We start from the raw sequence: 71,794 nt of genomic DNA on the forward strand, positions 1-71,794 counted from the left end.
CACAATTGAGTGGCTAAACCAATAAATGATTCTGAATTAAGAACAGCGTGTTATTAAGTTAGGAATAAACAAAGAGGGCAAGTTGTATCTGTTAACTAATCAACCGTTTTATTGGGGGGAAAGGTTGAAAGGCAAGACCCGTACAAGCGCCCACCTTGTAACGCTCCCTATCACGGATATCTGAAGCTTTTTTTTATCTCCGGATGGGAGCATATCAGTCTCACACAGACAGATTTCAATTTGTTTCAACTGGGGAGAAGAAAAGGAAGAGGAAAGGAGAAGGAAAGAGGCGGAGGGATACAGCACATTGGCAAGTTACCAGGAAGTGCAGGTGTCTGCCAAACAACAGGCCGCACCAGTGCACTGCACACTACAAGTGTGGTCCGGTGTGAGCAGGACATAGACACTATGGGAAAACAAACCAAGCTTATGAAGGCAAACACACACAGGGAAGGTCTGTTTGTGTCGGAGTGTGTGGCACATTGTCCATTCATGCAGTGAGCAAATAGATCCTTTCGTTGTTTTTGTGAACATCAAGACAGGAATCAAGATAGTCTTCCATTCAGTCAAATCCATCCCAACCTCAAGTAAACCGCTCGCCCGTAAATAATATATTGTGAACGCTGAAAAAAACGATACATATTTAAACGTGCCCCGTCCAAATGCAAGATTGTGTTCTTAAAGAGAAGAGACGTCTCATGCATCATTCAACTGATTTATCACACAAATCCATCTATTGCATAAACCCAATTTCCTGTTTAAAGTGTTTGATCCCAGTTAAAGTGATCTATGTTCTGAAACAAAATACATTTAGGATTATGCCAAATAATCTGCAATCTGAGCATGCATGACACAAATAAATAAACATATTTAAAAAGTGTTTACAGCACATGTGTTATGTTTTAATGTGGTAGGAGGTTGACCATCCAACTGTGTCTGGTGTGCAGTGACTCTGTTAGTTCGAGATTTCGCAGTTGATAGCTCTATGATTTAGAATATTGAAGGTATTTTAAGAAATTGCATAAATGTCTATCAATTACAGGACAGACATTAACTCACACCTCACCTTACTGTTTGTCAACAATAAGTAATGTGTTTAAAGTATACTGATTGTTTCTGAATTGTTGCAACTTCGCTTTGCGTTACAACTTATGAAAGACTCACGTTGGGCCGTTTTCAGTTTTTGTCCCACTACAACACTGCACTAACGTTGGCAAGCAATTCAAAGTAGCCAGAAGCCAGTGGCACTGAAGTCAAATGACAGCTAACCGTGGTTAGCAATGCTCTTCGTCAAGCTGTTTGGAGATGACGCTACCAGTACCGGAAGCGAGGTAAACCTACCCTCTTCTTCCTTTTCCTTGAATGTGGAAATGTTAGGAACTAGTAAGAGGAAGTAGTAAACTGTTTTAAACGAAACACAATCCTCTCACCCTTCATACGTCATTTTAAGTTTCTATACGTTTGTTACTGTCGGTGATGTAAGTTAGCTAGCACCCTACAGGGGCCGGTTAACATTAAGCGAGTCCCACCCGTCCGTCGTGCTTTTGTTCTGAAAGGGTCTTACCGGAACATCTGTGTTTTTTTCCCGGCAGCTCCGACACCGGTTAGAAGCTCCACAACGTGGAGAAGAGGATGTGGCTCCGCTGACATCTGCGAGCCAGAGGTTTGACTGGAAGACGACCTCCGTCAGCTTGACAAACACAGGACAGCGGGCATAGCAAACCTCCGCGACATGTAACTTCTTTTAAAGGTAACTTAAACTCTCACAAGCGAACGTTGACCTCCCCACTTTCACGAGAGAAATGTGCGTTTGTAACGTTAACTGTCGCGCGCGTCACCTTCAAAGGGGTGTTTGTTTTGTCACTTGACGTAAACTTCCGGTGCTGTGGTTTGACAATGAAGTACAAATACTGACGTTAGAAAAGAAACCTGCACATTTTATGATCAATAACTAGACCCTCGTTCGTTAGCTAACAATAGCTGTTTTGATAAGTTGACGTGCCATTATTCTTTTTGTTCTCCCGACCCGGCTAGTCTTCATGGCTTCTTGTCTTGTCACGTGACAGAGAATTAGGTGAGCGCTGTAAAACAAATTCTAACATTGAGTTATTTGACAGATATGGGGACCTGTTGCTCTTTGTTTTGATTGCAGCCCCACTCGGGACACCGGCTCACGGACCTTGTGAACATTTCTATTCACCCGAAAGATGAACTTCTTAAGATAAAAGTTAGCTATAGGCTGTAATGTCCCCGAGTACAAATACTGAAGAGCTCAGGTTTTACTTTTTATTTCGAGTGGACCTTGTTTCTTTTTGTTGTCCCATCTGCTCAAGTGAAGTGAAGAGAAAGAAGGAGGCAATTTGTCAAAGCTCTCTGTGTTATAACACCGTTCAAGTCTATTTGGATGTGTTTGGAAGTGTGTCTGAGACAAAAATAAAACTCCATCCAGCTTATAAAAACCTCTCATCCCTCATGGCGGCCCGGCTCCATTTTCAAAACACGTTGCTGTCATTATTGTATACAGACAAAGTAAGCAGCAAAGACATGTTTGTGTTGTCGAGAGGAGAGCGAGCAATCTTCTCTTACAAACTAAAAACGGCCCAACCGGTTCTCGGAAAGAGCGGCTTTTCCTTTCAGCTCTCGTGAGTGAGACATGCTCCACTGGATATTTGTCCACTCCTCATAATTGGCAGGCGTGGAAATGAGTCATGTATGAAGGTTGATTCCAGATGAACTCACCGATCTCAACCTGACCGAGTTAACACGTCATCAACGAGTCAAGCGCCTCCAACGTGAGGCCTGGTTGGTCCTCCTCCCCGCCGTATAACTGTACAGTAGTTATTTCACCCAATCTCATTCATTGCTCCTCGTTTTAAAGCCCCCTCAGCGTGTCCGGGTGAAACATGCATCACAGATTGCAGTTTAGGAAGCTAAATGCGCATCTTATCCCTTGCCCTCTTTTTTTGGCGGGGGGGGATTTGTTTTATACCCTTTTAGCCCCAAAGAATTGGAGCAGGATTCAAGCGGAGTCGCAGGCCTCTGTCCCCAACGGCTTCCCAGTAAGGCTATCAGATTCAGAGAGAGTGGAAGGTGTGATGGATAGCCAATAAAAGGAGGTTTTGTCCTCCGGCGTCTCCATTTTATGAACTCAGGAGGACTCCCGAGTCCTCTGGCCGGGGCCCAGGCTTGAGTGAAAGGCTTGTGCGGCCGCCTTAAAGGACTCTCAGTGGATATTGAGTTTCCACTGATTCTGTCGCATCGATCGCTTTGCACGCACAGTTTTTTCTAATATTAACACAACACAATTATGTGATTACACAAGGTTCAGTGTCAAGATAACAAAGTGGTGTGTTTTTACCTCAACCATGTTTTTAAATCACGGCACTAAGCTGATCTGTCAGACGCACATGTCTGAATTGATGTCTTTGACCCCAGTAATCCTGTAATTGAGTGAAAAAGGGATCCATTCATGAACAGATATTCTTCCCAGATTTAGTTTAGACCTGACTGCTTCTTTAAAAAAGCTTCTTAAATGTTTTTAAATAACAGCAGATAGTTGTGTGCACTAATAGGAACATTGTAAAAGCTTTACTGATTACGAGATTTTGGTTTTAATTTAGGGGTTTCCCTGTTAATGGCGCAGATGAACGAAAAGAGTGAATTAAGGAAAAGAGTGTGACTTGGCCGATGGTAAACCTCGCTGTGCAGCGGCGCGGTTTGGGTGAAACAAATCCTCATTTAAGGTTACTGTGATGCAGCGGGATTAAATCTGCTCCGCTGTAACGAAGTTCATCAGGTTAATGCATCTCTCAATGGAATGCAGGGCATACTCAATTTATTCAGCACATAACTGTGTAGTAAGGCATAATTTAGCCTCTTCTATCTTTGCAATTTGTATTTGATGAGCATCTTAACGCGGCCCTGAGCATGCAATTATATTTATGATGTTGGTGTTGATTACTACTGCTCTACTGGAGCTTTGTCCTCGGGGCGATTGCATATTCAGAGGCAAGCACTATTTTACTTGTGCTTAAATGTTTAAGAAAGTAACTTCCCATAGTTGTGAATGGGTTTGTCCCTTGTTTGAACCCCATTCTAATGGAAAAGAGCTTTGATGACGAGTTCAATCTTGTAAATCTCCTCCCGTCAGCAGTTCCATGCATAGATTCCCCTCACATTACATAACCCCCCTGTTTTGGGTTTCTTACATCTTGTAAACATTTTGTTGATTTCATCGTGTGTGTGTGTCTTTCTGTCCTTCAGAGCACCCTAAAGCTCAGCCAGTCCCTGGACTTTCCGTCATGAGGTGGCGTTGCTCTCGAAAACCTGTTGTGCTGGCCAAGGCTGGCTTCCTGCTCTGGGTGCTATGGCTGGGCTACGTTCTGTTGGCGCGCTCCTCTTCCTCTCCAGAGAAGGAAGGCGAGGACCGCGATCTTGCGCCGAGACAGCTCCCCGCTCACGAGGCCGAGGCGGTCGAGCAGCTGGCGAGGCCGCTCTACGTTAAGCCGCCACCGGACCACAATGCGCCGGGCGAGATGGGTCGGGCCACTCACCTCAACCTCGGCCCCGAAGAGAAGAAACAGGAGGAGGACAGCGTGGAGCGCTACGCTATCAATATCTATGCTAGCGATAAGATTTCCCTTCATCGGCACATCCAAGACCACAGGATGAAAGAGTGAGTAGAGCAAAAAGGGCCCCTAAACGCACTGATTCTTCTTTTTATTGCTCTGTATTTTTGTCTGACAGTTCTAGCATGTATACGTGTCTGACCTTGAAAGCTGCGTAGCGCTGATAGCAATGCTGCAACTGAGGTGTCAGACATATCTTACTCAACAGAGATTAGGTTAAGCTCTTCGCTGGGATCAGTTTTCCACTGGCAATTAGAAACAAGGATGAAAGCTCTCAGGATGCACTGCAGGGCTTATTTAAGCTGCTGTAAACCGCCCCCCTGCCTCAGTGGATTTCTTTTCCATCCAGAAATGTTTTCAACTCGCAAAAGCACATTGTTATTTTCATAGGTTCCCCTTCTGCCTTTGCCTTACTGGTTCCCATCCTATTGAAACCTGAGCGTGGTGGAGATGACCACCATGCATGTAAAAGTCACGTGATTGTTTTAGATGAATGAAGTATTCTCTTTAGAAGGCCCCTATTAGATAAGAAAAAATAACACATTTTCTAAATGAATCTCCTGCTAAATCTTCTTCTAAATTGGAATTAAAACTTAAGAAAGGGAGAAATTAATCTTGCCCCACCTCGGTGGAATAAGAGTAGAACGCTCATCAAGTAGCTCGTAAAGATTTGTCAGTCTTCTTTCCGGGCTGAGTAACCTGCTTGGAAGGATGTAAGTTCAAACACTGCCTATACCAAGACAACGTTCAATCAAGAAAGCCCTTCGAACGGGAGTCACTCAACTGTGGGCAGCGCTGTGACGTGCACGATATGGGTATTGTCGCAGGGAGAGTGGCAGTTTGGATAAGTGCACATTTGACTGTGGTGAATGAGTGAGCGGGGGGGGGGGGGGGGGGGGGGTAGGCACGCGGTGTGCTGCAGCATACGTGCTCTGCTGCTCTGACCACGACACGGTGATCCATCTGCTGTTTGCAAGAACATCCGAATCATTACATCAGAGAGCTGTTTGGTGGATCATTTGTCAGCTCGTCAGCCAGCACAGAACTGCCCTATTAGTCACGATTGCTTCCTTACAAATGGTTACCTAATAGTAAGCAAATGATTGTGTATTTGAAGGTTTATTAGATATATGTGTGTGTGTGTGTGTGTGTGTGTGTGTGTGTGTGTGTGGATGCCCGTCGCAGTACTTCACCCACTCACTAAATACAGCAGCTCCCTCCTGGGTGCCGGTTTTGAGTCTCGGAGCTCCTGGTTATTAAGAGTTTACTTTATTGGTCGCCACCTGATGTCAGGGTGCATTAGTTCTAACCCCAACGTACGTCCAACGGTGTCGTGGCTTCGGCTTGCGGCAACACGAGGCTCTCAGCCGGTCACCGTGGTGACGCCCTCTCAGTGGTCCAGGCAACATGTGCATAATAATAGAGTTCACTGAAGATAATGGTTTGTTTCTTGTGGTTTCCCTCTTCTCTGTGTCTCTTTTTGTTGCTCAATTAAGGTATTTGTTCTCTCTGCGATTTCTGCTCGTTTCCTCTCTGGTTTGCTCACGTTTTTTCCGTCTCCCCCAGAACTGGGCTGTGGTATGTTGCCTACTGGTATGATACCCCACTCCCCATAAGAAAAAAACAACACTTCCTTTGGGATACGGGAGTTTAAAGGATAAATAGATTTGTACTGTTGCTTAAGTCAACTCTGTCTCTTCCCTTTTGACACATATCTCAGGTGCCGGAGTAAGAAGTTTGAATACCGCCGTTTACCCACCACCTCTGTGATCATCGCCTTCTACAACGAGGCCTGGTCCACCCTGCTGAGGACCGTTCACAGTGTCCTGGAGACCACGCCGGCCATTCTGTTGAAAGAGATCATCCTCATTGATGACTACAGTGACAGAGGTCTGTGAACAAATATTTGTATTCCTGCTAGTTAAAGCAGAAAAGAACCCAGACCTCAGTCGTGCTTTCTTCACATTGACAGCATGAAAGAGATCAAGTCATGTAGGACTCTGCTATATATAGAATAAAGATGTCATGTGTGGCGCAGGGAATACATAAAGCCTCTGGAAATAATCTGTAAGCAATTAAAAGTAAGTAAGCAACTAAAAGGCTGGACACATTCCTGGTTGTGATGGAATATTTTGTAATGTTACTTTGAGGCTTACTGGTAGTGTTTTTTTTCTGGGAAAGATAATGTAGGCATTCTTGTAAGAAAACAATCATTCATCAGAAATTAGAAAAGGATTTGATAAGTAATTGCAAATGATTCATCTAACCCCGTGTTAGTGTCACTGTTTCCGGGGTTGTGTGTACGTGTGTGTTTGTGGTAATGTCTTTTTTTTTTTAATAGCAGGCTGTTATATTTAGACCATTTTGTTTTAAATTAAAAGGCAAAACTTAAAAAGGATTGCAGCATTATTTCTGCGGTCTAAAATAGGTTCAACCCTAAGGTCTACTTACTAGCTCTGTGAATGCTACCACGTGGATTAGAGACATTGCACCACAGCGATTACTTCAATGTGCACTGAGCTGTCGTGACATCATTTCCTCTCCTCCGACCCGCCCTGACCAATGCTAGACGTGCAAGTCCCAAGCAGAACGCCCACTGCGCTTAGACGGATAGACCGCAGTGAAGGACTGACTGGGATGAATGAATCTGGTTGAACTGGGCCAAGCCTCGTGTTAACCTCAGTTAGATCATAAAAGGTGTGTTTTCTCCACTCACCTGATATTCAAGTTTATCGTACTGGGAGAAGTATTCGTGAGTAGTAATGCAGTCGGAAAATGCTTTAATGTAACGTGCCAAAATATAGTGTAGCTTAGATGAACTTGCTAGTAATTCTAAAGGAGAATCATCACCACATTCAGTAGCATTTGACCCCCATTCAGTTAGCAGTAAAAAGTTCACATGCCGGATTTGGCAGCAGCTGTGCGTCGTTTACCTAGAAAGGTAGTTCTAAAAGAAATGACATGTAAGGAGACATTACAACTTTAATGTGCCTTTTATGTTTTTATTTTTTAACAAAAACAAAAGGCTACCTGAAATCCAAGCTTGAGGACTACTTCAGTAATCTGGATCGCGTGCGGCTCATCCGCACCAACAAAAGGGAGGGGCTGGTCCGGGCCCGTCTCATTGGGGCCACCTACGCCACGGGGGACGTTCTGACCTTTCTGGATTGCCACTGCGAGTGTGTCCCCGGTTGGATTGAGCCACTGCTGGAAAGGTGAGTTCACCAAATCGGATGAATAGTAGCTTTCAGGGAAAATGTTTTTGTCAACTCTACAATGAATGGGAATAAAAAAAATAAAAAAATCAGAACCAGAGATATATTCATATGTGTTCTCCTCCCATCTTTCTACATCGGCCATGTCTCACGGTCAGGATTGGCGAGAACGCCAGTACCATCGTGTGCCCTGTGATCGACACCATCGACTGGAACACCTTTGAGTATTACATGCAAACAGATGAGCCCATGATCGGAGGCTTTGACTGGAGACTCACCTTCCAGTGGCACCCGGTTCCAGAAGTAGAACGTAGGAGGCGCAAGTCTCGCATCGACCCCATCAGGTGACAGTACGCGGCTTCCCAAGGTCTGATCATTGATTGACTTCTATCCGAGGTGGAATACTGTTGCACGGTTGTTCAATCCGCCCTGCTGAGCCCTTGATCACAACCGACTGTGTACAGTGTGACATTTCCTAATCATCCATTAAACTGGGGGCATGGTGATTATTAGCTCAGGGGAGGTTAAAGGCTTCCCTTAACAAAATAGGTGGTTCAAGCCTTCTTAATTATTATTGGACAGTTGAGTCACTGAATAAGCTTTGGATTAAAAAAAAGGACTAATTTATTTCTTTGGAAAGGAAGGTAGGATTTAACATCACCTTTATTTCACCTCATTTTCACTGTTTCTACCAGGTCTCCTACAATGGCGGGTGGTCTGTTTGCAGTGAGCAAGGCCTACTTCGAGCATCTAGGCACATATGACATGGGCATGGAGGTGTGGGGAGGAGAAAACCTGGAGCTCTCCTTCAGGGTGAGTTCAGTGCTCCTCCAGTGCAAACCACAGAGCCACTACTCTGGGACTGCCACTACGCTGGATGCCACTTAGCAACATGAGACACGCAGTACGGCTTTGAAACCAAACGCGTAGAAGCGGTGACTAATCTAGCCGGGCCTTCTTACCTGAAATCTCATTCCCACGCATCAAACATCCAAAGACCAGACGGACACCAATTAGTTGGATTGGCATTTCAGAATCAGAATCTCTTGTTTTTCATCGGGTGACACCCCTGATCCATTGATCCGACGGCTGACAGTCGGTGGGTGGTCGGAGCCAGAGTGACTCGCGTCCGTGTCGGACAGCAGGCAGCCATCTGAAAGGTATCGGCTGATACCTCGTTGGTACCTTGGTGTCGCTTATCACTCGTTTACGTCAATCAAAGTGGCCCAGATTTCAGGGGTGTGTTCGTAGCAGGGGCCAAAGGTAGGCGATGTAGTGTGTGTGTGTGCGTGTGCATGTGTGTGGGGGGGGGGGGGGGGGGTTTCAGTGCAAAGACGGACGGGCTGTTCCCCTGAGTGATGTGTTATGCATGTGGAAATAATAAATTCCTCTCGCTGCAACTTCTTTCCATACATAATTTATGTTTAGTGAATTGGTTTTCAACCCAGAGTGCTTTAAAATATGTATATGTAAAAAAATATATATATGAGGTGTGAAATGCTCACTGAATTAAGATGGAAGGTACTGTCATGCAATGGCCGTTTGGCTATGGATATATGATAATGATTTAGTTTTGTTTGATTGGAACATAACTCAAAGCTTCAAGTATTCAGAGATGCCATGTTAACAACCTCTCATACTTTAAAAGGGTTTTTCTTCTTTGTCTATCTACGGGGGAAGATCTAGCAATTATACAATGCAAATTTAAAGAATAAATCCATGCTGCTTTCAAAGGCAGCCTCCCGACTCAAGAACGGGGGGAGGGGGGGGGGGGGAGAAGGTGGGGAGCTTTATTCGGCATTCAGAAAGGATTTCTGGCATTGCAGCAGTAGGTGCAATCGACAGCCATCCGGCAGACCTACTGAAAAAGAAAGTCCCACTTCCTGCTTACAAAGGACTTGCTAGTTTATTGGCAGGCAAAGCAATAAACACCAGCTGTAAATGGAAGTGCCAAAGTTCACTAGTTGTCAGTTCATATCCCACAAGGTGTACAATAGACTATTTACAACTTGGTTAGTGAGCTGTGTAACGGCTGATTCTCTTGTAGTGGGTATATATACATCTAAATTGAAAGAAGGTTTTGATAAGCCTGCTCTGGGGGATTATTAAACCACACAATATATGATTAGTTTTTTTTAACAAAGGTTGCGATTTTAAAATGATTGCATTCTGTGTGTTGAACTCTCCTTCAAGGTGTGGCAGTGCGGCGGCAGTCTGGAGATTCACCCCTGCTCTCATGTGGGCCATGTGTTTCCTAAAAAGGCCCCTTATGCACGGCCCAACTTCCTACAAAATACCGTACGAGCCGCAGAGGTTTGGATGGACTCTTATAAACAACACTTCTACAACAGGAATCCTCCAGCCAAAAGGGTAGGACAGTTACTAATGAAGGAAGCATGTTTCTAAGCACTCCTTCCAGCTCAACGTGATGCTGTTGTGAGCAATCAGAAAGCACATTTAAGCTTACTCACCGCTCCACCTGGTTACAAAAGCATCAAAACCGTATTTTTAAGTAACATGACTTCAACAAATGCAACAGAAGAGCCAACGGCATTTTCAGCCTTGCACTTCGTAACGCAGTTCTTGCAAAACATTACAACATTTTTCTTACATGAGACAAACACGTTTGAGGCTGAAATCCCTTGCAATCATTGGAGAAAAACTTCTATTCAAAGTGCAACAGAGCCCTAAAATTCACAATAACCCACTTATAGGTGGAGGAAGAGAGAGAGAGGAGGGGGAAGAAAGGGATGATATTGGATGTGATGTGGATTAGGTGATGTTGCCATGGCAGCAGGCAGCATCCAAAACCATCTCCCATCCCTAAGAGTCACTATTTCTACGATATTTCATCGTAATTATTTTTGTCTCAGTGAGTAAAATGCTGTATTGATTACTGTACTGTAGCTCTACTTTGAGTTTTTTGTTGACATGCAATATTTGTGTTCATTGAAATATTAGCAGTAGTAGTGTACTGGAACAATCTTTCAATGAAGGTACTGAGACGGCCGTGGCTTATATAGTATATCTATATCATAGATAGTCTGTTTGTCGCTGCCTCAAATTCGTCTGTTGCGTTGCGAAAAATCCAAACAAGCTGTAAAGACTCACTAGCATTAAGTTCAATGGAGATGTTTTATATCATATGAATTACCTGTGTAGGTGTCAACTAATGAAAAAGGTGTGTGTGTGCGCGCCGAAGTGTGCACACTGGTTGTGTGGCGTGTGCCTCTCAGGTTCTGAGCATTGGGCACCATCAAAGATTCATGTATCTCAGTTTCACCTACCTGAAAATAAAAAATACATTAACGTTGGGGATCTTTGATCAAACAATATGTCACCTGGTCAGGGGCAGATTGAGCAAAGCCCTGCCGGACCAGGTCACCAACAGTGAGTTTATTCGCATGTGAACAGACTGCAGAGCCACTGTGTAGCTCAGGGATAGTGCTCAGTTATTTGTTGTCCTTACCTTTAGGGACATTTCTTCAAACAGTCGGGTGGCCGCATGTCACTGTCCTCCAGATGTTTTATTAGATGAGGTTCTTAGTTACTAGACCGACTCATTCAAAAGAACACCTGGCATTAATTCTTCAGAATATTTGGAGATGTAACGTGGAATCCTTTTTCACATAGGATGTTTATCCCGGCAACATTCTCCGTGTGTTCTGATCGTAAAATAAAAGGTTTGTGACTGAAATGGATGTTCCTGTGGTTACATTCCATCCTCAGGCAGCACAAAGGTGTAAAGTGTTTGAATGCCTTAAGGAGTTCCCTACCTCCGCAAACACAGCTATCTGATTCCTAGTTCCTGGTGTAAGGGACGTCAAAGTAGGATGTAAATATTTAATCTATACAGCAAGGATGCCACGAACAACCAGGGTGTAATACGGTAAATATTATCTCAGTCAGAAGGTAAAGATCAAACCATGTTGTTTGTGTTCGAAATAACCATTTTCTTTTTCTCCTTCCTTGTCCACGAAAGACGACTTATTTGTTGTGTGCTTACTTTCCAGGAGACCTATGGGGATATCTCAGAGCGGCTGCTGCTGAGGGAGAGGCTGAAATGCAACAGCTTTGAATGGTATCTGGAGAACATCTACCCGGAACTCCACGTACCGGAGGACAAGGAGGACTGGCATGGGGCTGTGAGTGTCTGCCATCTGTATGTTTGTCCTCTTCCAATCAAAGTGCTGTGTCCGCGTTTCATTCAGGCCCATCGCAGATCAGCCAAGCTGCTGATGTCAAGAAGAAATTGCCATGCAGTTCTGTCTTACTTTGTTTCATTTACTTTGAGCCTACTTTGGGAATGGGGGAGATCCTGTTGGACCCAAAGCCATTTGGACTCCACTCAAGACCATAAAAGTCCATGGTGGAGTATTCCATTGTCCATACATGGGGCCACTTTTTTAACCTTGACGGCTGTGAGGTCACATGCTCTGTGTGACCTGGGCCGATTCTAAGTGACGACACCTGAGGAAATCTTTTTAAAAAAAAAAAAAAAAAAAAATGTTGGCTTGTTTTTATTGGAAAACAGTACGGTAAAATGTGTTTCATATTGATTGGTTAGTATAATTAAAAGTGTGTGCGTGTGGTGTGTTCAGAAGGCTGTATTTGTTTCAAAGTAATAAATAATTTGCATTCTTTCATCAGAGGATTGTTTGTAGCAGCTTAAGTGTTGAGCTGTAAGGGAAAACCTCTCCTACCCACAAACCACGGCGTTCTAATTTGAATTGCTGAATGTTGTTCTCATCCTGCCAGGTACGAAGCTTGGGAGTAAACTCTGAATGTCTTGACTACAACTCCCCTGAGCACAATCCCACAGGTGCCCAGCTTTCTCTGTTTGGCTGCCACGGGCAGGGGGGCAACCAGGTACATTCAGGCATTTCATGCCTGGTTTATTCTCCTTCTCGACACACACACACACACACACACACACAATCTGTTCACGATCTCCTGGCCAACACTCTCTTCTAACCTCTAAAGTGAGACCGTAGTTGATTTTCTAAGCAATATTGCTCTCTGCTGGTGTTTCACCACGACTTGGATTGAATGAAGGGTAGAAGTACAGAATTTTACCATACAATCCAATATTAGCGAACTGAATCAAGAGGTACTTTGAACGCCCGCCAAGTCCAGTGATGGATGGATGGATGGCTTGGCAACCGGCAGAGTTGTCCGTCAGAATGTATATTTTATGTGGGAGTCAGACAACAGGCTGCTCTCCCTGTGAATTTCCAACCTGCTTGATATCTCTGATTACCCTGCCAATGCGCCATGTGTGACTGAAAATCAATGTTCGGATGGCTCCCCGCTGAAACAAAAGCCTCCAAGGCCCCCCCGTCGCCACCCGCCTTGCTTCTCAATTCCTGGCCCGCATAACAATCACGTTCCAATTCAAAGATACATAAGCCTTGTGGGCAGAATCAATGGCACAGCCTGAGTAAAGACGCCTAAAGCCTTACATGGGGGCCCTGTGTGACCCCGTGTGACCCTTTCATTTGGAGCTGCCATGATGGTCCCCGTTGCACCTGAGAGATGTATGAGATGTAAAGAGCGGGATGGGGTGAAGATTGATTACTTGACCTGCCGTTTAACGGGACGCCCGGCGAGTGGTGCATCCGTTGTCTCGGTGGGATGTTGAATGGACACCGGGGAGGAGAGACTTGGGTTTGTGTTCACGTCCGTTTGGTGGTTGGCCAGAGCCCCGCCGCCGATGATGAGACGACCGGATGGACACACAGACGGTGCCACCCACTGGTTGGGTCAATAAGGACTCGACCCCACGGCAGTGTCCTGTAATCCTGTTAGTGGACAAAAACATGCCACAAAAAAGAGAGCTTAAAAGAGATCATGTACTAAAACAAATCAAAAGGAGGCGGAGCTTCACTCTGAGTCGCTGTTATTAGAGTCGGTATTCCTTTCAACATACTGTCCTCACATTGCAAAGACACCCCAAAACACACATATTCATGCTGTATAATCTGACCAAATAACCGGGTCTTTCTTCTGCTGCAGTACTTTGAGTACACGACCCAGAAGGAGATCCGCTTCAACTCTGTGACGGAGCTGTGTGCCGAAGTGACTGAGGGACAGACCGCCATCAGTATGAGGCACTGCCCCAGTGACGGCGAGATCAAACCTCCCAGTATCACCTGGGACTTCAGAGCGGTAAGGGTTCACACCCGAGCACCCAATCATTTCCCCAACACCATGTTTCAGGCAGACCCTCATCCCACCACTAATCTATACGGTCTCCTTTGAACCTGCCAGGACGGGACCATCTACCACCCCCACTCGGACATGTGCGTGACGGCCTACCGCGCACCGGGCGGCCGCACAGACACCCAGATGAGACGGTGCACCCCAGGAGACAAGAACCAGCTGTGGAAGTTTGAGTGGTAGGAGGAGGAAGGCAGAAAGTAGCAGGGAACCAGCCCCCCCAAGTGACCTTCGTTTACCACAGTGCAATTACTACAGAGGTCTTCCAGCGAGAGTGGCGGGGAAATGAAAGGTGGCGTTGCAGTCACTTTAAGCCAATGAATTGCCCAATTCAGAGCTTTTTTTTTTTTTTTTACTGGTTTGAATGACTGAATAAGGGAAGAATGAATGAGGTTTGATAAACCAGAGACTTTCATCTTCATCAAAGTGCCTCTGCAACCAAAATAGAGCCGAGGGCACGCCCAAAGTCTCGCCATTGTCTCTGATGCGACATCTTGAAGCAGTGAAACCGATTTTTACCGGCCAGCACATAAAGAAGTGCCTTTCAAGGAGATCGAAAGCGTTTGCTAGAAAACGTCACTACAGGATGTGACTTTGGATGTGCAATTAAGATGAATTATTGCTGTTAAATAACCATGTTTGTCTGAAGTTGTCAAAAAATGGGTGAGGAAAAAAAAACATTTCGAAGAAGGGCAGCTGAAAAAAAGACAGGAATGTCGGGTCAGCAGCGCAAAGCAGCTACTTCTCCACACGCTTCGTCATGTGAGAGGAAGCCCGCTGAGAGGCGGCTGCGGTCATACTAGACTGCTCAATTCCATCTTGTGTCCTTGGAGCCAGTTTCATGGTAGAATGCGGCCCGAATAAGCAGACGTGAGGAATTTTTAAGCCTTTGTACTAAGTGCAATTTGCCCCAGAGGGCCTGGTGAGTTTATTAGAATATTCTCATCTATTTTTATTTTTGTAGTGTTGTGTAAAATGAATACCCACTAAACTCACCTGACACTGTGCCTTGAAAGGTTGTCACTCTTAAAAGGACAGGTTTTCTTTTTACCCAAGAGGAAACGTGCCGGATGATGCCAGGTGCATTTAGAAATGTTTGAGGGCTAAAAACTAAAACCACACCGGCTTGATGCAATTGATTTTAACTTTGTTAGGTCTGTTTGTAAACCGTACTTGAAGCAGCATCCATAAAACTCTCCTTGTTTGGTTTTCCACTGAAGACTGTTTTATTTTTGTACTGGGATTCAATGACAGAAATGATGCGGCTGAATTTGCAGAGGACTGTCTATCGCTGAGTAGCGTTTGGTGTCCGTGGTCCTTTTTGAAATCATGAAAAGAGATTTTCATACTAGTCTATGCATACATGTAACATGACGCCAGTTTTGTGTTTTTGTAAATGTTTTTTTAAGGGACCAAATGGGGACAGTGGTGTTGGAAAGCACCTTTTTTTTAACTACTGATTGTGCAAAAGGGATGGTGGTGATGATCGTTTTTAAAGGGTGATTTAAATGGGACGGCTGTTTTCAATGATACAAGCTGTCGTGATGATTGTAAGAATACAAAATAAAAAAAACTAACCTCAGATGCACAGCGTCATTTTCTTTGTTTCTATCTCTGCTCGATAAAGCGACATGCAGCAAAAGAGGAAACTAGGCTGTCGCCAGTTCATCCATCTGCTCTTTAATTGCTGCAACAACATGAAACCGGTGTGTTTGTTTACCAATGATTGGCATCTAATTCAAACCTTCCAAAGCGTCACAGTGCCCACCCCACTAAGAGCGGGATTTCAGTTTTCAGTCATTTGGCACCATCCACTGGTAGAAAAGCAAACACCACACTACTGAAGGGGCCTCAAGTCTTCACTGACTCAAGGTCAGGAGAAGAGTTTAAATTTGATGGGGTGTAAACCACTGAGAGTAAACAATATCGGATCGCATGTTTAACTTGTTCATTGTGTACAATTCACCATGCAATGCAGTTTTGTTACAGCTGAATACAGCTTGGTATTCAGGCTGTAAATAGTATGGTAACTGTGGGCTTTATCCTCTTGATGCTGCTGCAGTTGTCCTTCAATGACCTGTTGCATTAAGTTAATCTGCCCCATCTCATTCACGTGATTCCTTATCCTTCAGCCCTGAGTGTACTGTAATTAGGAATCGTTAATACGTTGGGCTTCAATGATCTGATTAATTACCAGCCTCTATTAAAATATTACAGCAGCCCAATAGATAAATGATGGATCCGGTCATAGCCCATGGCATTCAAATCTATGGACGCTTTTGATTGCTTGATGACAGCTAGTAGTACTTTTTCCAGCTGTAGGTCTTAAAGGGAAAGCCTCATTTTGCCGATTAAAACAAAGCAGTGAGAATTCTGCAAATAACAATATTTGGGACTCATCTTGCGGTTCAATTCTTAGGTCTTGAAGGCTGAATGTATTTGTGTCACAACAGGGAGGATCGCACCCAACCTGTAGGTGCATAGGCAGTTCACCATGGTTTCATTTCCTGGACAATATGCTCACACCAAATATCCGCTGAATGGAAAATGTTATCCATCATCCGGTCCTGAAAGAAAAAGCATTAACATTATTACAATGTGTCTCCGTTACGCCTCCACCCCGGCTCGGGAGAGGAGGAGGACGCAACTACCCAAGGCCACGCCCGCTGGATGCAGCAACCTGTGTACTTTGCAACAAGACGCTACAACAAACACACGCTGCCACAACGGAGTACTGAATGGTGGGTTTATTTTCCCATACAATGATCAGGTATAATGACGATACATACGATACAACACCAACAATTACACACAAGTAAGTAGACACGGGATAGGAGGGCTAACAGGTAACAAGGCCTGTGTAGTAGGGCCCGGCCAGCGGTCTGTCAAAGCAAAGAAACGATAACAAAAGGGACCCTGAGCTTCCCTACTCCTCTAAACCTACCTACCACACCACTTACCTCACTGCCATTTTATAGTGCAGAGCTGCGCTGGATTGGCTGGAGAAACAGCTGGCCATCGTCAGCAGCAACTCACCACACCTGTGAAGAAGACAGAGCGGAACAAAGACAAAAACACACACACAGCAGCCAGACCTAACAGTCTGTGACAATCACGACACGCCCAGTGCACTGTTATATATTACAACACTCCGGCTGACTTGTGGCCTGCCGTGTCTCCGTTTCACAATATGAGTTCTTGATCAAACAGCATGCCACTCGCGTTACCGTCTCGCCTAGAGTGATGTTTTTTTCGTTTTGTTTTGAATTACATCTTTTTTGTCAAAAGTTTTCATATTAGTTTTATATGAGTGACAGCTGGCTGCATAATACAATTGATATCCAGGTTTGGATGCTGGGTTCTCCCAGTGTCAGTGAAGAGGATTCAGACTAGTAAAGAGTTGTTGATGCATGAAAAATTATTTTTGGGGGGTTGGGTTAGTGTTATTAGTAAGAGCTCACCAGATTGTACAGTAAAAAGCAGTTAAAAATAGTTAAATGCCTCATGTTTATTACATGTTAGGAACCGGTAATAGTTCAATAAATCTGGTTTCCTGATAATTGAGAAAACACTAATCGAAAAATCTACTCAAAGTGTCTTGTTCGTGGTTAAATATCTCAGACCATGATACGCCCCCCGCCCCTCAAATATGGAATGCCGTTTTAGTCAAAATTAAATAAATGACCAAATACACGGTAATGCATAATGACACAGCATTTCATGATAAATAAATGAATAAATACACGGTAATGCATAATGACACGTACTCGGTAATGCATAATGACACGTACTCGGTAATGCATAATGACACGTACTCGGTAATGCATAATGACACGGTACTCGGTAATGCATAATGACACGTACTCGGTAATGCATAATGACACGTACTCGGTAATGCATAATGACACGGTACTCGGTAATGCATAATGACACGTACTCGGTAATGCATAATGACACGTACTCGGTAATGCATAATGACACGGTACTCGGTAATGCATAATGACACAGCATTTCATTTCACGTTCTTATATGCAAATCAGGGGGCGTGGCTATCTATCACATTCAGAACAGACGACAGAGCCGTGTGCCGTCGACACCGCTAGCGAACGCGGAAGCACCCCCCTCCCCCTAGCATGCTAGCATTAGCGGATCAAATCGATCAACATGGGTTATCTGCAGATACTATTTTGACACATATTGAGGGTTTTTTGGAAATACTAGGGCTTGCGGTTCCCACTTCGGCAGCTCTAGACTGCGGTCAACTCAGGCGACACTCGGATATCCGTGGTCAACTCAGCCGACACTTGAATTTTAGTGCACGTTTATGCTGACATTTACGGTATTGAGCAAGTAACCGGACCAAACTTTGAGAAATTGTACCGTAAATGTCAGCATAAACGTGCACTAAAATTCAAGTGTCGGCTGAGTTGACCACGGATATCCGAGTGTCGCCTGAGTTGACCGCAGTCTAGAGCTGCCGAAGTGGGAACCGCAAGCCCTAGTATTTCCAAAAAACCCTCAATATGTGTCAAAATAGTATCTGCAGATAACCCATGTTGATCGATTTGATCCGCTAATGCTAGCATGCTAGGGGGAGGGGGGTGCTTCCGCGTTCGCTAGCGGTGTCGACGGCACACGGCTCTGTCGTCTGTTCTGAATGTGATAGATAGCCACGCCCCCTGATTTGCATATAAGAACGTGAAATGAAATGCTGTGTCATTATGCATTACCGAGTACGTGTCATTATGCATTACCGAGTACGTGTCATTATGCATTACCGAGTACGTGTCATTATGCATTACCGTGTATTTATTCATTTATTTATCATGAAATGCTGTGTCATTATGCATTACCGTGTATTTGGTCATTTATTTAATTTTGACTAAAACGGCATTCCATACTCAAAGGTAACAATGATTTACCTGACGCTACACTGGATTAAAATGCATTTACTATATTCAACTTCCTGTTTCACTGTTTGTCTTTCAAATTAAAAGTACATTACAATTCTAGGATTAGAAAAGTCATTACACCTTCATTATCAAATAACAACGAAACTTGAATTAAATACCTATAATATGGCTTTATAGTATTCCTCTAATTTGTGTCTTTATTATTTACCTCTAGAAAAACTATTTATAGTTTCAGCATTTCGCTTGCTGTTTAGTATTTTACTTTGTATTCCGTAACCGGAAACGTAGTTGCTACCTCCAGTCACTATACAACGGTTTTAATTTGATCATTATTCATGTACATTAGTCGTGTGGGGAATTTCTGTGCGTTGCCTGAAAGTTTGGTAACATCTAACGTTACACGCGTGTTTAACGGGATATAAACTGCGGGACACTTTAATGTTTAGGACTTAATTGACACGTGTCCTGTTAAGCCGTAAAACTGAACGTCTTCACTCAAAACTAACTGAAAGTGGGCCTAATTTGCACGTGGGAGCCCCCGGGTTAGATTACTGCATAACACGGCGAACTACCGTTCCTCCGATGGGACACCTAGCGCGTTTAATCCTAGTCCGTTAATCCCGTCTCGTCAGCGCACCGTTGAACATGGTCGAGGAGGAGGAGGAGGAGGAGGAGTGTCCTCCCAACAACGGCAGTCACCATAAAAACTTCACGGTCCCGCTTCCGCTACAACTCCGGCAGACGGGCAGCATCGAAACTTTTTCTAAACGTCTCTCGCCAAATCCCAAATAATTTCGCGTTGAAGGGACTCGGATTTAAACGTTGACGCCATCAAACAGAGACGCGACGAGGTGGCTGGTGAAGCAAAAACATCGGGGGCGGGGAAGAAAAAAAAAAGTTTTGACTTCTCCCTCGGGGGCGCGAGAAGTGTGCGCTCGTGGGGAGGGGGGACGGGGACGCGATGGCTCTCTGCGGGAGAAGGCATCGACATAAACTCATTTACGTCCTCTTCGGCGTCACCCTGGTGGGATACCTGCTCTTCACCGGCCGCGACCCGGGGCCCGCGAGCCGCCGGCAGGCCCCCGCGGAGCCGGAGGTGGGCGGCGGCGGCGGCGGCGACGAGCTGAAGAAGCCCGTCTACGAGAAGCCCCCGCTGGATTTAAACGCGCCGGGTGAAATGGGCCGAGCCGTCAAACTGAATCTCCACGGAGAGGAGAAAAGAAAAGAAGAGGAGAGCGTGAAAAAGCACCAGATTAACACTTATGTCAGTGACAAAGTGTCGCTGCACCGACGGCTGCCGGAGAGATGGAACCCGCTGTGAGTACTGGAGGAAACGCTTAAACTCGACTGTGAATGCTGACAAATGGCCACTATTTGCTAATGTGGAGTGACCGCCGCCTTGCCCATTTCTTAATGTTGTCCTTTGGTGTTCCGTGGAAGGGGTGTATTTACTTTGGCAAGCTTCAGCCTCCACGGCACCGTGTGTTTTCTGTCAGTAAATCAGGTGGAAAAAGTGTCCAGCCTTGACCCAGTTACTCAGTTACACCCACCTCTGCCCGACTAACATCCCACTGCCTCCTTGACTGTGCCAGTTGCAGAGAGCTGAAGTACGACTACCGGTCCCTGCCCACCACCTCCGTGGTCATCGCCTTCTACAACGAGGCCTGGTCCACCCTCCTGAGGACGGTCCACAGCGTGCTGGAGACGTCGCCCGACTACCTGCTGAAAGAGGTGGTGCTGGTGGACGACTACAGCGACAGAGGTACGGGCACAGCACCGGACAGGCTGAGGGACAGGCTGAGGGACAGTAAGGTCTGCCTGATTGACAGCCAGGGAGGACAGAGGCGGTTGAGAGAGGGACACACGCACGCGCACACACACACACAGGGAGGAGGAGGACAGAGTTGGTGGCGACAGGTGGAGATTGTGAGATGTAGATAAAGGGACATTTCGAGGGAGTGGTTGTGAAACGTTGCGGCTCGCGGCCTCTGTGAGGGTTTCTGTTTCAACTCGTCGAGTCCCAATCTGAATCTGAGAGGAAAAACATTGCGATAGATTGTAGATGGTATAATTGTGTTGGTCACTGATCCCCTGAATCAACACACAAACTCTCTGAATCATCAACGCAGCTTTTATGGAGTGCGGAGGGTGTTATTTTAGTGACACCACGTGGATGATCTCACCAGAGCTGCTGTGTGCCAAACACACAATTTTAAAAAGTAAATATAAACTTGACTGAAGAAATTCAAGTATCAATTGATATTTTACGTTTCTAATCCCTTAATTTCATTTCATTTTGAAGATGCAATAGATTAAAAGGTCAAGATTAAACGAAATGGTTTTAACATCAAAGCACAATCGTCTCTTACATTGGTGGGGTAAAGGTTATTGATTTGCCTAGTTATGTGGAAAGGAACAAAAAGTAATAATTGACTTGTAATGTTTTGCTTTTTTTTGGATAACAACTCAAGAAAAACTATTAACCTTTTTGGCAGCAGAGTGTAATTGTTGTGTTGTGCTGTGTCCTTTTTTCTTTTTTTAGGCATTAAATGTTTGAAAAGAGATCTTGAGAAACTTGACTGCTCTCAATCCAAACCCAGCTGTCTCACACACACACACACACACCCACGCATAGAGAACGACTTATTCATACGAATTTTTTTTATTTATTTACTTAATTTCCTGAAGCTCACCTGAAGGAGCCACTGGAGAAGTACATCGCCGGTTTGAGGAAGGTGCGTCTGATCCGAGCCACCAAGAGGGAGGGGTTGGTGCGTGCGCGGTTGCTAGGGGCGTCTGATACCACGGGTGATGTGCTGACCTTCCTGGACTGCCACTGCGAGTGTCACGAGGGCTGGTTAGAGCCCCTGCTCCACAGGTTAGCAAACACTATTTTGTGGCCTTGTGATTTCGAAAGACTTGTCTTTCAGCACGACTGAAGTGTCTCATAGTGACGCTCTGAACGTCCACCAGCCGGCTGAAGGAGCGCTATGAGGCTCTCCTCGGAGAGAACGGGGCCGCATCATCAGAGATGATCAATAAGCTTCATCCGCCTTTTCTTCTCCCGCGTGTCTTCCTCCAGGATCAAGGAGGAGCCGTCGGCAGTGGTGTGTCCCGTCATCGATGTGATCGACTGGAACACCTTCCAGTATTTAGGGAACCCCAACGAACCCCAGATTGGGGGGTTTGACTGGCGGTTGGTCTTCACCTGGCACTCGGTCCCAGATTATGAACAGAAACGCCGCAGCTCGCCCACTGATGTCATCAGGTGCGTGTTACGCAATGAACACATGCATTTTAGGCATAACAATATGGAGTAGGATATGAATCAATACGTGTATCCCTCCCGCCAGCAGGTATAAAAGCTGGGACCTCATGGTCTCCAACAGATGGACCGTAATTTACAACAAGCATGGAATAATAATTGTCTAGTGTGTTTTTATTTGTTTTTATCCTCAGGTCTCCTACTATGGCGGGTGGTCTGTTTGCTGTGAGCAAGAGCTACTTCCATTACCTGGGAACGTACGACACAGGAATGGAGGTGTGGGGAGGAGAGAACCTGGAATTCTCCTTCAGGGTAAGAAATGATGATGATGGTGATGATGGTGTGTGTGTCATGTCTGCATGTATTCTTAAAGTAAAGTTCTAGCTTTACGCTAAATAGACTGCAAATACGACATAGTATTTCCCCCTAGGTTTACAACCCAAATAAATGAATAGTTTGAAAATCTCTTTTACTCAATAACTTGAGTTCCCAAGATAATTAACATCTAAACCGCCTCTCTGTTTCCAAGCTCCTCACAACAAGGCCGTGCTTTGTGTCCAAGGACTGAATCGTGGCTCTCAGGGTAACCAAATCCTTGTGGTGGTGGTGGTGGTGGTGTTGTTGATGTCTCTTAGATCTGGCAGTGTGGAGGCAGCCTGGAGGTCCACCCATGCTCCCACGTGGGTCACGTGTTCCCTAAAATGGCCCCTTACTCGCGGGGCAAAGCTCTGGCAAACAGCGTGAGAGCCGCTGAGGTCTGGATGGACGAATACAAAGAGGTCTACTACCATCGAAACCCCCACGCACGACTGGTGAGTCTGCACATACGGAGTGTTGGGGAAAATTGACTAGTTTTCTTTTTTTCTTAACCCGTGTTCCCACACAGGCGCAAAACAAACACGTCGCTGCACTGCCGCTGTGGCGTTGAAGCTCCCCTGATTAGGTGACGCTTGGGATATATGAGCGTCAGACACGCAGGGAGACGGAGGTGTCATTACCACCTTTCCATGTCACCCGTTGCCAGCGTGTATCACCCACCTGTCCCTGACGGGGGGGGAGAGCGCAGTGCTAACCCATTTGACGCTGCTTTTGTGAGAGAGGGGGGGGGGGGGGGGGCAGTGTAGTTAAAAGGAGAAGCTCTCCAAACACGGATCAGGTGGCGCTCATATCCCTGAGAGGTGCTAGCCTTGCCAACCTTGCAGAGGCTCGCCAAAACCCAATACACCGAAGCCTGCAAACACACTGCAGCTACCGCTGGGCAGCAGCCGGTTGGTTCATACGATGCAGCGTATCCTGTTCAGCGGGGGTCTGATCCCTGATACTGTAACATTTCCTGGCGTCTGACAGCCTCTTTGTTTTATCTTATTTGGCCTGTTGTTTGCCTAGCACTTCCAGTAGTTTCAGGAATTCCAGTTACCAGGGTGCTGCTTTTGGTGAATCTATAAAGAAATGAGAAATCTCTGTTGAAATTTTTAGTTATTCTTTGTAAATGCCGACTTTATGGAGGCAACACGCACCCTTCAGAAGCAATGGGCTTCTTTTACTAGAGTTAAACAGTCAGCAGAATGTGTCAAGTATTACAAATGGGTTGGTTCCAAGCCCACAATTTAGTTAACTTGAGTCAACCTCGGCATATATTAATGTCTTACTACACTATTTCCAGTCTGTCTTGTAGGCGACTACATTGGGGCTGTGCATTATGGTTAATGAATAATTAGAATAAACAAGATTCTGAAACTGAATTTGCATCCGTCGGCCACCCTCTTGGTTGTGTTCTCTGGTGGTCCTTACTGGTCCCTCCCATCACAGCGACAGCTGGTTCTCTCCTCTGGGAATCTGTCTCTCATGCTAATTAATTGATGAAGTGCCAATTAAAGCCGCGTTTGGGCAAACCACCAACATCGATCATCCCGCGGTGCTTCATTCGCCAGCAGGTTGAGACTGAATGCTTCCCCGGCATTGTCAACCGTCTCGGCTATGGAACGCATTTGCATTAACTGACATGCGCACACAGAGATACGCAATAATTCCTCCCTACAAATATAGTTTTTAATTCACCCACAGGCAGTGCCTGACAGGAGACCTCACGCTCGATTCGATCTTCAAACATGACTTTTTTTTAATCCTTCTTTTTTTTTGTTTTACATAGACCGTTACAATTCTGCTTCCTTCACTCCTGGCCTCGCTGCGACCGGGACAAGACTACCTGCAGATTTTCAAATGACTAATTCACTTCTCAAGTTGACCCTCACACTGAAAAATAATCTAATTAAATAGCGGTAAATATATTGATATCAAGGTGGACAAAATTACAACCAAATAAAGTCAGTATTGTGACATCAAAGTAGTACCCTGCATCAATAGATGCCAAGCCCAAATTCGTATGTGCACTGGTTTGAAACCAAACATAAACATTGTAGGAACATATGAACGCCAAATTCTGTATGCCAAACAAACTGCTAAATCGCTGTTAAAATATACTGTTTTGCTCTGTAATTCTGTTTTACTTTCCGTAGTCAAGGATTCCCAGGTTGCCGTGATACCGTGATCTTTGTCGTTCTAGGAGGCCTTTGGAGACGTGACGGAGCGAAAGCAGCTCAGAGAGAAGCTGGGCTGTAAGAGCTTCAGGTGGTATCTGGATAACGTTTACCCCGATATTCACGTCCCAGAGGATAAGCCCGGCATGTTTGGAATGGTGAGAATGCGTTTTTTGGTTGCCGTATGAATTCAACTATTCCCACCAGTTTAATGGAATTTATTTGAGCTGTGCAGAGCAGGTTAGAAGGAACTCATCACTGTGTGATATTTACGATTAGCGTGGATTTCCTCTACCACTCGTGAGCTTCTGTAATCTATATTTTAATCAGATTCACGTTCTTCTGAAAGATTCATTGACATGACTTTGGCTCATTGCAGCTGAAGAACCGAGGAAAGACCAACTACTGCTTCGACTACAACCCCACGGATGAAAACGCAGTGGTGGGCCAAAGGGTCATCCTGTATTCGTGTCATGGCATGGGTCAGAACCAGGTAATGGACCTCAGTCTTTTAGGGCCAACACCAATACGAGGTTGTTCGATGTCTTGAGAAAAGTCACTTCCGTCTATTTGATTTTAATGCAACGTGCATTAAACTTCCTTAATTTCAGGTGCAGATGCATGCCTCTTTAACCAATTAATGAATGGGGGGGGGGACCCTGCACCCTGTATGTTTTCTATTGACTTAAGTAATCATTTGTGTTATGAGCGGCTGCACTTTTACGCCACAGTGGAAGGGATTTTAAGATCTCATTGGAAAAAAGGACTAGACCTGTGCACTTTTGTCCTGCCGTAGTTCTTTGAATACTCCCCGGACGGGGAGATCCGCTACAACACGAGGGTGCCTGCCGGATGCGTTTGGGGCGACGACGTCAGCACCTACCTGACCCTGCAGCTGTGCCGAAAACGGGGACAACCTCTTCCTGCGGAGCAGAAGTTTGACCTCAGAGAGGTGAGGAGTTCCAGCAAGATTCAACCAAGGAGGCAGATGTGTCCGTTCTGCTTCTTCTTCTTCTTCTTCTTCTTCTTCTTCTAAGAGAGTGTAGTGAAATATGAATGTGTGCTGATTCAATTATTCTGAGTAGGGTCTAAAAAAAAAAAATGCTTGTTTAATTAGGTTCTTGGCAATCGATATGTTATAATTTCCTTAAAAAAGCACCGTGCAATTTGCTGAATTATCCTGAATTATCCTTTCAAATTCAAAAACTATACTAATATAAATCTTTTTAAGTGTCATGAGTTGGATTAAATTGAATCACGACGTCCGCTCCGGGGGCCAAAATCCAATTCACAGCACGGTCAAAGTCATGTCAAGTACGTTGCTGAGCTACTCCACGGTTGGCGAGCAAAAGAAAGGTTGATACTAAAACTACAGCCGCAAAGGTGCCCGGCTGTCCACCACACGCTGCTGCAGGTCGCTTATCACAGCGTACGCTTAGGTGTTCTTCTTACATGGCAGCTGATTATCATGGCGAGAGATCAGATATTTTTCACGGTTTTGTTACCTTTTGTTGTTTTTTGTTTGTAGTACTGTATCACTAACCTTCCTTTTGTAATGCACATTGTGTGTTTTTAGGATGGTAGCCTGTACCACGCGGTGAGCCAGAAGTGCGTCGAGGCGGTAGACAAGACGGACAACGCCACACCGGCCCCGGCACTCCAACCCTGCTCGGACAGCCTCCTCCAAAAGTGGTTCTTTGAGGAGAGAATGTAACGGTATCAAACTGGAATATATCAGCAGGGCTGATGACTTGAGGAGTGGTATGGGTGGATTCTGGTACTCTGAAAGAAGCTCAAAGGCAGAAGCTTCCTTCCTCTCTTCCAAAATTCAACATTTGCACCTGTGTGCTGGTTATAATCGCCCAGTGGGAAATTATACTGGAATGTACTTTCCGGAGAACTTTGAGGGGGGGGGGGGGAAGAAAATATATATGGGAATCATTTTTCTTGGATGCTGTTGCTGGGAGACAGGAGCCAGCTGGAATATGTATTGTTTCTGTAATCAAGGAGGACTAGTGAGATGCTGCACAATGAAGACATTCTGCCAATTTTTTTTCTTGTTGACATTTACCCACTCCAGCACCGTCTGCAGTCTGTGAGATCAGTGTAGGCGTCATGCAAACACTGAAAAATGTGTACATCTGCCCAACTGCGTCAGAGCACATGGATTTTTAGAGACACACTGCAAGGCATTTTTAAGACGTTTGCGTCTTCTCCTGCAGAGGGGGCCAACGCTCCTCTCTGCAAGTTCTTATCTGTCGCCTTTTTCTCTATTTGATGAGAGAAAGTGGGACAAAACTTCAGGTATTTTGTAAGAACCATTTTGAGTGCTTTGTTCTCTTGCATACCAGTGGCTTAAAAAAGCCTTAGAAAACAGGCGCTATGCAAGTACCTTCAACTTAATCCCCTAACTGATAACAGAAGAAACTCCACTCTGCTTTGACATTTTGCAATGCAAATTTAACTTTAAAGTAAAATGACGGAACATGGGTCCTTTTCGCTTCATGGCTTGGGTCTGTGCTCTTTTAATTGTGACAGACAAAAATCATATTGTATTTTTTGGAATTTCAACTATGTTTATTTAAAATGACGTATTATATGTAAAATTACTGTGTTATTTTAATGCTTGGATGCAGACATTTTATGTCGTCAATAAGAGGGACTGCAGTCACTTGACGTTGGCAAATGCAAATTTTAAGAATAACGGGAAGCCAATCAAAAGTGCCGAAATGTGAAGATGAAAGGAAAGGCCTTTATATTTCTCTTGTCAGAGATATTTTTGTACTGAATGTATATTTCATCCCACAGTGAGTCGGAGAGAGAACTGAAGCCGGGGGTTGTGACAAAGTGTCATGCACACTTACGATATGTATGCTCTCCTGCTGACGACGCAGTACGCCCGGGCGCTGTGCACGTGGCTGCACGTGGGTTACTCTTGTGGGTTGTACTGATTCACTCGCTGCCTCCTTTTTCGCAACTACAGCCCCTCTGTGGTCGAGGTCACTTCCCCGTGCAGAGGGGCCGAGGAGGAGGCGGTTGATGGTTGCCGGGTGGCCCCCTGAATGACTGTGTGCTCTCCCTCTCTGCGTCATGCACTTGTTACTTGTGTGCTTCAGGGATGATTTATGAATAGAAGGGATCAAAAGTACTGTTTTTTTTTGGCAGCAGGGACAGATGATGCAGGAGACTGAATGAAGCAATTGAGTGACCGCTTCCTAACCATTAACCTTGACGGGCTTTTGGCCCATTGGTCCCAGAGGAGCTCGGCTAGGAGGCGATCGTTCTGAAGTACATTCCAGCTATTGATCCAGAATATATACCCAGAGTAAGATAAATGGGAAGTGGAAAAGACCATTTTGCCAAGACTGAGTAGGTTCGTCATCCGCCAAACGCGTAGTGCAGGAAACGGGTAAGATCTTTGCCTTGAGGGACAGCGCAGGGTGGGCTTTACCTGGCGCTCGGAGGATCTATTTAGACTTGCACCGTGAAGGACGGAGGCACAAAAGAAGTTCCAAGCGTGTTGGATTGTGCACGTCATTCGTAGGGGTCAAAGTTCTCAGGGATCCGTTGAGGTTTTCTCTGGCACTGTGAATGGTCCACGATGGCGCAGACAATGCTCGCTGAAACGGAATGGACTAAATCACCTGAAGGAGGATTATTGTGTGAGCCGTGGAGGTGGGGGGGGGGCGGGGTCGTAGGAATGTTTCGCCCACAACGAGCTCCGGGAAAGTCGGGGAACGGGTTGCCGCCCGTGACCGTCCTGCAGCGTCACTGCTGGGATGTAAAAATTAGAAGCCGATTCAATGAGTGTCAACCTTGAGATGAGCTTTAATAGGAACAGGTGAAATTGCTCCATTTAGCACAGTGTTCATGCTTTTTAACACGTGTGTGTGTGTATATACATGGAAAAGCTATCCAATCGGTTTGTGTCGTTTACCCTGTGACTAAAGTAAACACATCCCGTTTTTAATTGTCCCAGTGGCCACCTGTCATGCCGGGCATGTCCTGCCTATTACAACGCATTTTATGCCGCCGTTCTATTGTATGCTAATCTGATAAGGTGCATGTGGCTGCGATAAAGCCGAGGACCATATCTCTCTCGCAGTGTCATAAGGGCAATTCTATCGCGTGTTGTAAACATTTGAGATGTAGCAGAGATCGGTTGGGCCACTTGAACCTGTAGATGTAGAACATGCACAGATACCAATGCTGGACTGATTTATCAATGCTGGCAGTAACTCCTGTGGCCTTATATTGATTAGGAAAGTGAAGGATGTAATATATCTGAATAATATATTTTGTGTTTTTTTTGGATTAACTAAACAGACCAAATCTGATGTCAATGTATCTGCTTAACTGCTGTCAATTGTAAACATGTGATGTGGGATTTGTGTGTTTGCCTGTCCTTGCTGATTATGTCTCTAAAAATATGCACCACCATGAGGCTTCCTACATGAAAAACAATCCTGAACATACTTTTGCTCTCTCTGAGCGCTGTGACTCATCAGCATCCCCAATGAGAAGAAACAGGCTTTCGTTCACACCTAACCGTGATGGAGACCTGAATCGAGGCGCTTGGGGGGGGGGAGTAGGGGTTTGGGGAAATGGGGGCGGCGGCAGCAGCGAGTTTTCCAACCACATCTGATTGGTTTGGTCACCAGCTGCCGAGCGAGATGGTGAAAAGCCGCGCCAAGTCGCTCTCAATTACTCATTGATGATGATCTGCTGTTCTGTTTCTTATGATCGTGTGTGTGTGTGTGTGTGTGTGTGCGCGTCTCATCCTGATGCCCCCGTGAGAGGAGGAAAATAACCTGGAACAAAGCGAAGCGCCGATCTCGTCACTCCTATTTGATCCCTGCGTGGCGTACATGCAGCACTCAAGTCCCCGACAACCCCCCCCCCCCCCCCCATGCATGTCTTTTTAAAAATGATAATGCAAGACGCGGCTCCTCCTCAAGGTGCAAACTCTTTGAAGACGCTCGGGCTTCGGGAAGACGCAGCACGCTCGTTTATGTAATCCCCCGATGCTCCGACCGGCTCAAGAGCAGTGATGGCTGCTGGGCCGCATGCGTTAGATGACACGCGTTCTCTTTCAGGAGGGACTGCAGACGGCGCAGTAAACACACGTGAGGCCAAGATGCACAGAGGTGCCGTTCCTCCGGTATCCGGGCAACGATGGCGGTGCTCCGTGCGCGGCCATGTTCCGTCCCGGCGCCGCTTCAAGGAGGCGAGGTGAGAAGCTGCGGCCGATTGCGCCGGCCTCGTGCAAGCGCAGGCACTCACATTGGCGGAGGAAAGGCGTCGGCTTCTGGTGCATTGAAACCAAGAGGTTCGTAGCGTAAGATGAGGTCAGACATGGAGCACGGGCTGTGATGTGATGTGAGACGGAAAAGCAAGAACAGCACATGAGCTCGGCGAGCGCGAACGGAATAATCGTACAAAAAATGCCGCATGCGGCCGCGTTCTTCGGCATTCCTCGACTTGAAGCCTACGTCGGTGCAGGATCACGCTAATCCACCGCAGTGGAAGCCACGTTTCTTGTTGCTGATTTGGCTCCAGTTTCCCCCTGATGTTTTGTGTCCGTGCAGCTGTCAAAGAACTTTGCCTTGACCTTCCTGACTATGACCCAGAATGAGTGGCCACTTTTTGTGTTGTGATTTACAATTCTTGATCAACTACAGAACACTTGCAAGCTGGGAGAACAATGTAATGGACAGTCTTCTTTCTTTCTTATTGTTTTTATAACGAAAACTAGCCTAAGGCAGTTGGACATGACACGTTTTACTCGAGATGCATTTAAACACTTTTTCGGGCTGTCCTTTCTCTCCATAACCGCAGAGTGCAGATGGAGTACGATCCTCGTGGCGACTGAGATTGAGGAGGACAGCCACAGCTCACATCACACTTGTCACACAGTGAATGGACACGTCGAGGCCGGGAAATCTTGAGTCTGTGTTATTTCTAATGCAATGGGAATATAAATAACTTACTTTTTTTTTGTTGCACAATTTCCTCTTCACATAATGATGTTCCCTCTGCTGCAATTCCTTTCGTACCATGCTTCCGAATGCAATGTTAAAAACTTGAATCCTACTTGGCAGGTACGATGTACTCTGCTTAAGGGAACACCAGAGTCACATTGCGTGACACGTTGGCAGACTGTGATTTTTCACAGCCTCCTCCTTACATTGACAGAATACCTCTTTAATGTGTTCTTACGAGATAACGTGCTTCCACAGACGATTAACCGTTCCACCCCTCTCCCATTCATTTCCCTTCATCAGATTACTTGATTGCTCGCTAAATGCGCCGCGTCCATCCCCAGGGAAATCTACTGTACTTATTTCCCTTGGACAAAATGAAGTTGCGGTTGATTTCTTTCTTTTTTTTTCTGGCCATTTGAGCGATTTCCAGCACATGTTTTATAATGAGGTTTAGGTGCTGGCCGTTGTTTTCGTGAGTAGGTTGTACCTCGCAGAATGTTACTGGCATCCTGCAGATTATGGAGACTGAATTACACAGGTGAACATCTCAAGTCTCTCCCTCACATACAGCAAACGTGTTTAAGAAAAGCTTAATTTGCTCTCTATTGCCGAGGGTAATATTTCTACCACTTTCATATTGTCTTTAATTTTTGAATAGAGCCAAAGGTCCAAGGAGTCAGGCTGGCAGCCGGGGATCCCGGGAGAGACGCTGGATGCTGAAACTACAGCGATACGGGGGGGTTGGATCGTGATACCTGGCTCCATCTTTAACAAAAGTTACTGAAAGGAAGTCTCTATATGACCTACATGAGTAATTAAGACCATCGGTGAGAATATAAGAGTATTTCTTTCTACTCATCGGTAACGCTGGTTACGCACAATATCCGTTGAGTCGAGATCATTAACAACTTAAAGGCTTTAAACGCTGTGAGCGCTCGTAGAAACAATGAAACAATGGGAGGCTTGATTTGAGTGTGGCCTGACGCTGCTTTCTCATCCTCCCCCCAGGAGATCAAATAACTCCTACACCTTGACGTGGTGCCGATTTGGAGCGCTAAAGACATTGACATTGCTTTTAACAGTGTACGATTAAATTGAATTCTGCCTTCTCTTGAGGGGCTTTTTCACTTAAGGGGGGGGGGGGGGGTTGTTATGCAGGTTAAATGAACAGATCCCTCGCAGCTAACAAGCTGTAGTCGTGTGCGAATTAAACGCCTCATCACTTTGCAGAGGAAATGTCTGCAAGTTAATCGCGATGATGTTCCACATTTACAATTCACACATGAGCATGCATGGGCCCGAAAATCCAATCCTGCGCGGACACGCCGGCTTTTAGAAGCCTATTTTCGGTGCTTTATGTTACGCGGTGGTGAGGTTGAGATTAGCATATTCTGAGTTAATTCAGAAAATATTTATCTTTAAACATCATTTCCCTGCCAGGGATTTAACTACTGTTGTCCATCAATTGTCTCCGTCGACGCAGCAGCGGCTCTGAATGAGAAGCTGGGAAGGATGAAAGAAGCGGGGAGCAGTCGAGTTTTAAGCTCAAGCTAATGTTCTTTTAAGAGAGAGGCAGCACTTACACTTCTTTAGCAGTCTCGAAGTCTGGGGGGGGGAAACCTATCCCTGCCTCTGCATAATTCATTACTCTGTGATGATGATGTGCTCGGTCAGACAGACAACCAACTGGCAATGGAAATGTAACTTGGATTGATGCAGCACACACATGTATTAATCATGCAAGTCAGTGCACTGATGCTTAAACCGTGTGTTGATGAAACAACGTTAATCACGGCGTGTCTCCCAATGCGGTTACGCTACCTTAAACATTGTGTTGTACAAGTGGTTTTCTAAATAAATGTCTGTAGTTAACTGAGGAGTCAAAAGTTACCCCTGGACCTTTTAGTGATTTGAGATTTGGTCAGGCTGTCGTTGGTAAATGTGCTTATTTTGTTTTCTTGCAGCAAGTTAAACCATTTTAAAACCACTCAAACGAAGCGGGGGACAGAGTCTTGTCATCCAATTCTCTGCCAGGAAGAAAAGAAGAGAACATCCCTGAATGTCAAACTAACCCTTTAACAGGTAAACTCATAGGTCAATATTGGTAATATTCTTCGAGATAACAGCGTTACTGCGACAGACACAGTCTTCCCCGCCTGAGGTTCACTAAATAAACCCTGGTGATGGTTGAAAGGTCACATGTTTCCCTTGGCAGCAGGGTATTCCTTTGGTTATGCACATGGGGCCGGCCCGGATGGGCAGCAGCGCTCCGGTGAATGCCGGAACACAAGGAGGCAGTGTGGCAAATCACTGACCTTTTCTAGGGGGGGGGGGCAAGCAATCGATACGGCTCAACGTCACAGGCCTCCGGAAATCTCTCTGCAGAGACACCAGGAGCATGAAGACTCCCGCTGTCAGGTGATGCTCTAATTGCTTGTGGTGGCTGACACCACTTACCCACGCTGGGAGGATCTCAGTGGTCTGATCCGGCCCCCCCCCCCCCACCCCACCTGCTTTAAGTCACCTAAAAGTGGCATCTGTATATTTTTAAAAAGTATAGTGTAGTGTACACACAAAGAACTGGGTTAGCTTCGTGTAAATACTGCACTTCCAACAGGCTTGATTAATAGTATGGCATGACGTTCTGTTGCCTGGATGCCCCCCCCCCCCCCCCCCAAAAAAAACTGATATGATTAATAAAAAAGGAAAACATAAGCTTCTCAGGATAACATCTGCTAAACGCACCAAAACAAATTGCATATGTCAGACCCAGGAAATCCAAACCGCCAGCACTCACACTGCGCTGTATAAATACCCGGCGCTTTGAATAATAATGCCCGAAAGTGACAGGTGAGCAGCGCTCAGCGGGTAGCGCTATGGAAATGGTGCTCGTAGGACTCATTGAAGCCCGCTCGCTGGTAATGAACCTGCTGACTTGTGGAGGAGTGGCGCCGAGCGGGGCCAGCTCCTCTTGCTGCCTAACGCCGCTTTCATCGCCCTGCTTTCATCGAGCTCAAGTGCCACAGCCATTGGACCTTTGTGCAGCGTGGAGGGGGGGAAGCGGAATGTGCCAGCGCGGTTGGCGAGGTTGCTTCCAAACGGCTTCCCACTGAAGCTCATTGATTACTCAAAATGAACATCAGCCTTGAGCCTTTTAAATGTGGATGTACGGTGTTCTCTCTTTAGATTACATTGTTACGGTTTTAGAATACTAATACTATAACTCTCCTCAAAAAGAGACGATCCAATTTGAACATCCTTAAATCGATTTCATTTAAATTATTTAAAACCAAATAAGACTTAACAAGAAAAATACTTTTCACCCACTGCACCCCAAAACCTTTCCCTTCTCTGCCCTTTGGGTGGATTAAGTGGCTTCACATCAGATCCTGTTGGGTCTCTCTCTTTTCACTCACTTTGTTCCCTCATTCTAACTCACCTTTGCGTCTTTATGCCCGATATGTGAATGTCATGGTTACGATGCTCGGTTTCTTATGGAGAACCAGAACACATTTTTATCGGCCATCAAGTTTGTCTTAAGCGAAGACCCAAAAGTTGCCATTGAATAAATGGAGACACACAACTTCATTGAGAGGAAGCAGCCAGAGGGAAGCCTGTGAGTGAGAGGCAGGTGTGCCACCCCCCCCCCCCCCCCCCCGCCACACACACACACACACACACATCCCCCGGGACTCCCAATGAAGAGAGCCTGCCCGCTTATCGATCCGACCACATCAGCCAATCTGTCCGAATCGGAGCGGATGAGTCCACGCAAACAGAACAGAAGCGTGTGTGTGCTTTCATGCCAATGGTATTGCTAAGGGGGGGGGGGAGGAGGGGTTCTGACTTAATGTGAAGGCAGAGAAGACTTGCATGCATTTATACACACACACACAGCTGTCTGCCAGTCACATTGTAACACAGCATTTTCTAAGCCACCGTCCAGCAAAATTGACCCCCACGTGCACAGATGTGCGCACGCACGGACAGACACGCGCTTCTGCCGTCCCAGATGCTCCTTCAAGCTCATTATTTGTGGGACTGTCAACCCGTGGCTTGTTGTGCTGGTTGGGTAATGCATCTTAAGCCTGGCTATCAAATATGAATAAAGCACTGACTTCCTCATCTATCTTTCATGGTTTTCATTTGTTAAGCTGTCTGCCGGCAAAAAATATTTTTGCATGTCCCCTTTCTGCTGTGAATGATGTGCTCAAGCAGCAGTCGGCCTGTTACGAAACTGTACATATGTGTCCTGGATTGTGTGAATATTATTGTTCGGGGTGGATTTAATTAAAATATTCGTGTGAATGAGGTTTTGCAATTACTGTTAATGTTGGAAACTTGGAATTTTTCCAATTATCAGCGGTGTGTGTGTGTGTGTGTGTGTGTTAGTGTGTAGGCCCATGTGCCCGATTGTGTGTGAATACACGTGTTTGCATTTCTTGTTGTTTAAATGAGGGTTTAAGACCACAAACACTCTATATTTAGACGTGTCTGCACATACCTTCAAATCCCCTCCAGCTCATCGGCCTGTCAGCCCTTCGAGGGGCCGCGGTGTCTGTCCCGGATTCGCAAAACACCACACTGAAAACCATTGTGGGACCGAGCTGCTCCGTGCACGTCTTTGCTTTGCGCTTCACTCCGGGGGTCCACGTTGCAGAGCCATTAGGACGCCGCCCGTCAGCAATTCCACAAGCGATCACCGATCGATGGTGGCGTCGCAGCGCAGATGAGGCCCGGGCACCTCCTCCCGTGTCCATTAGCGCAATCGCCGGTGGGAGAGAGAAATGGCGGCTGGAATCAACGCGCGCGCTTCATCAAGGGGAGCCACGCGAGTGTAAATCAGCGGGTGGCTTCTAATGTCTCAGCAGCGCACACCTTATTTTTCTCACCGGGGGATGGAAGGAGTTGTGTATAAGTCATGTCGGTGGGGGGAGCTGAGGTGGGAGGTCTTGCAAAGCTGCCGCCAACCGCTTCCGTCTCGGAGCACGTGTGCTGAAATGCTGCGAAAGGAAGATTAATTCTCTTCATCTCTCCATCTAATCTTCTTTTTTCTTTTTTCACAGTTTGAACACAGTTTTTGCGCAAAACACTGGCCATGCACGTGATGCTTGCACGTGTGTGTGTGTGTGTGTGTGTGATCGATCATGTTTGTCTCAGCAAGTCAGTATGCTGTTGCTTGCCTTTGAGTGAACATCACTTGAAACCCACTAATTAGAGTGACAGTTTTTATTTATAGTGTGGGGCTAAAATGCAATAGCCGGGGGGGGGGGGGCTAGCTCGTATACCCTTCTCCTTCGCCGCCCCCGGGGGCCCTAATTATCGAGTTTACCATGTGACATCCGACCACGAAAACACAGACGACACATTGACAGATTGTCATTTACGACTTTGGACCGAGCGTCTTCGAACCAGAGGTCACTGTGTTCCGCCCCCTTTCTCCGTCTCATATGTCCCATGTCATCATGTCTGAATTGTGCGTGGAGGCCAAATTGTGAAACGGCGTCATCTTCAACCCAAGGATGTTTGAAATGAAACCAATACGTTCACATCCATTTTTAAAACGATGCGTGCATATGATTCTGCATGTCAACGGTGATGAATCAATCGAATCAATTAAACAACAACGCTACGGCAGACAGCTATGAGCTTTTAGTGCACCATCGCCACGTTTGGCATGGCGTCCTAATACCAGGTGGGCCACAATGAATCAGGCACAGCAGTTCTTTCTGGTGTCTGAGTCGTTCTTACGTGATCAAAAATAATGCCAGGGGGCAAATGCTTGCATGGAGCGCGCATGCAAGCGTCGAATACGTTATCTTACAATCCAATGTTTGAAGGGAATATACATGCATGCCCGTATCGACATTCAAACACTCACGCCCACAGTCTTCCTGTCACACACACACACACACACACAGGCATACATTCTGAGCGGTGCTGTGTTTTAATCGTGTTAGATAGGCATGTGGAATTGCTGCTAAAACGATCAGCCTTGCCAAAGAGCCGCTATGCTGCAGCCGACGTTGAAAACATTCATTGTAAGTGTGATTATGTAAGACGTAGTTCTCGCTATAACTAAGACTTGACAGTAATCAAAATAGTGTCCTCCCACAGCGCAGCCGCAGCCGAAGCTCTTTTGAAGGCAGTGGCCTACTTTATACACTTCTTCTCTCATAGTCTTGATTTAATTTCAGAAGAAAATAAGAGGGGCTATGATAACCTCTTCTGGCCAGGACAAATGTAGCATGCCTGTTTCAGATGGTCTCTCAGGGCTGCACAGCAGAGGACATCCCTTAAATCACATACATGCAGTGAGCATGTACTGTCAAAATAGTGGGCCAGGGAATCGGGCCGAGGTTTACTCCCTGCTGTGGGGCCGTCAGATTATTTTTTTTCTTCCTGCCGTAGTTGTTGTCTGTCTTCACTCAAACCACGGGGTGTGCTTAGCGCCCAATAATAATTACATTCAAGTCGTGTTTTCCCTTTAATAACTCCCCGAGGCCCCTTGGTTGCTCACCGGGTCAACCGCAGTGGGACGGGTTCAAGTCTGGCCCAAAGCATGTCATGCTCTCTCTCTCTCTCTCTCTCTCTCTCTCTCTCTCTCTCTCTCTCTCTCTCTCTCTCTCTCTCTCTCTCTCTCTCTCTCTCTCTATAAATAAAGGAGACCCACCCCCCCTAACTAATTCTAAAAAACAGTCAAATACCTGTGAGACTCTGAGAAACCCTGTAGGTCAAAGTCATAAACAATACTAATTGCTGTTATGAATGCATTTCCAGATTCCTTGAAAGAATTTTATCCAGCCTTAATCTTAACATTTTACGTTTTACAATAAAGAAAAATGTACTCATACAAAGACACAACAGCGATCACAGACTCTTCCAGATTGCACTTGAGTTGAAATAAATGTTAACCATCAGCTCCCAAACAAGCATTTCAATCAGATGAGGCAAGTCGGATAAAGAAAGATAATTGTTAATTATTAATAAATGGCGTGTGATGGTCTTCTGAGTCTTTCTACGGGGAGATTTGTATTCAACGCACATCTGCTTTGACCGAATGACAAACAATAACTGCGAGGGAATAATGAGCGGCCTGCTTCCTTTTCTTCGGCATCCTTCTGAGCCTGTAGGACGGACGTGTCCAGCGGGTTTGAAATGCAATAACTACGGTGTTTAGTGTAATATGAATGCAGTTGGTCATATATGTTGAAGCTAGGGAACGGTCCATTGACGTTGGTATGAGGGACTTCATCGTTTCTCTTTTTGTATATTTTGTCGTGTATTTCAAAGGGGATTTATTTTTTGTGAATATGTTCTTTTAGTTATATCCGTTTCGTTATACATACGATTCCATTGCGGTGCCTTGACCTCCAGTTGCATAATACCCCTCAGATGCTGCAGACCAGAGAAACCTCTCACCTGTTCTGCCCATGGTGCTCAGTACGCACAAGAACGAGACCAAAAATAATAATTCTCATCAGCAAGTTCCTGTGTCGAGCTACACAAACAGAGGCCAATTTCAAGCATTTCTATTTTTTATGGCAATGCGAAGCCTTCTGGTCTGCAGGCTTTGCCTGTTTTCCGAGCTCATGAAAGATGCATTCTCCTCCGCTATGCATGGAACGCGACCCGTTGAAGAATCACTCCTCAACTTGTTTGTATTCATAGAATTTTCAGGACTTTGACTCCAGATTCTCAGACCGATTATTCAAATGGCTGCTACACTGAGAGGGGCAGGGCAAGCGTGTCGAGAAGAAGGGAAAGGAGCATCCCAGACATGCATAATGGAACGCTCCCTTCCGTAAAGTACAGTTACTGCACCATTTCAAGACAAACGTCCACTGTCCGTTGCTTGGAGTTTTGCGATCAGCCGTGTGTGAGAAAACTAATCAATGTGGTTGATCTGGGTTAAGTGAAAGCTTCTCCTAGCTTCTAGGATGCATTTTTTAGCACTGCAGATCTTAAAAATGTGCAAGTCGAACGTGACACCAAATTGTCTTAATGGCAGAACCACATGAAGGCCCAATGCGGCTGAACAGTGAATTAGTCATGGGATGAATGGACAAATGGGCAAACCTTTCCATCTCAACTACATCAATATTAAATCAGAACAGCAGAGGGGTGATATGTCATTATCCCAACTGTTCAGTTACCAGCTCATTTTATAAAACAAGTTACACAAGATTAACATTGTTATTCCATTGGTGAACGCAACCATCTGAATAATGGAATATGATTACCGGTGGAAAAAATCATTTTTTATTCAACCTACTGTGAATACCTGCCATTTGAAGTTTAATGAGCATCTTGTGGCGTTATTGTGAGGGTTGTGTTGAGGGATGTCCTCAGGCCACCCCATTAATCTCTAGCAGACAAGGACATGTCAGCCAGCTCTCTCTATCCAACTGTCTGTCTGTCTCTGTGTGTGTGTGTGTGTGTGTGTGTGAGTGTGTGTCTGTCTGTGTGTGTTTGTGGCAAACACTTGATCAACCTTTAGTCTGTTTCGGAATGGTTTCTAAGACCTTCGGAATTGGATAAAGTAACCTGACACAACCACATGGGCACGTTCAAACTGAAAGCAACTGCCTGATTTGCTTCATCGCTAAACATGGTCACAATATGTATGTAGGGGTGGGTCGGTAGGGCTCCGGACACAGACACACGATGACAGGGTGGTCGGTTTAAATATATTTATTTTACTTCCGCTCGCAGGAACGCCGCTCGCTCGGTCGGTCTTCCCCCCCCTCGCTCGCCCCTGCCTCACTGCTATAAAGGGGAGAGCACACACACACATGTCATTATCCCCAGGTGATTGTTATTATTTTCACCTGGCACTGTTCCCCGAGCCACTCCCCCTCTCTCCCACCTGCAGCCGGGCTGAAACCACACCCGCCACCACATACCCCCACCGCCCGACTTAGGCCGGGGAGCCGTCCGGCCTAGCTTACTCCCCCCCCCCTCCCTCCAGCGGGCGGGAGAGGAAGTCCGCCACGACCATCTGCGTCCCCGGCCTATGGACCACCTTGAAGTTAAAAGGCTGCATGGCCAGATACCACCGAGTGATCCGGGCGTTAGTATCCTTCATGCTGTGGAGCCATTGGAGCGGGGCGTGGTCCGAACAGAGGGTGAATGAGCGTCCCAGGAGGTAGTAGCGCAGGGAGCCCACCGCCCACCGGATGGCCAGGCACTCCTTCTCCACCGTGCTGTACCTGGCCTCCCTCTCCGACAGTTTCCGGCTGATGTAGACCACCGGGCGGTCGACCCCCCCGACCTCCTGGGACAAAACGGCCCCCAGCCCTCTGTCCGACGCGTCGGTCTGCAGCACAAACGGGAGAGAAAAGTTAGGTGTGTGGAGGAGCGGCTCCCCACAGAGAGTCTGTTTTACCTTCTCAAACGCCCGCTGACACTGCTCCGACCACTGGACCGGATCTGACGCACCTTTCCGGGTCAGGTCGGTCAAGGGGCTGGTGAGGTCCGCAAACCCGGCGATGAACCGTCTGTAGTAACCTGCCAGCCCCAAAAACCGCCTCACCTCCTTTTTCGTCTTGGGGCGCGGGCAGGCTGCAATTGCCGCTGTCTTGTCCACCTGGGGACGCACCTGCCCCCCCCCCAAGTGGTACCCCAAATACCGTACCTCCCTCCGTCCAACTGCACACTTCCCCGGGTTGGCGGTGAGCCCGGCCCGCCTCAACGACTCCAGCACCGCGTCCACCCGCCGCACATGCTCCGCCCAGGTGGTGCTGTGGATAATGACATCATCCAGGTAGGCGGCTGCATATGCGGCGTGCGGACGCAGCACCCTGTCCATGAGGCGCTGGAACGTGGCCGGAGCACCGAACAATCCGAAGGGAAGCATGGTAAATTGGTACAAACCATACGGAGTGGAGAAAGCCGTTTTCTCTCTGGACTCTGGGGACAGGGGAATCTGCCAGTAGCCCTTAGTTAAATCCAGGGTCGTAAAAAAACGTGCAGTGCCCAGCCGGTCCAGGAGTTCGTCGACCCGGGGCATTGGGTAAGCATCGAATCGTGACACGTCGTTCACCTTGCGGTAGTCCACGCAGAACCGCACAGTCCCATCCTTCTTGGCCACCAGAACGATGGGGCTGCACCAGGCGCTGTTGGACTCTTCTATTACCCATCTCCAACATAGCCGCCAATTCCTCCCGAACCACTTTTCTTTTGTGTTCGGGTAGTCTGTAGGGTCGTGACCTCACCGTCACCCCCGGGGGTGTCTCGATTCGGTGCGCTATCAGGTCGGTGCGGCCTGGCCGGGGGGAGAACACATCAGCAAACCGCTCCTGCAACTGGGCAATGTCTGCTCTCTGGTCCTCAGAGAGATGACCCTCACACGGGAGCGGGGTGGGATTGGCCGCTTTTGGCACCTCCGGCCCCAGGTCCTCTCTTTCCGATACTGTGGAAATCAGAGAAACAGACTCCGCCTCCCTCCAGGGTTTCAGGAGGTTGAGGTGGTATATTTGTGTAGCCCCGCCCCTGTCAGACCGCACCACCTCATAATCAACATCCCCCACCCGGCGTGTGACCTCGAAGGGCCCTTGCCACTTAGCCAGGAGTTTTGAGTTGGAAGAAGGAAGTAATACAAGTACCTTTTCTCCCGGTGTGAATTCTCGCAGCTTGGCTCCTCTGTTGTACAGCCGCTGTTGTCGTTCCTGGGCCTGGAGCAAATTCTCTCGTGACATCCTACCCAGTGTGTGGAGCTTTGCTCGTAGGTCCAGGACGTACTGGATCTCGTTTTTCCCGGGGCTCGGACCTTCCTCCCAGCTTTCTTTAATAAGATCCAGCACCCCTCTTGGTGATCTGCCAAACAGAAGCTCAAAGGGAGAAAACCCGGTGGAGGCCTGGGGGACCTCCCGGACTGCAAACAACAGAGGGTCAAGCCATTTATCCCAATTACGTTCATCGTCGCTAATAAATTTACGAATCATGGACTTCAGCGTCCTATTCATCCGCTCCACCAACCCGTCAGTCTGGGGATGATAAACGCTGGTGCGGACGGACTTAATGCCCAGTAACCCGTAAAGTTCTCCCAGTGTGCGCGACATGAACGAGGTGCCCTGGTCTGTTAGAATCTCTTTCGGGATTCCAACCCGGGAGATGACCTGAAACAGTGCTTGCGCGACGCTCTTTGCAGAGATATTGCGCAATGGCACCGCCTCCGGATACCGGGTTGCATAATCCATGAGGACTAACACAAAGCGGTATCCGCGTGCGCTCCGGTGGAATGGCCCGATTAGATCCATGCCGATGCGCTCGAACGGGACCTCCACCAGCGGTAGAGGCCGCAGCGGGGCACGCGGGATGGCTGGTGAATTGACTAGCTGACACTCCGGGCAGGACGCACACCAGCGGCGCGCGTCCGCCCGGATGCCTGGCCAATAAAATCGGGCCATTATCCGGTCTAGTGTTTTCCCGTATCCCATGTGACCCGCCATCGGATTATAATGAGCCGCCTGGAAAATCATTTCCCGGCGGCTTTTCGGCACCAGCAACTGGGTGTTTTCCTGCCCCGTTCGAGTGTCACGACTCACTCTGTACAACCTGTCCCTAATCAATGAGAAGTGCGGGTACGACAGTGCTACGTCAGGGCGCACCAAATGACCATCAATTTTTATCACCTGGTCGTAGGCTGAGCGTAGAGTATCGTCACGAGACTGCTCGAGTGGAAAATCTTCCATGGCGCGGAACTCGGGAACCGCCGGAGTCTCCTCGGGAGGCTCCGCCGGTTCCCCCCCTCCCCCGGCGGCGTCGGACGACCTCGCGTCACCGCTGAGCACAGCACAAATACCGCATGTCCCTGTCGGTCGTGAACGCACCCCCGCAGCCTCTCCCATTAGCGTGTTAAATCCCTCCCAATCCGTCCCCAAAATTACGGAGTGCGTCAGGTGGGAGCTAACCGCGACCTTTATTCTATATTTTCTCCCCTTGAACCTAAGTTCGACGGACACTATGGGATACTCATGAATGTCCCCGTGCACACACCTAATTTTCACCCGCGACGCTTCTACCAATGCCCCTGGCCGAACCAGGCTCTGATGTATCATGGACTGCGAGCAGCCCGAATCCACCATCGCCTGGCGTGTACCCCCCTGGATTCTTACCGGAACGCGGTACGTCGCTCCCGGGCCGGGGGAGGGTGATGGAGCGCCGGCGACCCGGATCACCTGCCCCACCTCCATCAGCGGGCACTCCCTCCGCAGGTGGCCGAGCCGCCCGCACTTCCAGCACTCCTGCCCTGGCGTTTGAGAACCTCCCGTTGGGTCAGGAAGGGTGCCGGGGTTTGCTGCGGTCGGGGGGTCCCGGTGTACAGCTGCCGGCGGCCGACGTGGGGCCGGTGTGGGCCGCTCCGTGGTCCGCTGCGGGCTCCCTCCGGCTGGCGCTGCTGCCGGTTGCGTCGCAGGCAGCGCTCCCTCCCGGCCGCCCCGTCCGCTGCGGTGCACCGCCAGGTGGTCCTCGGCCAGGGTGGTGGCCGCCTCCAGCGTCGGTGGCCGGTGGTACCGGACCCACGCCGCCGTCCGGGCCGGGAGCCCCTCCACGAACTGCTCCAGTACCACCGCCTCCAGGACTTCTGCCGCTGTCTCCACCCCCGTCGGCCGGAGCCACCTGGCGGCGGCGTCCCGGAGCCGCCGCCCGTAGGTGAACGGCCGATCCTCTGGCCCCTGCCTGGCCCCCCGGAATCGCCGCCGGTGGTCCTCGGGCAGCAGCCCCAGCCGGTCGACCACGGCCTTCCGCACGGCCGCATAGTCTCTCCGAGCCGCCGGGGGGAGCCCCATGGCCGCCGTCTGCGCCTCCCCGGTCAGGAGGGGCACCAGCCTGACCGGCCACTCTTCCTCCGGCCAGCAGCATGCCTCCGCCGTCGCCTCGAAGGCCTCCAGGAAGGACTGGGCGTCGTCCTCTGCCGTCATCCGGTGGAGGGTCAGGCCCGCCATCGCCGTCGGGCCCGGTGGTGGTAGCGGGGGTCCCGACCGCGACACCAATAGCTCCAGCGCCTGGGCCTGCCTCCCCACCTGGGCCTGGAGCGCACCCAGGAACTGCCGGTTAGCCTCGGCCTGGTCCCTCTGGATCGCCGCCAGCTCCCCAATCATCTGGCCCAGTGCCAGCGCAGGTTGGGCCGGCATCGCCTGCTGTCCCTCATCCGCCATGCCCCACGTTGGGTGCCACTGTAGGGGTGGGTCGGTAGGGCTCCGGACACAGACACACGATGACAGGGTGGTCGGTTTAAATATATTTATTTTACTTCCGCTCGCAGGAACGCCGCTCGCTCGGTCGGTCTTCCCCCCCCTCGCTCGCCCCTGCCTCACTGCTATAAAGGGGAGAGCACACACACACATGTCATTATCCCCAGGTGATTGTTATTATTTTCACCTGGCACTGTTCCCCGAGCCACTCCCCCTCTCTCCCACCTGCAGCCGGGCTGAAACCACACCCGCCACCACAATGTACTTCCATCTTGGATAAGAAATAAAACATAACTATTTTGCCGCGTGACCTTCATACCGCACAAGTGCGTTCAACTTAGTGGTGATGTATTGGCTCGACATCTCGCTTACTGAGAACGGGCAGATCGCGGAGCCGTGATTAAATGCTTAATGAATGATTCATGACCTGAAATGAAATGGACATTTTAATTCGGCCGTTTGCAACAATCATTCGTTGAACGTGTACCATGTCTACATCAGAAAATAAATAAATGAAAACAGTGAATTTAGAGGCGTTAATTGATTCTTGAGAGTTCTGCCTACCTGGGGGTGTTTATCATACAAACCACGTGCTTATTAAGGACCTCTATTTTCCACAGCTCTTACCCGTTCCCTCACCTTGCATTTAAGCAAGTGGAGTTTGCTGTTTGATGCTGCGGCTCCTGGCCCGTCTGCACTGCACGACGTATCGCTAACTCGCTGCCGTCTTGATGTTGGTGGAAATATTTTAAGGACGGCGGGACGATGTCTTGTGCGAAACAAACAGTTGGGAGGAAATCTTGACCCACTTCCTTATCTGGAAAACTCTGAATAGGAAAGAAGGATGAAAAAGAGGAGAAAGAAAATGGAGCTGTGGGATGGATTGTGTTGTGTGAGTGAACACAAAGTGCATAAAATAAAACTTTTTGTTTCTGAATTATACTTTCACACTCTTTGCACTTTCACTTGCAACTTTTGCGCCCGTTATTTCAGTGAATGATCTGGGAAAATCTTTCATGTGGTTGTTGGAGAGAAAGGCCTAGATACTTCAGAAATCCTCTCAGCCCCTATACCCAGTTCCACTGTGTGGTGTTTGCATGCATCCTTGTGATAAATGACCTATATTTTAAGTTGCCAGCGGGGTCAGCTCTGCCACATCAATCGTGAACACTTTATGCTTTATGCCCCTAATGAAGAGTGGGGAAATTGATTGCATTAGCAGAGGGGTAAATATCATTCTATGGGTTAACTATGCATAGGTTGCTTTATTATGCATTTAGCAGCAAGCCTACAGAGATATTTAATTTGCTAACCTTGGAATGGGTATGTTTTAACAGCACTGCGTATGCTGCCATTACCCTCCATAATGATAACACACTGTGGTTGTCAATATCACATTTGAACATGACGAGCAGCAATCTGCGCTGAACCTTGTGCCTCAAGTGTAAATCGTTTGTTAAGTGGCTTCGGTGCACCTGCATAAACATCCAGTGATCATAACAAGGCGTTCTTTATGCCTTGTGCCATGGTCATCCTCATCCTGAATGGAGGGGGGGGGTGCGGGGGTAAACATTTAGCTTTTTTTCAGGCTCTTTGTTTGAATAAGCAATCCACCTTGACGCTGATTGTAGTTGTACACGTGATATAATTGCGTAGGTCAAAGTGAATTCTCTCTTTAAATACAGTCTGCGGCTTGTGACTTGAAAAGGATTTGCTGTTATACCCCACATGTGTGGAACAGTGTGGCATCATATTTAATTCACCCTCCCTGTTTGACAACGTGACGTATTAACTATTGAAATAATTGCCTGTTTTTTGGACCTTGGGGGCCTGAGGAAGCGGTTATTGTTTTGCACACAGACGGGAATAGAAATAGCACATGACCGTACGGGCTCATGTACACATGTCAACGGGAGCGGGGCAGCACCACGGACAGCGCAGAGGCTCCCCAGAGGGTTTGCTAGCTGTAGTTCGTAAATTCCTAGATCAGAATCTAGTGTTTCCCAAACATTGTGTGATTTCCAAAAACCAATTGCACACAGCCTTCCATCTCCAGCCCCGTGTATTGAGCTGAGCTTTTGAACTCACAAACCAGGGATGTCTAAACGTCACTGAACCAAAGCCCTCTCAGTTGCTGTCCAGTAAAGATTCAGATTTTTTGGGGTTTGGTTTATTGGTTGTATGGCAGGAATGTTCGATTCATCCTCGGGGGTTGAGATGCAAACCCACTCAGTTCTTATGTATCACGCTCAAAGACGGCTCGGCAGGTAGGGGTGCAGCAGGTGTGTCTACGTGTGGAATCAAATGCCAGCCGCCCTGCTTCGCATCTCTCCACCTCATAGGACACACATATGAACAAGTCACTAGCAGTGCACGACACAGCTGTGCACGTGCATATATTCTTAACAGCCGGCTCCGTGCATGTCTGATAAGTCGTCTCGCTGTAACATAGAGGTTACAGTGAGTCTACTCTGCATAAGGTCCATGCAGCCTTTCCACCGGGCTGTTGTAACCGCCCCCCCCCCCCCCCCTTCACCATCTACTCCCCCTCCCTCTCTCTCTTCCTCTCCTCCTCCACATTCAGTGCTCCCTCTTGCGCGCACGGCGAGCAGCAGCAGGAGCAGCAGCGGTTTCAGCGCTTCTCTGACGCACCATCGGAGATGAGCATTCCGGTCCCACGGGCTGTCAAGGCAGACTCTGTCGACATCTCCGCCTCGGACCTTCGCTGTCAAGCTTTCGGCGCCATCCTGTTTATTTTCAGTCACTGTAACCCGTGTCGCTTCGTTGTCTCCTAGTTTGTCACGTGAAGCAGCCGAAAGCCAGCGCTTGGCTTGGAATTTACTTCGGAGGTGATTTTGTGTCCGCAGCGGCTGTCAGCGAGAGTGATTGATAACCTGTCTGCACTCACCGGGGGTCTTCTCCGTGTTCGGGGGGGGGGGGGGGGGGGGGCATCCTTCAGGACGTTATTGTGCTTCTGGGATTGGTGGTTCAATTCAAAGGTGAAAGAGGAGGTGGAGACCGTTGGTGTTTTTTTTTTTTTTGACAGCAGATCGTTTGGATGACGGAGACCAAAACGCAATAACGCGGATCGCTGCGCCCTTGGAATATTCCCACGGAGGTACCGCTACAGACAAGACATATTTTTCTTCTTCTTCTTCTCAGTTGGCATTCATAATCCGCACGGCGAGTTTGCCCACTGCAGAGGCTGCTGCTGCGGCGGACGTGTCTGCTGCTGTTTAAAAAAATAGTATTTACTTGAGCATCGGGCGTCTAAGCATCCCGGACGAGCTCGCGATGCCCAAACAGTGAGCGTATAGTGTGGGCAATTGCATTTTGGTCACCAAGCAAGGTAGCATGGCTCCAGCCCGGAGGGACTGCAGGGGCTATGGGGTGTTCCTCCCGACGGGATGCCTGCTCCTCTCTGTTTTGCTGTTCCACCCTGCCCTGGCCAAGGTGTGCAACGACCGCACCAAACACGGACAGGACAACAGCTGGTTCTCCAGGGACGGGGAAAACTTGCCCATTATGGTGCTCATGCCCATGAACGAGTCGGCCCTGATGAGCAGCATCAGCCAGGGGATCCAGCCCGCGGTCCAACTGGCCATCAAGCACATACGGGAGTCCAGGAAGTACTCGTTCTCCCTCATCACCGAAATCTATGACACCGAGGTAAACCTACAGACTAAATCCTCCCACTAAGCTGCTGCTGCAGCTGCTGTTCGGGCTCCGACTTGGGGCTTTCGGGCTTGACTTGAAACACTTGTGTATATAGCTTGTGTGTGGGTGAGCGCGCGCGAGCTTGTGGTGGATGTGGACGTGCGCACTGGCCCGCAGCGCTCCACACATTGCGCGTCCAAGGGGAAACGCTGGTTCTGGTGTGTTTGGTTTATGTACAACTTGGTTGCATTTCTTTTTCGTTGCGCACAACGCCCCCCCCCCCACACCCCCCTACCGCCTTCCCTCAATGACAACATCGCCCACATCTGAGTTGCCTCTGTCTTGCTGCTGTCGCCTGTCGTTGACGGTGCGTAGTGTGTGTTACTCCACGGACTCTCTGCCGTGTCACACGAGTCATTCATTCCCGACACCTGAGTGGATTTAAAATAAAAACGTTGCATTTGCTCTTTTTTCGTTGTTATCGTCAGTTCGTAAGATGTGTGTAGGGCGGAAGGTGGCTCCGAGATATCAATATTTTCAGTCACGAATCAGGGTTTCTTTTAACGATTCCGAGGCTTCTTCTCATCGTGCCTGAAGATGGCGGTAATTGGGTGTGCGCTGTCGTCACACTCATCTCATTGCAGCTCCAAAAGAACCTCTGTTTGGCAACAATAACAATAATAATAATTTACGTTAACTTGATTTTTAGTTGAAGTTTATTCATAACTCAATCAGTGCGTGATTTGACGTTGTAGGTGTGCACTTGATGGCTTATTTGGGCTTCCAGCAGTACTCACAGTGGCCTCGTGTATTGAGATGCCTTTGAGGACACAATACAATTGAGGAGTTTGTAGCATGCTGCATCATAGATTTGCCATGCCAATGCATAACGATGCTGCAGTTTGACATATCTGTTTAACAATTCAGCTACATGACAACTGTTTTGGAATGCTCTTATGGCATTGACTTGCGACTTAAATGAATGCACGCTACATAATACGAATATTTATGATTCATCATCATAATCACCCGTTTTTCCCACATCTTTTGTTTTTCCCATCTTGCACCTATTCAGCATAGTGTATGTGCACAGGTGTGTCTCTGTGCAAGAGCACACCAATCACTGTTGACAGAGGTAAGCCCCCCACAGGCGGCATGTGCTCAGGCCACGGGATTAATATGCTCTTATGAGCAATTTGATTTTTTTTTCCCTCTTTCTGCTCCCCGGGACGGAAAGATGAGCTGCAGGCCCGCTAGGGGTGTTTATTAGTGATGCCAGCCTTCTAATAGCGACAATCAATGGGAGATCACGAGAAAATTATTATTTGGTGACTTTATGGTTCCGTGTTGCAGCTGTCCATCCATTGACATTTGTTTTGTATACAGTCGGCTGAATTTCCACCTTCTAATCATGTTTTTGGAAACATCAACAAAAAAAAATTCAACGCCTGGTCTAAAACCACAGTTTTCTCGTCATTAACAAATACACAACATACACAAGCAGGAATAAATAAATCAACACTTTTTCTTTTTCAGTGTTGAGTTAGTTGCTTTGTTTAAATATTCTACTAGATGCATTGTGTCAAAGATTGACAAGTGTTAGTCTGCTAGGTGTGGCTTTAATAAAATGGTCTTCAGAGTTTATTTACAAGACATTGGAAATCACCTGGCACAATGTGGCATGGTTCAAGTGAACACTGTACCGAAGAGAGCGCTGTGAGGTGAAAATGGCAATATGTTGCTGCGGCTGGATATTGTTATCATATATTTACAGACAGTAAGAAAAGTCAGAGACTGTGGCGGGGGAAGGAAAGATTTCAATAACATCCTCAGACATGAGAACCATTTATTACTGTTTTTTCAAATCAAGTGAAGCACTCTGCAGTTTTCAGAGTGTCTCAACACTCGTAAGCATTTACATGTGGACATTACCTTTCCCCAGGACAGATTTATTCATGTGACCTGGCCTGCACTGCTTTTGGAGCCTGTGACACGTAGAAAACCAATGTAAAGCTGGTGGATTAAAGTCTTGAACGCACACTCGTGCGCATTGACGAGCACACAGTCTTCCACTTACCACATGCTCATGTCAGAAAACGCATCTGTGCGTTTGTTACATCCGGAAAAGTGTGTGTCTGTACTGTTGGTGCACACATGTGTGTGTGTGTGTGTAGGGGGGGGGGGGGGGGATTTAGCCTGGCAGATGTAAGTAATCAGTCCCTGAGCAGCGACTCTTTATCCCTTCATCCCTGTTGGTGGAGCCCTGGGCAGCCTGAGCAGGCCCGGTCCATCCCGGTGTGGAGCTGGGTGGCACTGGTGCTGCTGCTGCTGCTGATGATGATGATGATGATGATGATGATGATGATGAAGAAGTTGAGGCACTGGGGGTGGGGGGGCTTTACCAATATACCACAAGCCCTGAATGCTGAAGCTGTGCATGTTTAGAATCGGTAGCTGGTTGCCGCAGGATTAAAGCGGCAGTTACCAGAGGAAGAGCAGATGTCCCGCTATGGAATGACATGACAATGGAGACCTAATGCAGGCTGCTGTGGATCCAGTTTCATCAGGCTGGATTGCTAACACACGGTTTCAACAACAAAGGCAGGGTGGCGGCGATCTGAGACAAATGCAGATGATAACACATCTTTGCTTCAAACCCAGGGCATTGCAGGGGGGGGAGAAGAAGCAGGATGGATTATATCAACTGGGAGGCTTAGCGCTGGAGTTGGTCCTCCACTCCGCAGCTCTAGATGTGTGAGTGCGGGTTTTAGTGTAACCGAGGAATGATACTGTAACTCTGCGGGCTTAGAGGATCACAGCTTTGGAGAGGTCAGGAAGGACTGGAAGAGGATGGAAGGGCGACATCGGGCAGTGAGAGCGTGCTAAGCTATGCTAGCTCACACCACCGACAGACCCTCGAGAGTAGCCCCCCGCGAAAGGATCGCTTCTTTTTTACCTGAATAGTTAACAGAGTGTTTCAGGTAGAGGTATTCATTTCACAAAACGGTAACGCTATTTCAAAACTGAGAAATCAATATCATTGAGCGTGAATAGATTCATACACACTGTTAGTGTAGCAAACTAATAGTGATACTCTGAGGATTCTGTTGTGAAGTCTGTTGTGCTAATGTTGTTGATGCTGGACTAAGTCGCAAGGAGTGTTTGAGGATTATACGCTAACATTGTTAAACAGACTGGCTGTATCACAGATTGAAGGCTTGACTGTTATTTCACCCATTAGAGCTGATACTTCAAAAAAAAATCCTAGTTTGATCAAACAACAACTAACCTAACCCTGTAATCAATCGTTATTATTACAAATATTAATTATTGTAATAACAAGGGGTGAAAAGTCTAATCGAAGCAACTCAAAATTTGATATCAACTTGTGTTCTTCTCTGTGATAAAAAAAAGAACATAATATCTTATACTTTAACCATTCGAAGGAGGGATGTACAATCACGTTTCCTATATTCTGGCACCTGGAAAGGAAGGAACACACATATTTGTAAACCCCAAGACAAAGATTTCCTGCAGTTGGAGATCAGATTTTGCCCATGCACAGTTCACCAGATACAACGTGCAGATCAGCATTTAAACCGCTCGTCCATTCATGCAATGCTTTTGGCCTCCTGAGACCCGTGTTAGCAGCAGACTCTGTTCAGTGTGACTGCAGCTTCTCCTGCTCCCCTCCGAGCTCGAGATGCAACATGTCACATTGGTTGCTCACGTTTGGAATCGCGAAGGCACCATACAGTCCACTCGCTCACAGGAGGACGGGCACCCTCCTCCTCCCCCCCCCCCCCCGCCCCCTGAAGCGCTTATAATCTGTCATTTTGTCAGAAGAAGTTACGTGTTCAGTGAAATGGGTTACCATAATGGATGCTAGAGTGGTGCTAAACATAGGTCTCCAGTCAAAACGAGCTGGTTCGGTTTTGAGGAGAATTTGCTTTAACAAACTCTCGTTTGTTTATGGTTTCCAGCCTTTATATAATTTACTAATCTGAGTGATTCACCCTCTGTAACTCACCTTTGAGCCTTTTGTGTAAAACCATCTGACATCGGCCAAATGAAGCAGCGCCTCTGGGCATCAGGGTCTCATACTGTACGCCCAGTATTATCTAAATATCGGACATCCATTCGGTGACCCTGGGGGTCAACAAAGAGTGCCTATCACTCCTCCTGAGAGAGAGGGGGAGTATTCAGGGGATTGTTAGGAAAAGTAGCCCGTGAGAGCCTGGGTGCTCTCTAGGCAGAAAGTGCTGAGTGTGGCTGTATCCACTGACCCGACACAGATACTGGGGATCAATGTGCAGCCGCCCTTCTCATAGAATGAACAGGATCTCGGGGGAGAATCAGAGAGAGAGGCGAGAGTGAAAGAGATGTGTGAGGCTACGGGATGGAGATCCCGAAATAGGATTATGTCATCTTCTGAGCAGGAAGAGGAAATGGTCAGTCTCTTATTTGTTATCGGATCATAATGTGATGCCATTTGTGTTGTTTCTGTGAAGCTATAGAGTGTAATGCCCATGACAAAAAAGAAGCAATTACTGGATGCAATGAGGTGTGCATATTAGATTAGTTAAAGGCTCACAGGATCTTGCATTGTTGTGTTAATAATATTTCTTTTTTCTCACTAAATTAGAAGCTGAGGGGTCACAAATCTTATATACATTTCCTAAAAGTACAGCTCTGATTACTGACCTTTGTCTCAGTCAGGATGGCAGTGGGCTGGACGGCTCAAGCAAGAAGACCATAAAACATGTGCACTAAAGCTGGCTTTGTGACGTATAATATGACACACAAATAACATGACACATATATGAATGGACGTACATACACATGCTTCACAATTTTACACACGCCACTACACACACACACACACACACACACACACACACACACACACACACACACACACACACACAGAGCACATACACTCCAACATATGGTCCTGGCTGTTTTCAATGGGCACGCCTGCGGCACTGCCCGAGGTCCGGACCATGTGGTCATTTGAGCAGTGAGACATGAAGTGTTGATCACTTCCAAATAGAAACACATAAAAATCAAATGGCTTTTATGCAACATCAGTAAGTCCATCCATTTTTTGCCTTGCTTTGGGGAGCAGTCACAAACCCTACCTCACTACGACCAATTTTCATCCATCATCTGAAACCTGTGGAACGTGACAAGACAAATCTGTGTCTCATCCTTTTACATCTTTTACTTCCTCTTTCTTTCCATCCCCCGTGCAACAGGACTCAAGCATTAATCACTTTGCTCGTTTGCTTAATTGCATTTATTTCATTTTTGATTTATGAGATTATGGAAAATTGTGAATTGAAGATGTAGGCATCAAGACAATCAAATGGTAAAAAGCTTAGAAACTATTTACATTTTTCTTTTTTAAAAAAGGGGTGTGTTGGACGTTCTAGTAATTGTTGTACTCAAAAGCAGTTGTTCCTTTGGCCCATCTCTTAACTTTGTTAGACCTGGCCTCCTAACAACTCTTCTGTCCTCTCTGGTATATTACTACACACCGACCACAGGCCAATATAATCTTGCTAATGTGTTAATAACACAATGCCTTATTTGATATAATATTGGTATTTGGAGCACTGAAATTCAAAATGTGAGTTCAAGTGTGACAAAAAACAAATTAGCCTTTTGTCATTCTCCACCTTGCCTTTGCCTGGAGTAGATTACAGTATGTTTGACTGAATCCCTTGTTTATGCGAATACGCTGCTAATTTGATAGAGCAAGAGAGAGGTTTTGGCATTATCTCATGTCTGTGCAGCCCCCCCACAGGGCCCGATGTGCTGACCAAGTCAAGGGCTAATCGCATGAGAGAGGCAACGGCTGAATTCAATTTCAGAAGCACCTTGGGCGAGTCCCGTCGGCTGCTCGCGGGGCAGCTGAAATGTACGTCTGTGCACGAGTGCTGCGGGCCGTGTGTGCGGGGCGCTGAATATCGAAGTGGCTGGTGAAGGTGATTCCACACACGTAAAAAGGACCAGTATCTAAACCTCTCCACTTCTGTTTGCCCTAAATTCATTGCATTTTAATTACAAACGGTTGACATACTTATTTAGGTAAAGCCTGAATCCAGTTTGCGATAATCCCTTGTGTTTTTCAGATGAAATTCCCTTTGTCAAATTGTAATCTTCTTTTCTATGTGCCAGTGCTTTCCCAGCTGATGCTACGATGAGACATCTGTTTGCATACCTCCTGGTCGCGGTTTTCTTTTCTCTTAGACTGTCAAAGACTCCAAAAAGTGGCAAAACAAGCACCCATAGCCGCCATTAAACTTCAACACACAGTTTCTCTGATTTTCATGGCTGACGTGCTGAGGTTATGGAGTGAAATCATAGGTCAAGAGGTTGGGGACGAAGAAAATGGGGACTTAAGGAGGGCGAGACAGGGGAGGTGTTACAGGGAAGAGATGGAATGTGAGTCAGGCCAACTGTAGAAAAAAACCCCAATTAAAAATACCTACCACTTAAAAATTGCAACAGACGAGAGCTGTGATGAGGGTGAAAGTCTATCAAGTTAATGCAGCACCGCTGGAAACACGGAGAAGATGGCTGCTGCCGTGTTGACTGCAGCACTTTAGACGGTCCGTCAGTCCGTCTGGCTCGCGCCATCCATAAAGCTGCCATTGATCCCCAGGCGAGCCATTTGCACACACAATTAACTCAGCGAGTGTTTATCTGCTGCAAACTGCTTCAGAATCACTCATTCTCACATCCCAATGTGGTGTAAGTATTAGGGTCCTCTCGGTAGCTTTATACAAGGAAGTGCTTTCAGATTTAGGTCAGCGCAATGAATCAGATTAATAATCACTACCTGCATTTCGGCTTCACTCATCTAAATGAACGAGATGCCGATATTGACGCTTTAAATGTGAGCTCTACATCAATTGCCCGGTTACCAGTAAGGTGATCGAAACTTTTTTTCTGGGGGTGTGTGTGGGGGGGTTGGGCTGTCACATTGATGTGCATGTACCCTGCAGCAATAGAATAAAAGAGTAATGAGTGCAGCATGAGGGACAGAGAGTGTAAAACCTAGTAATATACTGATTATTTAACGTGCCAAAATGAAACACGAGGAGTTCAGGTGAAGGAGAAGCATGTTTTCATTCTAATTTGAATGGAAAGATTAGTTATGCGTTTTTATGTTGCTTCAAGGCAGTGGACTGGGAATAAAGACCAGTCTTTTCTTTTGATGGAGCAGGAAGTGAAAGCAGCCATCTGTTTGCTGAAATGCAAATGCATGTTATTTAAAAATATTTAGTCCATCAACTCAATGAATAATTGTGATCCAAATATTGATCTCATTGGTTATTATATATGTCTCATTCAGAATGATACTCATGATGTCTTAGTCTGTTTACTGAACTCAACAGACAGACAAGATCCAGGAGAATGTGTTTGTGTGCTTATGGTTACCAACCCCGAGAGAGGTGCCCTGCTGTTGCACGTCAGGAGAATTTCCATCACTAAAAGACTGTGTGTGTGTGTGTGTGTGTGTTTGGGTCTGAGTCAGGGACATGATAATATAAAGAGGTGGTATCTGTGAGAGGGGCTCAGATTGTTTGTATCGCCCCTTATTTGACTTTCATCTTTTAACAAAGCTGTCCTCTCACGCTAGGTGATCTTTCTTTCTCCTCAGTATGGCCTTTGTTAGTCATCCATACATTTTTAACACAAACAGACACACACAACTCCTCAGTTGGGTTTCAATCACTTTAGAGGACATAAAATTACAGTCATGCCCCAATCTAAACCTTGCCTTCACCCTAAAATGAGAAGATTTACTGTCTGTTATGGGGATGTGAAATATATCCACCAAAAAGAAGGCAAGTCCATACAATGTGACATGGTGAACAGATTTTTGTCCCCACAAAATGAGTAATTCAACCCACACACCACATACGTCCCTGTTCCTCGCCCACGAGTGGACCCAAACTGAAAGGATTACCGTGGTGGGGGCGTGCCGCTGTCATTAGAGATTGGACAGGCTTCTCTCTAAGGGACCCGGCACAGAGCAACAAGCAGAGACAGTCCTGTCCTTGTCAGTGTCAGTCATGTAATAAAGATCCTGTATTTCTTGGCCATAAAAAAATAAAAAAACAGGAGTCAAACAGTCCTTTTCTTGGGAAGGGGTGTACGTGTGCATTGAGTGTGAGAAAGTGACGTTATGTTGTCCAAACTTGGACAATGCGGTTGAATCGGTGGGGTCGGTGCGTCAGTATGTGTGTGTGTGTGTGTGTGACTCCAGCAGACTGTGATATGTATGATTGTGTTATGTGTGCATGATGTTCCCACAGGTCAATGGCACCTTAACACATGTTCCCAGAGGGCAGGCCGGTTGTTATGGCCCCAGCTGGGATGTGTGGAGGCTCAGGCAGGTCCCACTGACGACTACCAGCCTTTAATGCTTTATCTTCATCCATCACTATGACATACATCTACACCTGCTTTTTACATTCATTTGACCCACACGCACAAACCCATCAGAGCCAAAAATGCACATGCAAACAAACGCATGTACCCGTTATGCCTTCTCAGCAGAGGGCAACAGAGTGCACCGGGTCGCAGTTCAGCCCGACCCGTCGACTTTGACAGCTTCCTCTGTTACAAAAATAGGAGAATAAATGGTTGATAACCTCACAGCTCATTCAGGCACCAACTTGACTACATTACGACAAACATCAATGCATAAAATTATTTCATAACGTCACAAGAATCGCATCACATGTGAGGGAGGGGACATGTTCCAGCCTGTCACACACGCACCATCCAATGAATGCCTTCCCACTGTTCATACACAATAAAAGCATACCATCAAACTCGGCTGAAAGGGAGCTGTCACTTTACTGCCGTGATGAGTTCAAAGAACCTTTTAAGTGTAATAGTTTTCCTCATCAGATCTAGGTTCTATGACCCAAAATGCAATATTTACACCGCAGCTTTATTTATTGAAGAAATGGGCAGGATCTGTACTTTTTTCACAATGGAAGCAATTCCAAGTATCACACATCTCCACATTCATGTTCTCCACGATTTGCTTTTTATCAAAACAAGGCATCATCCATGCGTCCTTCTTCAGAAAGAGAGGAGCAACTAAACCATTTGGATCACAGCAGTAAGGATCTTCATGGAGCACCTGTCGGAAGCACAGCCTTCACAGTTATTATTTTACCAAAATAGACTGATGGATTTAATACATTAAGGCGTCCTTACCCAATACGTCATGCCTTTGTGCTCATCCAGCTGTGAGGAAACCAACTGTCAGTTTCTGTTTTGCTTTTCCTCCTCTGCTGTGTGCCATTTAGGTTTTTGCGGTTGTCAAACATTGTAACTCGGTGTGTTTTTCAGTATTTTCCTGCTTTGACTGACTGCACACCGAATGCATGTAGCAGGATTGTCTAAAAGTGTAACAACTGTGGTTTGTCGCTGGTCCTAGGGTCCCGGCACGCAAACACGTGGCATGCTGCAGCTCTATGCTCCAGCCAACTGTGATACATTTCAGACCTTAGTCCATTTACCACTTCCCAACCCCTGATTGCTCGGGTCTGCGAGCAGAAAGCAGTTGGTGAGCCCATTGTGTGCCAAGAGCGATAACAACAGACAGTAGAGTCACAGATGTAGCCTAGACACACACACACACACACACACACACACACACACACACGTACATCCCTGACCACAGTCCCTGGAAGCCCATGGAGTAGCAGAGGTACACATCTGTCATGCCTCCCCAAAGTAGGCAATCGTGCCACATGCGATCACAAAAGGCTGCACAATGAGGATAGGAGATCCTTTGCAACCAAGCTCTATCTGCCGTGGCTAAGTCCTAATCTCTGTGCGCGTGTGTATGCTTTCGTTTGTGCACGTGCGCGTGTCTTCATGGACGGCTCGTTGTATTAATGGACGGCGAAACAGATTAAGTTGTGCTTTCCTACGTTGTATTAGTGGAATTGGATATTGTCAGTGAAAAGTGGCCCCAGGAGTGGGTTGCATTTTACGTTGAACTGCCCCCATCTCCGATTGGCAAACAGGCCTCAATCTACAACCAGGACCGCACGCTCCACCACGTATATATACACACGCCATCACTCAAACCGCCACACACTAGCAGCTACACCCTAAATGTTCCTCACAGCTGGACTACATGTTGTGATGAGGCTATTTCCACAACCAAACCATAGGCTTATAGATCCGGAAATGCGCCTGTGATGAGCAGTAAGTGCTACTCGGCCTACGTCAGACCGCGGCTGATTGGAGGGACCTGCGGCCTGTGCGACTAATGATCTGTTACTGTAAGGCTTTTATTGCCTTCTTTATTGGAAGTATATGTACACGTGTACACACAAACAAACTCATGCACACACAGCAAAATTGAGTTAATTTTCCGCACACTTCTTGGTGTTGGGTTGCGTAATGTGGCGCATGGATTGGAGAGGGTGCGCCAGGAGCCACAGGGTTGGCGGTTTGAACCCTGGCTGCTCCATGTCCCGTGTCAAAGTGTCCCAGAGCAAGACACCTTACCCCTAATTGCTCCCTGGGATAAATGTAAATGTATTTTAACACTGAGCAGATTTCTATTTGGACACTTTGTCGAGTGTTGATTTAACACTGACAAGATTGAGACCATATAAACACCAGCTTAGAGTTAAAATTGAATCTTAACAGAGTCATTTTAACTCTGAATTTTGCTGTGCAGGGTGGGTTCTCCCTCTCATACGGTTATTCACAAAAGGGTGATACGCCCCAATTGTGCAACTCTGAAGATACAATACCTCTGATGTGAGGGCTCTACGGATCGAGCATTTTTATTAATCAACACCACGCCTATTCGTATGAACAGGGTGTGTGTGAGATTAGTATTAAGCTACAGCAGCATGCTGAGAAACGTACAAAAAGGGTGAACTTACGGATGTAATAGTTGGCTCATGTCAAATGTTTGGTTGTATTTTTGTTCACACTTGTCCAGTTTTTTTGCATTTGAGCAGGATTCACGCAGGCACATTCCAGGTACAGGAACTCCTCTGTAGTCACAAACCAGTGGTGATGCTTTGTTCCTTTATTCACATCGATCAGCAGTACGACGTCTTACAATTTAAGCGCAGCGTCGGCCAAAGTTTGCCTTGTTTTTTTTTTTTTTACATGTTTCACAAATAAATATCCACCTCCAGACAATAGGTCTCCACAATGCGCAGTCAACGAGGCAATTTGTCTTCATAAATTCCTTTCTCGCCAATTTAAAAGCTCCCAAAGCTTAACTGTGGAAAACATTCTCTGTGACAAAGAGCAGGCATTCCTATTCAAATCAGCGTGGCGAGATGGTCGGAGTGGCTTTTCTTTTCATGTCCGTCACGGCAACTGTGACTGTTGTAGCACAACAACGTCCTTCTAAACTCAAAGGACCTGCAACCAGTCCAGGATTGCATGAGGTGGGCAGGTCTTTGAAACATGACATTTTTTACTAACTGAACATCAAAACACTGCCCATTAAAACCATTTCCATCTTCCGTTTCCATCTGGAAATCTTGGACAGTAATTGACATGTTGAATAGCGACTGAGGGGGATGTATTTAGCATAATCTAATAATCCTCATCTCAGACAGTCTTATCTGGTGATAACACTATTTACATGATTACTTCCATGCTGATATCTCGTCTAAATGCATAACTCTCTTTGCCGGAAAGCTGTCCATGAAGCCCCACTGAGTTTATGGATCTCATGGGTGAAAAACAGAGTGATGGCAGACCGCCTGTCTCATTTTTCATTTCGGGAAACATCCCAAAAAATTGACGCCACCTGCCTTTCTGCTTCTAAAAATTGGGCAGCTTTTTGACAATATGATCCAACTGCACCTGAATTTCATAGCTTGCATACATATATATATATATATATGCCACTTATTGTTTCCGTAATGTTTCAGTGCCTCAGTGGTAAAATTGAGAATTGCCCACTTGGGGTTTTTCCATCCCTTCCTCCATTTATTAAATCCTTTCATTATATTGGAAATTCCAAGGTAAAAAACCATCATGGGAATTCACACCCTATTCAGCCACGTCAACACACTACTCAAGATGGATAAAGCAATTAAATCACCAAACGCATGTGTACAGTATATGGAGCTGTTGCACTGACTAGAGAGGGATGGGCAGGTTGTGTTCAAAATGGCAGCTCGTATTTAGAGTGTCCCTGCCATGTCTCATTGCTGCTTTTCGTTTTTGGTCTATTGTAAGATTTGATCGGCTCAGTTGTCTGTGATTGATGTGCCCAATGAACGGGGAGCGTTGTTTGGGCTGATGACATCCCGAGCTGTGAGAAGGAACGATGCATATCACGTTAATTCAATAGAAAGCGGTTGGATAGTGAATGAGATTTCATTATCGCACGTAAAGCAGATCATTCCAAGGGCCATCTGGACGGATGGAGGACATTACTCCTAAGGCGTATTCATATCAACATTTATACTCGCATAGACAGGGCCATTTCAACTCTGTGCTGATGTTAAACAAGCCGTCTATCGGCCAGATCAGTGTTAGGATAGCTGTTTCCGATCCGACGGGAAGGACTAGAATAAAGGTCCTCACCAATGTGACCTTATTGGCGTTGCAGTATGAATATTGTTTGCATTAAGCATCTGCCAAACGACCCAAATGCTCATTTTAAATGTCCAGTCCCTGCCAGGGATTAAAGTTCCATTTTACAGGCTCTTTCCACACGGAGCTACAGTCCATGTTACTCTAATTACTAGCCTTATTAGTATTCTAGTGGAAAATTAGCAATTAGCATGGTCATTAAAAACATAAAAGTCTCCTATGGGGGGAAATGGAAGAAAATAAACAAATAAATGAGGCTAAAATGTTTGCTTTAACATGGCCGCGTTAGCGAAGTTGCGTCTTCACCTTTCGGCCTTGGCTGACGAATGCGTTAATGGCCCCTTTGGCCATGCGGCTCTTTCTAATGTATGTAAATCGTGTGGAAAGAGGACATCAATTAGATTCGGTGCTGTGCATTTATTCATGAGGTTGGTAAACCTTGCTAATTACATGTACCCAAAACATTCATCTAGGATGTGGACTGGCTTAATGTAAACGCAAGTAAGGACATGGTCCTTCGAGGCTGTGATCTCAGAACCAGACACTCAGTCCTCATACGAAGGCATGGCGGATGTGAAAAGTGTGTGTTTTTATGTGCTCAGAGGCATCCTCTTAACCTAAAAAAGAACAAGGCAAACAATGCCGGGGATGTTGACATGAATATATAAGGTAGCATACTGAAACAATTCTGCAGCGCTGACCTGTCGATGGATGTGTTCTTACTGAATAAATGAACATGGCTCATATTTAGATGACTGCTTTTAAGATGTATAAATCAGAATTAAACAGGGTCCCCGGTGTGCGTTGGCAGACTCCCTCTACATAAATATTATCTGAATGCCGCGACTCTGTGCAGCTCTCTGCTCTGTTGACTTGTTCTCACTCACGGGGGATCTTCCATTGATTTCTAGAAGGCCTTCACGCCGGCTTCTTCTGCTCACCGGAATCCCATTTTCGGCAAAGGTCCTTCTGACTCTCACTGTGCGCAGCTTCCTTCGCTGTCTCTCCTAAAGTCAACAATCATTTGGCTGCATTCTTTAGCTTTTTGTATTTAGTATTTTTTTAAGGGCTTGCTAGGAATATACCAGCACTTTTCAAATGTTGTTTTAAATGTTGCTGTATTGAATTAAGTTGTCTGCAAATTAGTTTAACCCACTCACACTGTCAGCGGCGATGCAAAGACGGAGCAATCACTGCTGGCTTAGTTGTTCTGCAGGCAAAATGTGTGACAACGATGGCAAGTAGACCGCGGGGTTACGACCATTCTGCTTCCTTTGATAGAGGGCAAATGTAAATGTCAGAGCTGTCTGAAACAGAAAGGTCTTCGAGTTTCTGATGCTGCACCAAAGAGCTGTCACAGATGGAAGAAGCGTTGCAAGCGACAATGTATGGAGCTGAGAAGAAGCCCAACTTCAGATGTGACGCTTGGTAGTGCGCAAATATTTTGACGATTCAGGCAATAAAAATCCCCAAATCAAGTCAAAGATTTTTTTATTCATAGCTTCCAAAAAGACAGAAATGTATGATGCGTTATGTCATGGCTCGATGGGTGTTTACGGAGATCCAAACTTCTTAATTTGTTTTCTTACAATATGCCCTTACAAAACTGAAGAAGAAAAATGTTTCCAATTTCCAGTGCATATCCCTCAAATCACTGAGGAACTACAGCTCACCAGTCAGAACGTATTAGGAAAGAAGGCTTTGTCACATGTCACAGCTTCCTCCCTCCACAACAAAGGCAGACCAAGAACAATGTTAGTACCTCATTCATTCGTTCATGAGGGTAATTGAAATATTAACGCAGACACTGGAGACCAAACGTCTTCAATGCTCAGATCCCACTCCCACTCCCACACAAATTATAATTTATTTACACATAGATTCCATTCCTCACATCAAACACCTCATGTTCAATGTAAATGTCCCCGGGCATTGTTATTTTTCTACTTTGCTGGGTGTGGGATGGTCAAACGTGCCTGACACATTCTTCATCAGAGCTCACAGAAACCGTGAGATAACATGATGATGTGTAGGAGAAATAAGAAGAAAAACACAGGGGAGAAAAGAGCATTTGTTTCCCCTCCTTTTAATCCTGTGAGAGAAGTGCTGAGAAGAGCTGTGAGATCTCTGCCTCAGTCGACGCGGTTTGATCTGCACTTTGATGAACACTTAGCCTCCGCCTCACAGGGCACTTGACCCCGTGTCCATGCACCCGCATCTCTGCATCCATGCGTCCATGCGTCTGCACATGTGCGCGCCTCCGTTGGGGATCGCTGGCTGAGGGAGAGAGAAGCAACATGACAAGTGTGCCAAGCTTGTTGCGGGGGGGGGGGGTTCTCAGACAGTCGGGGGGGAGACAGGCCTGCGTAGGAATGTGGCGGTAGGGGGGGGGGTGCTGGGAGGCCATGTGTCGCTACTGTCACATGTCGCGCTTTGGCACCGTAGCGGGCGAGGAAAACACCGCCCACACCGTCCTGTGGGTGTGTGTGTGTTGAGGGAGGGGGGGGGGGGCAAACAGGACGGCCGTGGACATACCTCCACGGGCTTTATCGAAGGGGAGAGATGAAACACGGAGAAATGGACCAACCTCCAGAGTGGTACGCACACAGGTTGCATGGACCACAGAGACAGAAAGAGATAGAGTACATGTGCATGTGAAATCATTAGCAACCATAATAAACCGTTCACTTTTTCTGCAAATGTATTAAAATTATTACAAAATAAATATGTTCCCTTAGGTTACAAGCAGATTGAACTGTGAGCAGAAGTCATCTCCGCAATAGAGCACTCATTGTCCTGAAGCCAGTAAGTGTACAGTAAGTAAGTTTTAGAGCTGAAAACGAATCATCACCAATCTGATGTCATGTGCACCAGATTCATGTCGAGGCTTCTTGAAATGGAATCATTTCATAAATCACTGCTGTTAAAAACAACCCACTAAGAACGGTCCTTCACTGTATTAGCTAGTGCTAGTGATCCGCTCTTTGTCAGATGTTGTACTCCTTAATTGGACCATGTACCTCCAATTCCTCCCACTTAACAAAAACTAAACCGGGCATCAAGGTCCGGCCCGTTGACCCGTCCCAGCCGGAGGGCAAAGCTGTTTGCGGCAGAGCGGCCGAGCTGCAGCAGCTATTTGGCAAGAAAGACACAAAAACCTACAACATCTCAATAAATAAAATTATGTTAAACCGACGCATGTTTTATGAAACTAAATTGTGATTTTTTTCTGAGCCTGCGGCTTTGCGACATCTCCACTCCGAGTAGCTGTCAGCTTCAATCAAGTTGAAACGAAAATGTTGAAAGTAAACACTTTATTTTTTTTCTATATGTTTTTCGTCATCACCGTTGTACACGTGCTTTGTAATGCTCTGGTGGGGCCGTTTTGAGAGGCGGGAGCCTTTCTAAACGATGTCCAGTTTGATTTAGATCAAGAGAGATCTCAAGTAAGATCAAAGGAAACCAGATATATGCAGGCTCCGTGTCAAAGAAAAGGGGGAATTCATTCAGTATGTAAATGAATCATTTCTGCATTTCAGATTCAGGTGAGAAATCTGCTAAAGTGTATCATAAACGTAGGAGAGAGTCAGAGACATCAGGAGAGACGGAAGAGGATGAGGAAAAGCTAGACAAAGGAAAGGCTTCATGCTCCATTCAATGTTGCATTGACAGTGACAGTTTGGCATACAGAAACACCGACAGGGTTCCCATAGAAACACCGCCTCCTCCTACCCATTCCGACTTGCCACTCTCCCGACCGTCGTCCCGTTACCCTTCGTACCTGCAACCAGAAATCTACACCATACACCTGTGTTACAGCATCCCTTGTTCCCTCTCTAATTTCATCCTGTCTCCACCACCTCTTGGTTGTGATGGGTGTCGTGCCGTGTGCGGAGTGCGGCGGCCCGGAGGAAATATTCCGTCCAGCATCATCATGAGGCGCCCAAGGACGCCTGTGTTTAAGCCAAGGACCCCGGATGCTGTCATGTCCCCTGATTATTGTGCAACACATGGATTAACCCCTCGAGGTAGAAGCAACCCTTCTCGCTCACAGTGGCAGACCCTGGTGTGCAAGACTTCTATTTCATAAACCATTTGTCATCTCATTCAACTGTGATATTGCGATGTGGTTTCCCAATTAATCGTAATGTTACAGTTAATATTGATATGGCACCTTTTATTAACAAAAAACATTTGAAAATGGCATTTTTTAATTTCCCTGCTGCTTGGCCTGCTGATATTGATAGAGATTTAAACCCACGTTTGAATTAAATGAAGGTTTTAGTTGTTTATTTGAGGGAAAGTCACACAATTCCCCCTAAATATTTGAGATTATGTTATAATCAAGCACCGAGGAAGAGCTGAAGCTGCTTGCTGCATGTCAGCACGCCTTTGCCGGGATCGGAAAAGGGGAGGAGGGAAAGAGATTTCTTGGATCTAATCTGGTTCTAACTTTCTCCGAACGGAGCGTTAAACTGCTCGGCAAGAGAGTCATTCCTCCATCTAATCTGCCGATTTGTCCCACGGCGAGATTAAGGGTTATGCTTTAGGATGACAGGGAGAGAATAGCTGAAGAGACGAGATGACGGAAAAGCGTGGATGGAGACAAGAAGGCATGCAGGGAGCAGGGAGCAAAGTGGAGAAGATTAGAAAAGAATGAAGAATGGGGAGGAAATTATGCAGACGCTTTGAGAAGGCAGAAAAAAACCGCATCAGGAAGTAAATAGTTTGTTCTTTCTGGGTTTTTCAAAGAAAAAATCGACAGGATTGTGCCCGTGAGGCAGGATTTCTGTAATGATGGACCAGCCTGGTGAGCTAGCTGAGGTCCCAATGTTGCGCTCTCTCTTTTTAATGAAGCTGTCGACGACATGTTCACTGGCAGCTGTCCTTTCACGCGGCTGAGACGTGACTTCGTTCCAGAGGCTAAAACAATCGCTCGCATTGTGTTGTCGTAAACAGCGGCCGTCTGAGGTGACGTCAGACAGTGGAAATATGTGCCTTTTCCCTCTCTTATTGTGCCGCTGAATGGACATGAACTGAGTCGGCGGCGACTGATTTGTCTCTGGGTCGTGTCACTATGACCTGCTGCTGGTTTTCACTTGTCATGCGTGAACCCAAATTGAGGGACTTTTGATGACTAGGCCCATTTCTCCCATTTCGTCACTCATCCCACACGTGCTGCTCCATGCACGTAATCCCCATCCCTTCAAATCCACACGGTGTGATGAACGACTCTATTTGTCACCGGCTATCAGAGGGACTTTCTTTACATGAAGCACACCACGAAAGGATATTCCCTAGGGTTTCTCTCCCCCCCCCCCCCCCCCCCACCCCCCCTGTGGCTGTAGGAACAAGGGTCTTCCCCCTCCTCACTTGACAGTCTTATTTGTCTTGCCTGGTCAAGCTTTTGCTTTTGAGTCACAACTGCTACAAGTATACTGTAGTGTGGAGTGGTGCGGTTTATTTATAGCTCTGATTGAAAGCTCATTCTTCTGCCTGGCCAGCAGCGCTGGCGTGCTGAACTGTGTAAATATAGCCTCTCTTCTGGGTCGCCTTTGCATTTTTACATCGTTTTTCTCTATCTCTGTATTCTTTTTCTTTACTTTACCTCTTGAGCGTGTTTGCATGCCCACCAAAGCAATATGCATATCCGTCCACAACCACGCTGCGTTATTGTCTGTGTACAAAGCCACGATGTCTCACTGGGCTTTCCTTTTACATTCCCTGTGTAAATGATACCACATGTACAGATAATGTCAGTCCTCTTTCATCCGAAACCCATGTGTGTGTTTAAAAACGTACAATGTATATTCTCTCCCCTACACTGTGCTCGGTGCAAATTGTAGTATGCATGAAAACATGAATAATGTAGATTTAGTTTAATCTCTCTTCAGCGTGGCTGTTTGAAGCAAGGCTAATATGAAGTGTTTTTAACCTGCAGGGCCAACTGAGAAGAATGCCCTAATGAGCTGGGAATGCTTTTAAAGTGTGCATTTTTTTTGTTCGCCGGCACTCATAAATATGCTCTGCGCCCGTGTGTGTGTGTGTGTGTGTGTGTGTGTGTGTGTGTATTGAAGACAGTAGAGTATCTCTCCTGCAGTGCTTTAACATGACAGTCATCAGGAGGGAGGGAGGCAAGATCTTTCAAGCTTTTGTACCACGTTTTAAATGGTTCGTTCAGTACTTCACAGCCACAAGGATGGAAAAAAAAGCTGTGGAACTGTTAGAAAGGTTGTACGCGCACCTGAACCTAGAGCCGAAGGGCCCATTTCGTGGAGCTGAGGCCGTAATTGTAGCACACACACGAGACACACACTCCTCGCGCACGCTGCTCAATGTCCCGGCAAGCAGGGCCCCGTCCCACGCCGCTAGCCAAAAAGACGGGGAGCACAGCTGACACTTGTGTGAGGAGAGGAAGAGCAAACGCGGCCAGCTCCCCCTCCTCCTCCTCTCCCAGGTGCTGCTGCTGCTGCCTTGAGAGTCCATGATGCTCAGCAGTAACTTACCCTCTCACAGGCTTAGAGTCATGGCACTGTGTTTTCATCGCACCTGAAAAAAAGGACAGTCAGAGTAAGAACGACGCTAATTTGGATGGTTTTTGTTAATGCATTTGTTAATGCACGTAGGGCCTCTGGGTGCCCAAAGGTCATTGCTTTGTAGCGCTTTGAGCGTCGGATCCTTTGCCTGCTGTCTGGATGAACACTTGTTAAGTTGACTGCTGAGTCTTCAGGCCACATGTCACATCTCATCGTACGCTGAATTAAAGTGCATCTTTCCAACACCTCTCACTCTCTCTTTTTTTTCCTCCCATCACCTAATTAATGCTGCTCTGTTTATCGTCCGTGCCTCCTCCGTCAAGAGGATGATCGGGAACTAGTGTTTTCTCATTAAGTTAGCAGGAAACCGTGGAGCGCGACAACGTAATATCTGCCCAGATGCCCATTAGTCCGGCAGCTTGGCCCGAATGACGGGAACACAGATCAGAGGGCAGACACTACACGTCCCCACTGGCCCTGCTTGATAAAACATCCTGTTTCACTAGCAATGTCGGGATGGAGCAGTCACTTGGTTGTGACGAAGCAACGGAGCGGCAGCTCCGAGGGGTCTTCCAGAGGGGTGGGACGATGTTTTCGGAGCAGATTGCTCGGCTTTACAGAAAGGCTAAAATAGGGGGGGGGGTTCCATTCGACACTCAGCACTGCTGCGACTTCGGCCAGACGCACCAAATTCATGTCAACTTTAAATCCGGCTCTTTTTCTTCTATATTTTGATCAGAATTGTAAGGCCTCTTATTCCTCAAATGTTAAGGTTTTTGAAGGATTCGGTGTGTTTTCTTGTAACGGCAAAAAAGTGGGAAGTTTGGGATTTTGAGAGAGCGCAGGCAGGCATCGACTAGAAGGAGTTAGCGGGGCAAAGGGAAGTCAGCCGGGACCCCCAGAGCCCAGTGACTCACCATCAAATGAATAAACCACAGAGACACACGCCCATACCTCCGTACACACTTGCGGCAGAAAACAAGTTAACACTCCCAGATGTGCACATGCAGACAGACCCGGGTTGGGTTTTTGTCAGAACACATCACTGTCAGAGCTTTGTCACTGTCCTTCTCTGGAAAGAAAGGACAAGCTTGAATTGGAGATGGATCACATGAAGTTTTTTAGTAAAAAGTATTTCTTTGTACATATGATCTGTGTACATTTACTGCTGTCAATGTTAGTGAATTCTGTCTTGTAATTATAAGTAGCATATGGATAATGGCCTGTTAATCATTCATCTGTTCATTCAAAGGCCTCAGACTGTTTTCTGTAATATTATTCCACTCATTTTGACCAATACAGATGACATTAATCTTGCTGAAAGGATTAGACGACAGCTCGTTGAAAAGATTGTGATGAGGATATTGTATTCAATCTGTCCTGGACGGTTATGATAACGAGTCTTGGTTCTTATTTTACTTCATGGGTTCAAGATGGGTTCTCTTTGCTGGACCGGCACGTTTTACGTTATAGGTGCTTATCAACATGGGAGCACTATCTAGTGCACTGACTCCATTTATTCCATCTTTTGCTTGTCCTTATGTCCAGCGCATATTATTTGTTGTCGCGATGTGCTTGTTTTTGTGAGCATTTCCTTTACTTTCCATCATATTTTGCAACCTGGATTCAATGGGCCCCACATTAAAACTTACAACATCCTTCTGTCCCTAAGCCTGTGCAAGGTTTGGTCAAATAAACTGTACAGAAGTGTCCAAGGCTGACTTTGCTCTTCAGTAAGGAAAAGCTTGAGGAAGAGGCCAGAAAACAGAAATGGAGCTTCTGTGCTTTGTTGGCAGTCTATGTGCATCCTCTGGATGTCTAACGTGACAACTGATTAACACTAAAATATCAAATGGGAGGCATTCACGCACACCTTTTTAATCCATTCAGTCTTTCAATGTATAATCACTTCATTAATAATATAATGCAAAATTGTATAATTTAGGCATGGACTGTGGTGCCATTGCATTGTGTTTGTTTACTTCATTATTTATTAGACGCCCATCATTGTCTTGAATGAATAAACAAACAAATAACCTTTGCATTCAATTATTGAAGCGTCTGTAAGGGGTAATCGTCTCCATGGATGACTCTTAGCTTTAAGCCTGTGTTATTATTTGACCGCGCAGAGCGTCTGCCGTCGTGGCTGGTGGCTGACGCTCTGAAGACCAGTAAACCTGTCTGCGTGTGACTAACGCTGCTTCTCAGCAGCAATCCACAGCACCGGCATTTCTCAGCACAGCCCTTTCCCCCCCCCCGCAACTAAAGACACAGCACCACACAGCGATCACTAAAGCCATTGTATTGTCTAAACATGCTGCACTGGTGAAAAAGAAGCCCAACAAAGGGGCAGCAGTATGCGAGCGCACAGTTTGTACAGGGTGCCGTCTGACTGATTAATTGTTCACCATCTCTGTAGCGCCTACCGGAGGGGAGGAGAAGGAGCAGTTGAGGGTCTGCAGTGATCTTTTCTTCCTCGGTTTGTTTAGGGGTCTAAAAAGTATTTGGCATAATGAACTATACCAGCCATAATCTCTATTGTTTGGCTGACTAAAGAGAGCTATGTGTTTACAGGGTTCGTTGGCGAAACGCGCCGCACCGAGGCACTCGGGCCTGTTTGAACATGAGTGTAAGGCCATGCAGATGGAATAAGAGGCCCTACTATTTAATCTGCAAATGTAGATATACTGAAGACAAACAAAGATCACCAAATGTTCCCGAGCATTTTGAATGTGAGTGGAGGTAATGTGTCTTGTCTTGTAAGTCGTGGCGTTTAAGCCGGTCTCGACAGTAGTTTGTTTGTGTGATTATTGTGCCATGTGGGTAATTTGATGAGAATGATTAGGGGTTGCAGACATGTTCAAAGACAGAAATGCATGTAGGCTTTTGGGTGACCGGAGCGATGACATCACACATTACGCTTTGTAAGCTTCTGCATTGCAGTGATAGAAAGTGTGCAGGCATACAGATGAATATTTTATAATGATTGTTATTTAGCTTGATTTTCCACACAAAAGGACAGTTTAATAATACGCGCGTGTGTGTGTGTGTGTGTATATGTGTAGGTGTGTGTGCGTGTGTGTGTGGGCTGCATAATGACAGACGCGGATCTAATTGCAGTTACTCCGAGCATTTGGAACCTTTCCGTTTTTTTTCCCCCGACAGGCACAGCAGGCGAGTGTGTGACACACACTAAACAGATTTATGATGAATTAGTTTGATAAAAAATATATTGAACTTTTGCAACCATGGAGACAACGCCATTCAGTTATTTTTTTCTCTCATTTATTTCCACTCATTTTCTCCCTCTAAACCTCGTCAGCCTCTTCTTTCTCTCTCCCACATAAACACTTGAACAAACATGCAGACACGAAAAGAAGCACTAACACATCAGAGCACGCCATGTCAGACAAACATGGAAACACACACGTAACACACACGTAACACACGCTAAAACACACACACACATATTTCTGGCAGGGTGACGAGTCCAAATCTGCAAATACCGCCACACGAAAACATTTCACCCAAACGCCGGCTACGCGGTTAACCCCTTCAACGGGTTCTCTGTTGCCATGGTAACCGAGCCGGATGTGAGAGAAAGACCCATTTTCTTGGCGACCAGTGGAGACGTCCAGAGACATCAAATGGTTTGCGTGCGCGCGTGTGTAGGAAGTGAAAGAGCTTATGTGTGTTTTCATGCGACGTGTCAAAATCTGTGCAGTTGCCACCCAACTCTCACCCTTCTCGTACCTCGTCATTACCACCAATGATAAACCAGACTGTAAGATCGCTCCCAAGTGATTGACACGACTCTTTGTTGACTCACACACACACACACACACATCCGTTAAAAACCCAGGATGAGTTCGCTGACTACAGCCCTTATTACCGTACCAGCGGCTCCGTGCAGGAATGTGGAGACATGGAAAGAGAACAGTCTCATGCTCATCCTGCATCTCCACGGATGAGCTGATGCAAGGAGAGTCAGAGAGAGAACGAGAGAGAGAACGAGAGAGAGAGCGAGCGAATCATGAGCCAGTTCCCTCTGCATTCTTCTCTCTCATGAATCTGCCCACGCGCCGCCTTCCACCCACATCATCGCAGCATTGATGGAACTTTTTCTACCTCCTCCCCTGCTCGTTTTCTATGCTTCTGCTTCTTTTTCTCCCTCCTATTCACGCGTCCAGCACATCGGTCGGGCTTCCTCCCGCAAGTTGTGTCTCCCCGTCGCCCGCACGGTTTATTCGTCATTGCTGAACTTAACCTTCCTGCCATTGTCTTTATTTCTGTCCTTCCAACCCAGCCTGCCATGGACTCGCTGGCAGCAATTTTCTGTATCTATGTAGGTATCAGCCAAGTGCTCCAATGCAGCCACTTTCATTGTAATGTGGCCAAAGGCTGCCGTTTGATCTTTTTTTCCAGCAGCTCTCGGTAAATGAGATTTATGTCAGAAGGAAAGAAGGAACAAGCGATTTAGCTTTTTGCATTGGGCCTGTGCCGGTTTCAAGTGGTTAGTTAGTCCATATGCAAATTGTAGAATCTCAAATAAGAGTTATTTTTCTGTCTTCCCCAAGCTTCAAAACAATAGCAACCCTGGATTATTCCACAGATCCATTCCAGCGTCAGAGTCATAGTATCACCTCATTAGGGGCAGGTGAATGAGAGGGGGGCAGTTTTATCCGCTCACAGCCAGTGGAGGTGCCTCATCAAAGGCCTTCTGGCCTGGCCTGCTCCCCCAGGGACATCGACATCCTCCAGGAGACACATCAAACACATGAAAGAAGATCCTCCAGAGTCACACTCCTTTGCCTCCATCACAGCAGTCCGCATTTATCATCATACCTGACTGGCAGTTCCTATGATGCTCTGTGCCAAAGCTTACTGAAAATGCCACGGATTATTTTGTTTTTGTTTAGTTTGATCCGCTTTTCAAGCTGCTTTTTAGATTCAAAAACATATCTAAATGTGGAAATGACTAAGTTTTTGAGTCAGATTGCATCAGTCGGCAAAGGGCTTTATT

At 46.6% G+C, this 71,794-nt stretch overlaps 3 protein-coding genes across 3 annotated transcripts in view; all 3 read left to right on the forward strand.

The window, feature by feature from the left end:
- The first annotated feature begins 1,224 nt into the window (after window positions 1-1,224).
- On the forward strand, window positions 1,225-15,667 carry poc1bl (POC1 centriolar protein homolog B (Chlamydomonas), like). The gene is made up of 11 exons (XM_037474079.2): window positions 1,225-1,750; window positions 4,264-4,675; window positions 6,349-6,518; window positions 7,654-7,843; window positions 8,002-8,187; window positions 8,539-8,656; window positions 10,037-10,213; window positions 11,857-11,988; window positions 12,602-12,712; window positions 13,859-14,011; window positions 14,114-15,667. Exons 2-11 carry the CDS (start codon window positions 4,302-4,304, stop codon window positions 14,243-14,245), a joined length of 1,743 nt encoding a protein of 580 aa, XP_037329976.2. The 5' UTR covers window positions 1,225-1,750; window positions 4,264-4,301; the 3' UTR covers window positions 14,246-15,667.
- A 3,650-nt stretch (window positions 15,668-19,317) lies between these two features.
- galnt12 (UDP-N-acetyl-alpha-D-galactosamine:polypeptide N-acetylgalactosaminyltransferase 12) lies at window positions 19,318-27,383 on the forward strand. Its single transcript, XM_037474948.2, has 10 exons — window positions 19,318-20,292; window positions 20,568-20,737; window positions 21,664-21,853; window positions 22,058-22,243; window positions 22,435-22,552; window positions 22,876-23,052; window positions 24,804-24,935; window positions 25,157-25,270; window positions 25,574-25,729; window positions 26,354-27,383. Exons 1-10 carry the CDS (start codon window positions 19,937-19,939, stop codon window positions 26,489-26,491), a joined length of 1,737 nt encoding a protein of 578 aa, XP_037330845.2. The 5' UTR covers window positions 19,318-19,936; the 3' UTR covers window positions 26,492-27,383.
- A 19,513-nt stretch (window positions 27,384-46,896) lies between these two features.
- Window positions 46,897-71,794, forward strand: part of gabbr2 (gamma-aminobutyric acid (GABA) B receptor, 2) — a 134,131-nt gene continuing 109,233 nt past the window's right edge. The window contains exon 1 of the mRNA XM_037473636.2: window positions 46,897-47,626. Within this exon, the coding sequence (XP_037329533.2) occupies window positions 47,312-47,626 (315 nt within the window). The 5' untranslated portion in view covers window positions 46,897-47,311. The remainder of the gene's footprint in view (window positions 47,627-71,794) is intronic.

The sequence above is a fragment of the Pungitius pungitius genome, chromosome 17 (genome assembly GCF_949316345.1).
Source record: "Pungitius pungitius chromosome 17, fPunPun2.1, whole genome shotgun sequence".
Lineage (NCBI taxonomy): Eukaryota > Metazoa > Chordata > Actinopteri > Perciformes > Gasterosteidae > Pungitius > Pungitius pungitius.

Bases quoted from the DNA above. Each gene is read 5' to 3' on its own strand.
- poc1bl (XM_037474079.2), top strand. From the start codon at position 4,302: ATGAGGTGGCGTTGCTCTCGAAAACCTGTTGTGCTGGCCAAGGCTGGC. The intron at 6,519-7,653 runs GTCTGTGAACAA...CAAAAACAAAAG, and splicing joins TGATGACTACAGTGACAGAG to GCTACCTGAAATCCAAGCTT. The intron at 12,713-13,858 runs GTACATTCAGGC...CTTCTGCTGCAG, and splicing joins ACGGGCAGGGGGGCAACCAG to TACTTTGAGTACACGACCCA.
- galnt12 (XM_037474948.2), top strand. From the start codon at position 19,937: ATGGCTCTCTGCGGGAGAAGGCATCGACATAAACTCATTTACGTCCTC. The intron at 24,936-25,156 runs GTGAGAATGCGT...GGCTCATTGCAG, and splicing joins AGCCCGGCATGTTTGGAATG to CTGAAGAACCGAGGAAAGAC. The intron at 25,271-25,573 runs GTAATGGACCTC...GTCCTGCCGTAG, and splicing joins ATGGCATGGGTCAGAACCAG to TTCTTTGAATACTCCCCGGA.